This window comes from Molothrus aeneus, chromosome 1 (assembly GCF_037042795.1).
Source record: "Molothrus aeneus isolate 106 chromosome 1, BPBGC_Maene_1.0, whole genome shotgun sequence".
NCBI classification, from domain to species: domain Eukaryota; kingdom Metazoa; phylum Chordata; class Aves; order Passeriformes; family Icteridae; genus Molothrus; species Molothrus aeneus.
Window position 1 is genome coordinate 1447071 of NC_089646.1, and position 67335 is coordinate 1514405.

General features: G+C 46.5%; 1 protein-coding gene across 1 annotated transcript; it reads left to right on the forward strand.

Moving 5' to 3' along the window:
* The first annotated feature begins 16442 nt into the window (after positions 1–16442).
* Positions 16443–28430, forward strand: MYL3 (myosin light chain 3). Its single transcript, XM_066553093.1, has 6 exons — positions 16443–16565; positions 22229–22256; positions 26052–26201; positions 27159–27332; positions 28135–28212; positions 28402–28430. Exons 1-6 carry the CDS (start codon positions 16443–16445, stop codon positions 28428–28430), a joined length of 582 nt encoding a protein of 193 aa, XP_066409190.1.
* Positions 28431–67335: the final 38905 nt, after the last annotated feature.

Consider the following 67335-nt stretch of genomic DNA (forward strand, 5'->3'; position numbering starts at 1 on the left):
TGCTGTTTCTGGAATGCCTTGGAAGAACCCTGGCTTGGGCCAAAATAATGCGTGAGCCTCAACTGCCCTGAGGCTGGGAGAAGGATTTGGGTGAGCCTGAAAAAAGGCAAGAAAATCCAACATAATCATCCTTGAAAAAAAAAATCCTGAGCAGATTTGTCCATAATAAAGAGATCTAAATATTAAAAAAAACCCCAAAACATCAGCAATGTAGCAGGACCAAATAAAAAATACATATACATTTTAAATAATATAAATATAAATATAAATATAAATATAAATATAAATATAAATATAAATATAAATATAAATATAATGTAAATAATGAAATTTCAAATAAAAATACAAAATAAAGAAAAACCAAATAAAAATAAAAATAAAAAACCAAATAAAAATAAAAATAATTAAAGAAATTATAAATCATGTAAAGGGGTTTTTTAGATGTCACTCCAAAGAATGTCCCTGCTTTATTTATGGCTTTCCAGCTGCTGGGACACAGAGCAGAGGATTTATCTGCTCTAAATTTAGACCCCCAAATGTTGGCCAGCTGGAATCCCAGCTATTCCAGGGATTAGCCTTGGATAAATTGTGTTTGATATGTGCTTGAGATAAGCAAAATATTCCCAGAGATAATTCCTAATCATAATGGAGGATCTGGAGGCTCAGACTTGACTTCAGAAGAGCAAAGGGAGGAAATAAATCCCTGTGGCAGAGAGTTCCTTATCCCTGGATTGCCACCCGAGGGAAAGGAGCTCGTTCCATGCCTGGGTTCATTTCCCACCAACATTCCCAGACAGGCAACCAAAAAATGTCCTGGTTTTTCACACCAAAAAGGGAGAAAACTTCCTGCTCTTTCCACACAGGAGCGGAACAGGAAAGAAATCCTTGGATCAAAATTCAAAGCCCGAGGAGCTGAAGTTGTGCGAAAGCCTTTGGTTGACATCTGTTTGGAAAGGGTCTGGAAAATCCAGCTACAACTGGGAATGGCGTCCGATTAAACTGGGATGTGGCCACTGGTGATGGCAGGGAATTAACAGGGATCTCTTTCCTTTTCCAAGGGCCTCCACCCACACTGGGACAATCTCTGGACTCAGCATAACCAGGGGCATAAGGGATTGGGAAAAAGCCCTGGAGAAGGGCTGGGAGCGCTGGTGGGGGAGGGATGAACAAGGCCTGACCCTTGTGCTCCAACAGCCCCAAAATCTGGAGGGGTCCTGGGCTGATCCCACAGTTTGGGCAGCAGGAAAAGGGGAATTCTGCTCCTTTACCCCCTCAGGTGAGACCCCACCTGCAGAGCTGCTCCAACCCTGGTTCCCTGTGGATCACAAGCACCTGGAGCTGCTGCAGGGCTGGAGCCGGGCTGGGAGAGCTGGGAATGTTCCCCTGGAGAGGAGAAGCTCCAGGGAGAGCTCAGAGCCCCTGGCAGGGCCTGGAGGGGCTCCAGGAGAGCTGGAGAGGGACTGGGGACAAGGGATGGAGGGACAGGACACAGGGAATGGCTCCCAGTGCCAGAGGGCAGGGATGGATGGGAGATTGGGAATTGGGAATTCCTGGCTCGGATGGAATTGCCAGAGCAGCTGTGGCTGCCCCTGGATCCCTGGCAGTGCCCAAGGCCAGGTTGGAGCAGCCTGGGACAGTGGGAGGTGTCCCTGCCATGGCAGGGGTGGCCCTGGATGGGCTTTAGGATCTTTTCCAACCCAAACCATTCCATGATTCCTTGGCAATTCTGTCCTTTAAAGTGCCTCCCTGGGACACATTCCCGAACCAGGAAGGAGAAGCTCTGAAATTCCAGAGTTCCATGGGAATATCTGTAAGACAAAAGGTGAACCAAAGCCTGGGGAGCTGCTGAGGCTTTTCTGGGAAGATTCTCCCAGTTTTTCATATCCAGACTCAATATCCAGTCCAGGAAAATGTTCCAGCACCCCCAGTATTTGGGATTTAGGAGTTATATCCATCTCACCATTCCTGGTGCCTCAAGCAGTGGAAGGATCCCTAGGGCAGCATGGGGATCTCATTCCTGCTTTATGGACAGCACCTGGAATTTCACTTTTCCCACCTGGCTCCTGTTGCATCCATACCATGGAGGCCCCCTTTAGTTTTTATATTTTCTTCCCTCTAGGAAAGCCCCAATTCCAAGAATTCTCTCTTCTCCTATGGAAGAATGGTCAATAAACAAAACTTGCCCTCTTTCTCCCCATTTTTGTGTAACTTGGATTCTTATTCCAATATTATCCATGCTCTCTCGTCCTGATATTGCAAAACCCCCCAACTTTTAATTAAAATTGCTTAATTAAAATCTCCTCTTCTCCACAGATATGAAAATTGGGTGTTTTGGCCTTTAATAATGTGTTTTATTCCCAGGAAATGCAGAGGGAGGGAATCCTTCACCTTCCCACAAGGAATCCTGGATAGACTTCATGAAAATATCTCCCAACCCATCATTCCCTTATGGACTGTGCAGGCAGCTTGGAAATTAATGGGAATTCTCTGAGATTTTCTGGAAATCCAAATGGATTTCCCTGCATCCTGAGGTGTTTCCATCTTCATCCCTCTCCTCCACCCCACTGATTCCTTTTAGGGTTTCCTGGTTTGTGTCCTAAAACACGATCCATCCCTGCTTTTCCCAAGGTTTCAGTGGGGTTTGAGGGATTCCAAGGAAGGGAAGATGGGGGAATTTAGGGATGGGAAGATGGAAGGGATCCAGGGATGGGAAGATGGGGGAATTCAGGGATGGGAAGATGGAGAATTCAGGGATGGGAAGATGGAAGGGATCCAGGGATGGGAAAATGGGGGAATTCAGGGATGGGAAGATGGGGGGATCCAGGGATGGGAAGATGGAAGGGATCCAGGGATGGGAAAATGGGGGAATTCAGGGATGGGAAGATGGGGGGATCCAGGGATGGGAATGTGGAGGAAATTCAGGGAAGGGAAGACAGGGGGGATTCAAGGATGGGAAAATCAGGGGAATTCAGGGATGGGAAGATGGGGGAAATGCAGGGAAGGGAAGATACAGGGGCGATGTAGAGAAGGGAAAATGGGAAATTCAGGGCAGGGATTATGGGGGAAATTCAGGGCAGGGAATATGGAGGGAATTCAGGGAAGATCAGGGTCTGACCCCTCAGTTCCACACTTCCATTTCCCATCCCCAGGGCTTTATCCCGGGTTCCTCGATCATCGGGAGCCAGCCCCAGGGAGCATCCATCGGCCTCTCCCCTTGAGGCGGGGCACGGCTGGGCTTTGTTCCTTGACAGCTCGGCCTGGATTAAGGAGCCGCTAATCCTGAGGGGGGGATTTGAGAGCAGAGCCCCCGGACGTGATCCCTTGTAAACAGCTCATTAAGGACTTTACATCTCCCAGGGCTTTTTTCCCCTCTGGCTTTTCCCTCCCACACTCCCAGCCCGGGTAATTCCCTCCACCCCAGGCGTTGTAAGAGGATCCCGAGGGCATGCCCGGGATATTTTTAAGCCTCCACAGCTGCCAGCCCATTTTAAAGTCCCGTTTTAAGGCTGGTTCATCCTTGGCCTTCATAACTTTGCATAACCTGCGGCTGGAATTCTCTGCTGTTCCCTCTGGGATTTGAGAGAGACGCGGAACTGATCCAAGGGCCGGAGCCCCTCTGCTCTGGAGCCAGGCTGGGAAAGCTGGGAATGTTCCCCTGGAGAGGAGAAGGCTCCAGGGAGAGCTCAGAGCCCCTGGCAGGGCCTGGAGGGGCTCCAGGAGAGCTGGAGAGGGACTGGGGACAAGGCATGGAGGGACAGGACACAGGGAATGGCTCCCAGTGCCAGAGGGCAGGGATGGATGGGACATTGGGAATTGGGAATTCCTGGCTGGGATGGAATTGCCAGAGCAGCTGTGGCTGCCCCTGGATCCCTGGCAGTGCCCAAGGATCATCCTGTGATAGTGGGAGGTGTCCCTGTTTTTCTGATCCATGGTTGGAAGCAGTTGACTTTTAACCTTCCAAGCCAAACCATTCCCTGGTTCCACAATGAAATTCCACAATAAATTGGATAATCCAGCAATTTTCACTCATTCCACTCATGTCACAGAGGGCTGGGAATTTTGTCCTTGCCCTGCTGGACTTTTCCATCCCTGAATTTCCCTCTTTTGGAAGGAGCTGCTGAGCTTTTCTAGGCACAACCAGGCTGCCTGCAGTGGGAATAACGTGTTTTATGGAAGTTCACTGCCTTAAATAAACACTCCTTGGGATCCAGGAGCTCCCAGCAGAGCCTCTTTCCCAAAATCTGCTAAAACAACATCGAGGCAGAAAGAGAGCAGGAAACACTCTGGAAAAATGGGATAAACACTGTGTGAAAATTGATTTTCCTCCTGTTTAATTGAGGGACTAGGTGGGGATATGGCCCAGCTCAAGCTGCTTCCCATCCCTCCCCTCCATTTTTCATAGGCTGGGATTTCCTTCCACTGGATTCTGGGGAATTCCTGCTATGCTAAGTGCTCTCCTGGCATGGAAAAGAGGAATCCCAGGGGGATTTTTGTTTGCAAACATCCCCTGGCTGTTGGAATAATGTTACAGTGATGGATTTCTGCCAGGTGTGAAAAATGCCTGGCACAGCTGGAATTCCATGTGCTTTGAACTGTTCCAGCACAAGCTGAAAGGATGATTTTTTTATTTATTTATTTTTTTTTTCAGAAATGTCCTATGGAATAACAACCCAGGCCTGCCTTCACCAGGAATTTTAATGGCTTTGCCTGGATAATGCCAACATTATCCCATCCAGGATGCAGGGATATGAACTTCAGACTGGGAACAGAAACAGCTGGGTGAACTTTTGTCCCAAAGAACAAGGCTGGGAAGGAATTCCAGTTCCAGTGACAGCCAAACTCTCCCAGGACATGGTGACTCTCCAGGGCTTCCTCTTGTTGGAGCCCTGGTTACTGAGAATTTTAATTTAAATACTAAAATTTCTGGAATTTTAAACTTTCTGTGCTAACAGACACCGACCCCCAAGAAAACAGAAAGTTTAACTTAAAGCCATAAAAAACCCTTCCAAAATTAAATAATAGAACTAAGATTGCAAGTGTGTAGTTTAAATAAAAGTATATAATATCACACAGCAGAAAACTTTAAATTTAAAGTTTTAGAATATTTATATATTATATAAATATATTTATATATTATATAATATTATATATATTATATATATTATTTAATATTTATATATATTATATAATATTATATATATTATTTAATATTTCTATATATAAAACAAGATAGAAGATTTAAAACAGACGCTAGTACTTCTTTACCTTCTTCTTCACAAATTTAAATAGGAATATATAATTAAATAAAAAAGTCCACATTAAGAACCACAAGTATTTAGTTATTATATTAAAAATAAAAATAATTGGAGTATCATTTTTTCATTAGAAAATTTATCCTTTAAAAGCCTTATAAAGAAAAAGGTACCACTCCATTTTTTAAATTAGTAAAGTACTATAACACTCACAATTTGTAAAACTGTAACATAAATAAAAACTAATAAACATCTAAGTCCAAACAATAAAATTACCAAAACCACGACCAAAAACCACACATACTCTAAAAAAGCAGACCCGAAGAAAGGTCATGCAAAATAATTCCTAAAATATGTAAAATAATTCCTAAAATATGTAAACCAATTTTTACAAAAATATGAATGCTCTTAAAAGTCTATGAATATGCAACAAGATAACGTAATAAAAGAAGTATTTAAAGAGTACCTCTAAAGATAACAGCGTGCTCCTGACTGAGTGCCAAGCACCCGGCCGTTTTAACCCTTTGCTTTATTTCTGTCTCCTGCTGTCTTTTCATTCAACTTTTAAAATCTTACCAAGGAAATAAACCTCGTTTTTCACACTTGCATAACGTGAATGAATTATCGCGCAGGTTAGGAAAATTAATCCACAAACACCAGAGGCTTATGTCCAAAAAGGAGACAGAGGAGTCCTGGAACTTTATTCCAATACAGGGAGAGGCCATGGGGCATTCCCCTGGGATCTCTCCCATTTTTGGAGGATGCAGCCTCCTTTTTATCCCAATTTCCTGCCACATTTCCCTTCTCTCTTTCCCCATTTCTGAGGTACCTGAGAGGTTCAGACTTCCCAAAATGCCTGATACCAGAGATTTCCCTCTAATGTGCAACCCTCCCTTTTAATTGTTAATTCTCATGGAGTTCAGGGGTTTTTCTTCCCCACTGTTTCTTTCATCTTTCAATGCCTAATTTCATTTATCAGCAAACCTAAAGTTTATTTGTAAAAGCAAATCTCTTTATCCATTCATCAATCAGTGCAATCCTCCCCATTGTTTCTTTTATCCCCCAGTGCTGGTTTTATCCACCAGCAGCCCCACAGCTTGTTCGGAAAGACAAATCCCCCATTCCTCTCAAGGTCAAAGCCACTCCAAGACAGACAGAAATAGGAAGCCCCTGCCGAGCCTGGCAATGGCAGTAAGTCAGCCACCCAAAATCTCTCCAAAGACAAAACACTTCGAGTGTCAGAGCCCAGGACATTGCTCTGGCTGCCCTGGGGGACTCAAGACCCTGGCAGGGGCTCAGAGACCTTGGCACGGAGTCACAGACACCTGTGCCTTTGATTTTAGCCCATGGAAACAATTCCCAACTTTGTGTGAGGAGTTACAAGCCACAAGAGTTTGAGTAGAATGACAGTGAATTTGTCACAGGGTGAAAATGTAGAATTTTGGGGATTTAGAGTGAGGATTGAAGAGGCAAGATGGAGGAATCTGGGCATGTCCTGTCCTTCTTCTCCTGCTTCTTGTCCTCCATCTTCTGTGTGATGGTGGCACTTCTGGATTGGTTTAGGGTAGAGACAGACTGTCTAACATAGGTGATAGGTATTGGGAAATTATTGTAAAATTATTGTAAATAAAGCACACATAGTTTCTAGTATAAAAAGCCAACGCCACCCCAAGGGCAGGGACTGTGCCACAACCCAACCTGCCGGACAGACCTCAGCAGGTCAGAGGAAGAATGGAATAGATGCGAGAAAATGAACAACCTTGAAAACCAGAGCCGAGAAATCTTGATTTCTTCTTCAGTCGCAGGGCTGGGAAAAAAAGGCTCTTTAATACCTCGAGAGCCATTTCAATCACAGAAAAGCCGAGATCCAAGAACTTCAATCAGATCCCAAACCCGAGCCCAGCTCGGTGTCAGGATCACCAGATCCTCAGGGTCAGATGGCAGGAGTTGCTCCCACTGCATCCCAAACTCTGCCTCTCATTGGAGGGAAATGTCCGGAACGTTCCATCCCTGTGTTCCACAGGGATGGGATTGCACTGCAGGGATCCCATAAACCCCGACGTGTCGCCGTCATATTTCCTGAAAATTCCCTCTGCCCAGGATCTCTCTTCTGGGAAGCTGAGAAGAAGCTTGGAGAAAAAGGAAAACAATAATTATCTGATTGCTTCTCCTGCGTTTTGCTGCTTTGGGATGTGTTTGGAGATGGTTTATCCAACAGGTGATTGTTCCATTTGAGAGGAATGGTGGATTTGTCTTTCCAAACAAGCTGTGGGGCTGCTGGTGGATAAAACCAGCACTGGGAGATAAAAGAAACAATGGGAAGGATTCCACTGAGTGATGAATGGATAAAGAGATTTGCTTTTACAAATAAACTTTAGGTTTGCTGATAAATGAAATTAGGCATTGAAAGATGAAAGAAACAATGGGGAAGAAAAACCCCTGAACTCCATAAGAATTAACAATTAAAAGGGAGGGTTGTACATTAGAGGGGAATCTCTGGTATCAGGCATTTCGGGAAGTCTGAACCTCTCGAGTACCCCAGCCAATGGGGAAAGAGAGAAGGGAAAAGTGGCTGGGAAATTGGGATAAAAAGGAGGCTGCATCCTCCAAAAACTGGAGAGATCCCAGGGGAATGCCCCATGGCCTCTCCCTAGATTGGAATAAAGTTACAGGACTCCTCTGTCTCCTTTATGGACATAAACCCCTGGTGTTTGTGGATTAATTTTCTTTAAAAATTGGTTTTTGGTGTGAATTGTTTTGACTCAATGGCCAATCGGGGCCAAGCTGTGCTGGACTCTGGAAAGAGTCAGGAGTTTTCATTGTTATCCTTTTATCCTTCTGCCTGTGTCCTGCCTGTATTCCTTAGTATTTTAGTTTAGTATTCTTTAATATAATACAGAATCATAAAATAATAAATTAGCCTTCTGAGAGCCTGGAGTCAGATCCATCATTCCCTCCTTCGTCAGGGAACCCCACAAATACAGCAGGGATGGATTTTGGCAGCTCTGTGGTCCCTGCCAGAAATCCCTGCTCTGATTGCTTGGGACAATCCCAATTAAACCCAGCTGGCCTTGGCTATATTTAGGGATATTTATTTGGGGTTTGGTGCTTTTTGGTTTTTTTTTCCCCTTCCGTTTCATCCATATGGCTGTAAGGAATTTCCAACCAAGGAATTTCCAACCAAGCAGCAACCAGGTGTGTTTGGATCAGGTGATGGGAACAAGGGCTGGATAAAGGGACTACTTGTGATAAAAGCTGGAATTGTGGTTCCTGCTGCAACCTCAAGGGAATCCCAGGATTCAAATCCCAATAAAAACCGATGGCAAGGTGCAAATTCCTTGGAGCATCACTGCAAAGGGATCCATGGTTATGGACACGGCTGGAATTTTTAATCCATGGAAGGGGCTGAAATCCCAAAAAACTGACCAGGGCAATGTGGGGATTTATTTGTGATAGGGCTGTGACTGGAAAGGAAAGCCCCAAATTTTCACAGCTGTGGGAATGAGAGGTGGGATTAGCTCTGATTCCTAGAGGGAATTTTAACATCCTGAGTGTCCATCCAATCCCAAGGCGGGAATAACGACATCCCTGCTTTTCCTGACAGAAGTTTATGTAAACCCAGCTTAAAGCTTTCCAGCAGGCCCAAGTTTTCCATCGGACAGATTCCAGCAGCTGGGATTCATCTGAACAAGGAGTTTTCCCAAACATTTCAGCAGGAAGATGAAGCGCAGGTTAAGCTCTTCTCACAAGCACTGGGAACAGAGTTTTGTGTGCTCTGAGCCACAGAGAGGGAATTTTTATAAGGATAGGCAGTGATGGGATGGGTGGGAATGGCTTTAAACAGAGGGAGAGTGGGTTTGGATGGATGTTGGGAAGGAATTCCTTACTCTGGGGGTGGTGATGCTCCAGCACAGTTTTCCAGAGAAGCTCTGATGCCCTTTCCCAGCCATCCACACTCCGCCAAATGCTGGCATCTCAGTTTCCTTGGCAAAGCCAGAGGGGCAGGATCAGCAGATCCATTGGAAAAGAGCCCCAGGGATCATTGATTCCAGGTAAATCCACAAACTCCATCCAGCTGGGAATATCAGTGAGGATTGTGGGGATGAGGGAAGAGTCCTGGAATGTGTTCTCTGGGTGAGGGATATCCATGGTTATTCCTGATGTCCTCGGGCCAGAGGGAAAGGTTTGAATGATTCCAGGAGAGGGCAGTGATCCTCACTGGCTTCCCTGGGGAAAAATGTACTTAAGAACGGACACAGAAAATTCCAGGATGGTTTGGGTTGGAAAAGAACTTAAGGATCATCCAATTCCATCCCCTGCCATGGGCAGGGACACCTCCCACTGTCCCAGGGTGCTCCAAGCCTTGGACACTTGCTCTGGCCTTGGACACTTCCGGGGGGCATCCACAGCTGCTCTGGGAATTCCATCCCAGCCAGGAATTCCCAATTCCCAATCTCCCATCCATCCCTGCCCTCTGGCACTGGGAGCCATCCCCTGGGTCCTGTCCCTCCATCCCTTGTCCCCAGTCCCTCTCCAGCTCTCCTGGAGCCCCTCCAGGCCCTGCCAGGGGCTCTGAGCTCTCCCTGGAGCTTCTCTCCAGATGAACATTCCCAATTTTCCCAGCCTTTCCTCACGGGAAGGCTGTTCCATCCCTAGGATCACCCTGGTCAGACAGAGCTGGCTCATGACAAGCAGCTTTCCAGCTCCCATGAATCTTTGCCCTTCTTTTCCCAATTGAAATCCCATGGGTGTTAAAGGTGGATCAGCTGAGCTGTCACAGGCCTTATGCAGTCCTCAGCCCTTGGATCTGCATCCAAATCTTGCTCCAGCTCGTGGAGTCTGGATATGGGAAATCTCTCATGGAAGAAAGGGGAAGAAGAGGGGAAAATCTGTTTAAAAAGGGGGAAAGGATGGGTTTTGAAGGACAATGGAATTTTAGTTGGATGTCAAGACTAAAATGCTGTGTTTGGTGAACGCCTTATTAGAAAAGATCCCAAAATCTTTCAGAAATGAGGGGAAAAAAAGGAGTAAGAGGATAAGGTGGGAACTGAGGAGGAGAAATTAAAAGTAACTTGAAGTCCAGCCTGGGACAAATCCTGGGTGTGAATTCCCAACCTCAGGATCCCATTCCCTGTTCATGGGCTGAGCTGTGCCCGTCCCAGACAGATCCAGGGGCACTTTTGGATGTTCCCTTTGACCCCTAATCCTGATCTCAGCTCTTCCCACACCTCCCAGGCTCCTCCAGCCCAGCTGGGCAGAGCATTCCCGGGATTTCGGGAGCTCAGCCCTCAGCCCTTGATCCCAGGGCATTCCTGGCGTTCCCACGTGCCCATTGTTCCTGAGCTGGTGGCTCGGATTGGGTTACAGCCCCACAGGGAAGGAGGGGAGAGCGTCACAGCCAGAGCCCAAATTCCACCCCATGAAAAAGGCAGGGGAGTATTTTGGGAAGTGACATCGTTGTTCCACCTGTGGCATCCCAAAAAAAGGCTCCGCGTTCCCTTTGGATCTCCGCTCTCCTTGTTAAAACACGGAACAGCGTCAACACCAAGGAAATTGAGAAAATCAACTTTTAAAACATTTCTGTGGAATTTTTTTTGCCATCCTCTTTTCCTCCTTTCCCACTTATATTTAAACTTCATTTTGATGTTTTATTCCTTTTTTCCCCCCATAATTTGAAAACTCCTTTTCCCCCTGTGTCTAATTGTGATAAAAGCTGGAATTGTGGTTCCTGCTGCAGCCTCAAGGGAATCCCAGGATTCAAATCACAACAAGAAAAATGATGGCAAGGTGCAAATTCCTTGGATCACCACTGCGAAGGGATCCATGTTTATGGATATGGCTGGAATTTTAAATATCTCAGAGAAAAAACAGGAGGAGGACAGGGATAATTTTCCAAAGGGAACAAAAGTCTGTAATTAAGAGAAATAGACTATAATGAAGTCTGCAGAAATAATTGTCAATGAATCCTTTTAATGATTTAATTAATCCTTTTTTTCTTTCCCAAAACCCCTGAAGGATCCTGCTGATTTTTTTTCTTTTTCCCAGGCTTTTAGAACATTTTTTTTTACTGGCTTTGCAGCAATGGAATGTCCAGAACTCAGATCCCTTCTGCTCCTTGTCCCCGTGGTGTCTCCACATCCAAGGATCCATTAGAAACTCGTTTTCCATTGAATCCCACAGGGGTTTCCTTTGTGAGGAAGAGCACATTTTCCCTTGGATTTTGCTGCTTGGTACCTCTAACGTTCCATTTTCTATAGAAAAGATGCTTTTGATTCCGATTTTTGATCCTTCTTTTCTTGTCCCAGGGAGGAGCCAAGCATGTGCTGTCCTGATCCCAGAAGCTGGGCAGGAATGGATGGATCCTGATCCATACCCACAGCTGGGATCAATCAGCATTTTCCCCTTGAAGTTTTGGAAGTGGCTGATTTAGAGCAGCTGAAGAGTTGGGCCAAAAGGGGGACTTGGATTTTATTTTTGGGGAGCTGAAATTCCTATAGGAAACTGGGATAAGGCTGGGCAAGCACCCCATGGAATTTGGGAGCAGGAATTTTCATCCAGGTGGAAATTCCCATTTTTCCCTTTTATTTCTGTGCCCCCCAGCAGCTTCTCAGCAGGCGAACCCCCTCTCATGGCCCCACCTCATCCGTTTTTCCATGTGGATCCAACACCTTCCCATCTCCCTTCCCTTCCTGCTTTATCCACTCTGATGTTGATGGAAAAACTGGGAGACAAATAGAGATTTCCTCTAAATTCCCCATCTGGTTTTCTTTTTTTTTTTTTTTTTTAATTTAATAGTTTTCCTTTTATTTTTAAACGGCTTTATATTTTTCTGCCATAATTATCTTGGAGATGCCAAAGCCTTTTGGAAAGCTTGGAATTTCTGTTTTTAACTGGGTTCGCTAAAGGGTGAGGAGCAGATGTGGTTTGGAGCTGGTTTTTCTCATCCAACATCTGTCAGGAACATCTGGGCCTGAGAAGCCCCCCCCCAAAAAAAAAATCCTCATTTTTGGGTCACAAATCTTCTAAAAATGCTTTTTTTATGCTCTTGGGGGAAGGCCTCAAGCTGTGGCCATCTCCCAATTCCAAGGGCAGAATTCCTTGGTGGGAAAAGTTGCACAACAATTTCTGGTTGGAATGGGAACATCTTTGACGTGTCAAGATCTCGTTTAAAGATGTCTGGAGGCCTTCCAGGGATGTTTTGGAAGGGAGAATCGGAGTTTAAAATCCGAAAATTGATTTGATTTTTATTTTGAACAGAAATCCCAAAACGTTCCAGAGGGGGCGGGGGGGGGGGATAAATCAAACATCTGGAAACTGATACATTTTTTCCCCCAAAATAATTGAATTTTATTAGCCCACAACAATATTCCATGGGAATTGGTCACTTCTCCCAGGTTTTTGTTTTCCTTGGGAAAAAGGGGGTCCACATTCCCTCTCCAGTCTCCTTTACCTGAGAGGGAATGTGGCAAAATGCAGGAAAAGGAGGGAAACTGGGAGACAATCTCATCCAGGTCCCTTTTCCATGAAGTGTGGCTCCAGATATTTTGAGGTCCCTTCCAACCTGATTCCAGCAGACATTCCAGCATTCCATTCCACAGGACAGCCAGAATTATCAAGGATCATGAGGCACCGTGGCAGCATTCCCAAATTTCAGTGATCCAGATTTTGGCTGGAATGTTTTGTTTTCACTTCAGTCCCAATTTTTTTGGTCCTAAAATCCAGTTGGTTTTGGGTTTTTTGGGTTTATTTTTGGGTTTTGTGGGAAATGTCTTGCTGAGTCCTGGAGAAAGTTATCCTACCCCAAGAATCCAGGGAATTTTAGACAATTCCAGCTATCCCAGCTTCTCCAATGGAACTCTGGAACTATGGAATGGCTTCCTGGTACAGGAAAGTTGAGGAGGAATCTCCACCCTCTGCCCCAAGTCCATTTGTAGGAAAAGGGATTTTTGGGCAGGTTTGGGATTTTTTGGGAGCTGCTGGAATTCCAGGGATTTTCCTGGAAGAGATGGATGAGGGATTCAGGAAAAGATTGGACGGTTGGCAGAAGGATTTGCAGGGCATTGGAATATGGAATATATTTGGAATATCTTAAATCCATGGAATTGGTCCAAGCAGAGGTTTGGTGCCAGCAGGGATTAAAAATCCATCAGGTGCTTCCCTGATTTGGGTGGGTTTTGGATATTTAAATAAAGAGGAACTTAGGAAATCTTGGAATCCTGGAATAATTTGGCTTGGAAAGGACCATCCGACCATCCTCTTCCCATCCATGGGCTCCAAGCTTTGTCCAGCCTGGCCTTGGGCATTCCAGGGATCCAGGAGCAGCCACAGCTGCTCTGGGAATTCCATCCCAGCCCCTCCCCACCCTCCCAGCCAGGAATTCCCAGTTCCCAATATCCCATCCATCCCTGCCCTCTGACTGTTTCCTGGAAAATCCACCTGATCTGCGCAGGGATTTTGGCCGTCCGCAGATTCTCACCAATGAACTCCCCAAAAATCCATGGATTTACCCTGGGCTTAGAGGAGGAGCAGACAGGAGGAAACAGAATCAAATCCCAAAGGATTCAACTGGGATTTTAATCCAGAATTTTCCAATCCAAGCAGAAGTGACTTCCCATAAAATGTCAGGAAATGAGAATTTTTGATGTTCCCAGAAGTGCAAAGGACCATTCCTGAGTATTCTTTACCATAAATATATAAAAATATTATGGAGCAAATATTGGATAATCCAGAACTTTCCCTGAAAAACCAACTGAGGTGATTTCCAGCCCTTTTTCCTGACCATCTTTCCTATCATTTCATTTTAGTAGGAAAAAAGCTGAGGAGAAAAAAGAAGTCCCAAAAAATCAGCACACCTCCCAAATTTGAAGGTGCTAAAAGTTTGTATGGAATTCCCAAAATATAAACAAACCCCAATCCCTGAAGGGAATATCCCATTCCCAAATACTGGATCAGGGAGATTGGGAAATACAGAGTCGGAGTCTGGGGCATTTCCCCCCCCAAACTCATAGAAAGGGGATGGGATATTTCCTAGAGAAATTTTCCCAGGAATTCTTTAATTTGATCAGGAATGCCCTTGTGTGTTTGTGCAAATTCCTGCTCCATAAATCCAGCTCTGCTGGAGCCCGAATCCCTTCCCAATGTTTGGAAAAATGCTTTAATGAGGGTTGGAATTCTCCAAATATCCCAATCCTCCCAAACTTGGCTGATTTGTGGGATTTGGGGGAGAAGAGAAACCTGATTTGTGGGATTTGGGGGAGAAGGCAAATCCGTCTTTCCTGGTTTTTCTGGGCTCTTCTTATCTGGCAGAGGTGGAGGTGATGATCCCAAGCTGCTGCTGAGATCCTGCTGGCATCTTGATGGCCTGACATTTTCCAGGGCTGTTTTCCATCCCGGAATGCAGCCTGGTGTGTTTGTAAATGTGTGAAACCTGTCCCTGTGGCTGCAGCTGATCCCAAATCCCAAATTAATTTTCACCGGAATTTTGCTGCTCTAAATGAGCAGGACACAAAATTTCCTGGATCTGTGCCAATCCCAGGAATGTGGATTGAGGAATTTGTTGTGAACATGGTGAGATAAATCCTTGGGATTTCTTGGGATCTGTGAAAGCTCCCCCAATTCTCCAGCCACGACTCATTCCAATATGGGAATTAAAGAAGGGAAAACTTTTCCAGAACATGAAAACAAGGAGTGATTCCTGTTATTTCTGTTATTTTTCCCAGTTCCTGGGAGTTTTCCAGGCCAGTCTGGAATACCCCGGTCTAATGGAAGGTGTCCTTTAGATAAATGGGACAAATGGAATAAATGGGACAAACGGAACAAATGGGATAAATGGGATAAATGATCTTCCAGGTCCCTTCCAACCCAAGCCATCCCATGGATTCAGTGATCCCATGGTTCTGTTTCTTCTCGGGGATATTTCCAGTGTGCAGAGTTTGCAGGGATCCCTCCCGATCCCAGAAACCTTCCTGTCCTGATTCCTCTTGGGACAGAAAATGGGAAAACTGGGAAAGAGAAACCTGCAGGAAAACATTTCCAATGGGGCTTTGCCATCTGAAGGAAATCTGGGAAGAGGGGGGATCCAGGAAAAGCACAGGGAAGGGGTTTGGATTGTGGATCTCCAGGATGTCACCAAAAGGAGCTCCAGGAGATTTATGATTCAGCTGATATTTGTTGGAATTCCAGCCTGGATCTCCTCACAAGGTACACTGTGATTTGGTGGGTGGCCGCTTTGTTCCAGGTTTTTGGGAAAATACAAATAGTCCAAGGAATGTGCAAGTGCCCCTGTGTCATGGGATCCTCCTGGTAATGAAAAATGACCTGGAAATGGAAAACATCCTGGATAAAGGACATGAATCTGGGAATTATTCCCTGCATTTTGCTCCAAGGGGAAGCGTTATCCAATCCAAGGGAAGGAAAGCTCCAAATGGATGCTCTTATCTCAGTCCTTGGGACAGGAATTTGGCACTCACATCCCTAAAAAGGCCTGGAAAATCCAGGATTAGGATGCACTTCCAGCACTGCCCCTTCCCTGTGGGGCTGTGTTCTCCCTGCTCCTGGATGCATTTTCCTCAAAGCCATCCTGGTTTTTGGGCCCCTTCCCAGGAGAAGGGCAGCGTGTGATCCGAGACGGGAATTCTCCCCGTGCCAGCTGACACAGGCGCGGATGCTTCAGCTTCCCTAAAGCCCCGTCCTCAGCTCTAAATATAAACCTGGGCTTATCTTTGCCTGACAAAGGCCAGGGGGGCCATCCAGCCTGGAAAAGCGAGCTGGGAATGTCACTCAGGAGCTTGGAATGTCACTTGGGAGCTGGGAATGTCACTCGCGATGGCCCTGGCAAGGACCAAACTCATCGGAGCACCTGGATCGTAACCCAGCCTCCCCCTTGCCCCTGCCCAGCAAAAATGCTTGAGCCGGTGCCAGGCTCGGCCTGAACCCCCCAAAATCTCTTTTCCATGGAAGTGTTAATTGGGAACAATGCCGGATCCAAGGGCAGGATCCAAAATAGCCGGGGCCAGTCTTGTCCTTTTATAGCCATGGCCCCATTGTGAGCGGCGGCATGTGACAGGTCTGGGAGGGACAATGTGGCACTTCCAGAGGGGATAAAGACCCACTCCAGCCCGGGATTTTTCCTGCGGCAGCTCCTCTCTCCTGCCTTTCCGACCCTCTCCGCCTGTCCTTCCCACATCAGCCATGGCTCCCAAGAAGCCCGAGCCTAAGAAGGCCGAGCCCAAGAAGGAGGAGCCCAAGCCAGCACCAAAACCAGCGGAACCAGAGCCCAAAAAAGAAGTGGAGTTTAACCCAGCTTCGGTCAAAGTAGGTGGATTGGTCCTGTGGTGCCGTTGGAGCTGGTGGAGGAGTTGGATACTGGGAATTGATATCCTCAAAAATGAGCTGGGAATTGGGTTTGTGCCGAAATGTGAATGCCCCGGGAGGGATAAACTCTGCAAGGCACAGGAGGAATTCTTGGTGGGGCTTTGTCCTTTGGGGATTGTCCTTTGGGAATTGTCCTTTGGGGGTTGTCCTTTGGGAGAGGGCATTGCCTTTGGAAAAAGAAGAGGAGCTCTGCAGGATCTCTTTTATCGTGGGAATTTGGAGCAGACAGTCACAGAATCAGGGAATCCCAAAATTCTGCAATGGTTTGGATTAGGACAGACCTTCAATCCCATCCCATTCCGTGGGTAGGGACTTTCCACTGTCCCAGGCTGCTCCAAGCCCCAATGTCCAGCCTGGCTTTGGACACTTCCAGGGATCCAGGGGCAGCCACAGCTGCTCTGGGAATTCCATCCCAGCCCCTCCCCACCCTCCCAGCCAGGAATCCCTTCCCAATATCCCATCTTTCTTTCACTTTGAAGCCATTCCCTGGGTCCTGTCCCTCCATGCCTTGTCCCCAGTCCCTCTCCAGCTCTCCTGGAGCCCCTCCAGGCCCTGCCAGGGGCTCTGAGCTCTCCCTGGAGCCTTCTCCTCTCCAGGGGAACATTCCCAACAGATAAATATCCCTGAATCCTCCCTCAGGAAAACATGGGAATTATGTGAGGAAAGGAATAAGCTGCTTTGTCTCCTCATTGATTAAACCCTTCTCCTCTTCCATGTGGCACCGAGTCCTGCAGCTCAGGATTTGGGACAAATCCTGCAAGGGCGTTTTCCTGCCTTGAATCCCAAATTCCCTGTAAATCTTTGTATATTGGTGAAAAAAAGCAATGATTTGTAACATATCAAGAAATCAAGTCCCAAGGAATTCGGTTTTGGGGAAGCTTTGAAGGGATTAACTCCAGAACAATTCCGTGACCTTGGGAAGGAGGTTTGTGATGGGCTCCAGCCCTCTCCAACAGCTCCATGCTCAACATTCCAGTGCTGGAAAAGGACAGGGACAAAGGGAATTGTTTCCTTTGGAGGCACAGGGAGCTCCAGCCAGGACGCCGTGACTTTGTGGGAATATCCACTGGGATTCTGGGACACTGTGGGATCAAGGGCAGCAGGGATGAGTTGTCATTTAAAAAACCCCAAACCCAAATTGGCATCACTCATAAAATCTTTATTTTTAATCAAAACAATTCCATGCTCCACATATTTATTTTTATCTTTGAAAAAAAAATTCCTGCATTTTTAAAAATAACTCCGCACAATTGTTTGTAAAATTCTTATTTTTCATGGAAATGGTTTTTTTTCCCTTTGGCACAATTTGGAATTTTGAAGGTTACATATATTATAAATATTATTATATAAATTACAGAGTTCTTATCCCATTTTGAATGTGCTAAATGTTTGTCTGGAATTCCCAAAATATAAACAAATTCCAATCCCCGCAGGGAATATCCCATTCCCAAATGCTGGATCAAGAAAATTGGGAAATACAGAGTTGGAGTCTGGGGCATTTTCCCCCCAAACTTATAGAAAGGGGAGGGGATATTTCCTAGAGAAATTTTCCCAGGAATTCTTTAATTTGATCAGGAATGTCCTTGTGTGTTTGTGCAAATTCCTGCTCCGTAAATCCAGCTCTGCTGAAGTCCAGAATCCCTTCCCAATGTTTGGAAAAATGCTTTAAGGAGAGTTGGAATTCTCCAAATATCCCAATTTCTGCACTGCAGGGTGAAATCCATTCTCATTTCCACAAACTGTGGTTAAAAAAAGTAGGAAAAGCAACCTTGTATCCGAACAAAATGTTCAAAATTAATCCTTTTATGGGAATGTCTCAAATTATTTCTGTTTATTCCCAGATTTTATTGTTTGTGTTTGGAATTTTGACACTTTTTTTTTTTTTAACCACTAAAAAGTGTCAAAATCAAAATATTCCTGTGGTAGGGAAAGGTGCTCCTTGTTGGAATTTTCCCACCTCTCCCAGTCCCAATAATCATCCCAAGATCTTATTTGGCACTTGGAATTATATCAGATTTTCCTCATTTTTTTTCCTCTCACCTTTGGATGCTCCTGGTCTGGTTTTTTTTTTGTGTGTGTGTTGGGATGTCAGTTTCAGGGGCCTAAATGTGGGATCCATCCCTTACCTAAAGCCATTATCCCAAATTTTTGGAGTTTCTCTCATGCACGTTCCCATTGGATTCGAGCCAATGCTCCGAAATTTTCAACATTCCAAAGATTTCCCAAATTTCCAAGAGTGGGTGGAATTGGATGTTGTTTGCAACTCATCCAAAAGAGGTTCTGGGGGATTTATTTTCCAGAAGAGTTGGGCTCATTCCTTGGAAAGTATTTTTTTAAGGAAGTGTTTTTCTAGGATGATCTCTGCAGTTTTTATTTTGAGGAATGAATTGTCCTGAAAAGATTTGGTGGCAAAAAAATTGTCTTTTCCTTACATTTAATTCATTCCCACCTGGAAACCTTTTAACAGGGAGGTGGATTTTCCCAGGAATATATTGTGCTTCCATGAAAAATAATCTGAAAAACGGGACTAATTTATGAATTTTTGAGGACACAGAAAGCGGGAATGACTCCTAGAGCTTTAACCATGGGAAAATGGATCGCGGGATTTAAATCCTCAATAATGAACAGAGAGAAAACCTCTGGAAGTTCATCCCTTGGGATGGTGCCAAATTCCTATATCTGGGTGGGCTGAGTCACCCTTGGGAGACGCTGAGCTGGGATAAAGGGAGATGAGAGGGGAATTTGGGAATTTGGGCGCCGGCATTTCAGTGGCTAAAGTTGGATGAGGTGACGTTGCTCCAGGTCCAGTGACTGGGATCAAAATCCACGTGGAGACAGCTGGGATACGTGAGGACCTGGAAGGGACACGGTTTTCCATAGAGAGTTTTCCACATTGTCCATATTTTCCTGGGGAAAAAGCAGCCAGGAATTATTTTTTGGGGGGTGCTGGGATCTCAAGGCTGAACATGGAATTTGTCCCCGCAAAGCCCTGCTGGGATACTGGAATGAAAAAGCTTCTTCCCTTTCTCTGCATGGAAAGATGGAAGAGAATCCAGGGTGGGAGCAGCCAGGGAAAACAGGGATGGTGCAGCACCGGGAATGGGGAATCCTGCTGGATTTGCCTGTTCAGCTCCAGAGCTTGGAGCAATCCACAGGCAGAGGGGCTGCACGCGAGGCTGGGAAAAGGGGAGCTTCTCCTGGGATGAAGGGGTTGATTTTGGGAGAGATGGATGGAACTGTTCAGTTCAATCCCACCCCAGGGATGGGATAATTCCAGCTGCCGGGTAAGTCCTCTCCATCCTTGGGCGCTTCCAGCTCCTTAAAAATCCAGCTCCAGGAACTGGAGCTCTTCAAAATGTCCCTGGAACTGTCCTGAAAAATAAACAGGAATGAGCAGCCCAAGAGGCACTGGGATAACGGGATAATGGGATAACGGGAGAAAGTGGTGACAGGAGAGCTCTGGCTTTGTTTCCCAACTCTGGCAGGCTCAGCATTCCCAAAATAATCCCTCTCCAACCCAGTCCCACTTCCAAAGGGGCCAAAAACTCTTCCCTGCAGAAAATGACAGAATCCCAGAAGTTTTGGGTTGGAAGGGACCTCAGGGATCATCCCAATCCACCCCTGCCATGGCAGGGACACCTCCCACTGTCCCAGGTGCTCCAAGCCCTGTCCAGCCTGGCCTCGGGCACTGCCAGGGATCCAGGGGCAGCCACAGCTTCCCTGGGAATTCCATCCCAGCCCCTCCCCACCCTCCCAGCCAGGAATTCCTTCCCAATATCCTGTATCTCCCTGCCCTCTGGAATATTAAGAGCAAACAGAAAAAAAGGAATAATTTTGTGGGGACTTTATGCAGCAGCAACCTCTGCATGACCTTGACGGAGATTCGGCTTCGTATTCCTATTCCTGCAGTGTTTTGCTTTGGAATTAAAGCTGGAATTAAGGGTTGATTTCTGTTTTTATTTTCCCTTTCCTTGGGAGGGCTGGAGCTGTTGGAGACTGGATCAATGTTCGTCCCAGGGCGCTGGAGGAGTTCATATCCATCATAATTACTGTGGAAAGTGATGGGAGAGGGGATGATGGGAATGTTGTGTATTAATAGGATTAAAAAGGTTTTAGTGGAAGAAAAAGCCCCACATGATGGTGAAATCCAAATGTAACCTCAACCCCCAGGATCCTGATGGTTTTCCTGGCCTCTTTCCAGCACCTGCATTTCTGTCTCATGAAGCAGAGTCCCAAGGGAACAGTAAAAAAAAAAACCCAAAACAACAACAACAACAACAACAACAACCCCAAACAAACAACTTTTTAAAAACCCCACAAAAAAACCCCAAGCACCCCAAAACCCCCAGTGAAATCAACAAATTAAAAAAAAAAGCCCTAAAATCCAACCTCCTCTTCCTCCCAAGCTATCCCTGCCGTGGCCGAGCGCAAATCCTGCTGCTCGTCCCCGGATTCCTCCGGTGTCCTATGAAAAACCAGGAATGTTGTTTCACCCTTGGAAGGGCTCCATTGTCTAAATGCTTCCCCCAGCTCAACTCCTGGCTGCTGGGTGACAACAGATTTATTCATAGGACTGATGTCAGGCTCAGCTATGCCTGGCTTAGTGCGGAGCGACGGCGTTCATTGGGATTGGTAAAAATTCCAGGAGATTGGAAGCTGTGAATGACGTCAGCAGGGCCAAGGGTGGAGTTAATCCCCTCCTGGAGCCTCCAGGACAAAGCCAGGGGAAGAATCCAGCAGCATCAGGATGCAGCTGATGCCATCAGGTGATGATTCCCTAAAGCCAGGAGTGCTGGAGATGAGCAAAGCTGGAATCACACGGGTGGAAAGGTCTGGATTTGGAGGTTTGATATCCTCATGGAACGTCTGGTGTTGTCTATATGTCAGGGCAGGAGAAAAATGGGATTTTCTCTCTCTCTCATATGGATTTGGAGCAAACCTCACCACTGGGATCCCTGGGGAGAGGGAGGCTTGGGTGGAAATGTCCTGGCTTTAAACAACAATTTTTTTGCCTTTTAAAACTGCATTTATAGAGGAATTCACGTGTTTTTCCCAAAAACACTCCATTCCCACTCCATTCCGTGGAAAAAAATGCCAGGGAAAACTCAGCTCTTCTGAAGAAGATCCCTTTTGCTGGGATATTTCCCACAAAAACAAGTCCCAGGGGAAGCCATCCTGATGTCCTTCCAAGGAAAAAGGGGAGTGAGTTATGGACTCATTTAGGGTGGAAAAGTCCTCAAAGTTCGTCAGATCAATTAATGCAGCACTGCCAAGGCCACCGTTGTCCCCAGGTGCCACATCCACGTGGATCTCAAATCCCTCCAGGAACGGGGCCTCCAGCTCTGCCGGGGCAGCTGTGCCAGGCCTGGACAGACTTTTCTGGGAAGATTCCTTCCCGATATCCAACCTGAACCTCTCCTGTGACCGAGCGTCCGAGGCCAGGCTGGGCAGGGCTTGGAGCAACCTGGGGTAACGGGAGGTGAATCCCTCATGGACCTCCCAGCCCCCGGGATCATAAAACTGAGACTAAACCGTATTTCTTCTTGTGTGAGTCATTTCCCCCCTTCTTATCAGCTTTCTTATCTTGTTTTTGTCTCGTCCAGGTGGAATTCAGCCCCGACCAGATTGAAGGTGAGGAAGATTTTTCGCTTCTGGGCTCAGTAAATCCATCCCTGGGAAGTGCTGGGCTGAGCAGGGCTGGGGTATTGGGACAACTTTAGGAAGGCTGAGCTTTAATTCCTGGCTTTTCTTCCTCTCCTCCTCTAAATCCTTCCCTCCAAAAGAAAACCAGGGAATTCATGACCCATTTCCAGGAGTTACATCCCCAAAACATCCCAAATACGGGTTTTTCTTTAGGGAAAAAACCACCAGTATCAATATTTTCAAAGGAAAACCCTCAGCTCTGCTTCAGATAATTTTTCCTGCCTTTCCTCAGAATTTAATGTGTTCCAGCTCTCCCAAATCCAGCAAATAACACCAGGCGTGGAATTTCTTTATCCTTTCAAAGCCAAACATCAGCATCAGTTTCCAAACCCTTTGTCCTGGCTCAAGAAACTGATCCCAAACCCTCCTGCCCGAAGTCCTGGGAACGCTGGGACTGCAGCTGTCCCATTTCTCCTCAAAAATCAGCCCGGGTTTTATGGGATAATTGATGGATGGAATCAAACATCTGGCAGGATTTAGGATTTGGTCTTTGAACCCTTGGGAGAGCCCCTAAAAGATGGGATCAGGGAAGGGGTTAATTAGAGCAGGGGAAAAATCAATCGGAGAGATGTTTAATTATCACCTCCATGGTCATTCTCTGCTGACCCAAGGAGGATCCAGGGGTCTCAGGAAGATTGAATGATCCCAAAGCTGACAAATTCCTTTGGAATTCCCAAATTCCCTTCCTCTGGGTTGGATATCCCTGGTCTATCACCACTGATTGGGGTTCTGGCAGCTGATTCCAAATGGAGGTGGTGGAGGAGAAACGGAAGCTGCAGCAGCTCAAGGGCTTTTAAAGCTCCCCAAATTCCTTCTTTTTTTGCTGAGGAAAAGGTTGTGTGGAACAGAGGATTCCTTGAAAGGATTCATAGGTGGTTTGGTCCCCAAAATGTGGCTTCAGGAGAAGAACTGATGGTCTGGGGGGAAGCTTTGTAGAACACTCCCATTTTTGGGGGTGTCCTGCTCCTCATCCACGAGTGAAACCCATCCCTGGTGGCAATGTCTGCTGCTTTGAACCCTGGGTCTGGGCCTCTTCAGCTCCCAGAATTGCTGGCAAAGGGGGAAAAGGAGCTGTTGCAGATGGGCAGAGAGGCAGGAATTAGGAATCTGAAAATATCCAGAGGGTTCCTGGCCAGAGGGAGGGCAAAGGACACCAAGGTGGTTTTGGTGCATGGATGGGAATTTCACGGAGTCAGCAAATGCAAATGAAAAGATTAAAACAGTAGGGAAAAAAAAAAAAAAAACCACAAAAAAACCAAAAAACCAATTCAAAGCCTTGGAAATCTGCGCTGTCAGGAATTTTGCTGGATTGGGAATCTTCAGGAGATGGTGCCCAGCACTTGGTCCCAGGCAGTCAGAGAGTGGTGATGGATGAGGAGCTGAGGGAGGTGGGAATATTCCCCATTTTTCCTCACCCACCTCGGCTGTGAGACCCCCAGGAAAGGAGCTGGGAAGGGGCCTCTGCCCCCATTCCACTGTCAGCAAGGAGCCCAGGAAAATCCACGATTGCCCTCTGCTGGAATGAGGGGCTGGAAAGGGATCGGGGCTCTGCCCAGGGACAGGAGGGAAAATCAGGAGGGAGGGGCAGGGAGAAGATGAAAAAGAGGGGAGTGGAAAAGAGGAAAACAAGGGAATGTTAATTAGTCCCAAATGAGAAGTTTCAGTGTTGTTTGGAAGTGTTGGGTGAAGAAGGAAATGAGGAAAATTGGGAGTGGAATGATCAAAATGGAAAGGGAGGGAGAAGGGAGGAGAGGAAAATCCAGCAAAAGTCAAAGAAGGAAGGACAGAGGGAAAGAAGCAAAGGAAAGGAAAGAAAAAAGGGGGAGATGGAATGAAGAGAAGGAGTTGGGGAAGATGGAGAAAATCTGGGGTGCAGAGTGTGTGGCTGAATGTTTGAATGGATCGGGATTTAGGGAAAAGAGGATAAATTCCCAGAGCTTGGAAATGTGGGACAGAAATAAATGTGGAAAAGTAACAGCAGCACAAGGGCCAGATCCAGGGATTTAAAGCCAAAGGGACTTTTGGGATCAGTTGTGGATGGTGCAGTGGGAAGTCAAGGATAACAGTGAAGTTAAAGGATTAAGGATAAAGTCAAAGGATAAAGGGTGAAGTTAAAGGATTGAGGATAAAGTCAAAGGATAAAGGATGAAGTTAAAGGATAAAGGATAAAATCAAAGGATAAAGGATGAAGTTAAAGGATAAAGGATAAAACAAAAAGATAAAGGATAAAACAAAAGGATAAAGGATAAAACAAAAGGATAAAGGATAAAACAAAAGGATAAAGGATGAAGTTAAAGGATAAAGGATGAAGTTAAAGGATAACAGTAAAGGATAACAGCCTGTTACTGCTGCTCCCTGGGATCCTCCTCTGACCCTGCAATTCCAGCAGGGAAAGGAGAGCCTGAGGAACTGGAGAGTCTGGGGAAGTGTCTGCTGGATCCTGCAAGAGAATCATGGAATCATTCCACTTGGAAAAGACTCTTTAAGACCATTGATCCCAACCTTTACCCCAGCACTGCCAATGCCCTCAAGCACCACATCCACGTGAAATCAGTGGTGGAAAGGAGAACCTCTCCCATGGGAATGCTCTTGCCTAGATCCTACCCCTAGAAGTAGTGAGGGATTCCATTGAGGGAGATGGGAAACCTCTGACCATCGCAGGAGATCTGGCCTGTTCCCACTCCCTGAGGGAACAGCAAACCCTGTTCCCTGTGCCCAGCCCTGGAGGCACCTCTGGGTGCTGTGTCCAGCACTGGATCCTCAGCACAGCAGGGACAGGAGCTCCTGGAGCTGAGCAAGGGCCTGGAGCATCTCGGTGCCCAGGAAAGGCTGAGGGAGCTGGGGCTGCTCAGCCTGGAGAGGAGCCCAGCTGAGAGGGGCCCTCAGCCCTGGGTGTCCCTGGGTATCCCTGGGTGCAGGGAGGGTCGGAGCAGGGCCAGGCTCTGCTGCGGGGGGCCCAGCAATGGCACCAGAGCCACGGGCAGGGACTGATCCCAGGAATTCTCCCGGCACGGGAGACAGAACTTCTGCCCTGAGCAGTGCCCAGCCCTGAGCAGAGACCAGAGAGGCTGTGGGATCTCCCTCACCGGGGATATTCCAGACCTGCCAGGATGTAATCCTGAGCCCTGTGCTCCCTGCTGGAGCAGGGAGGTGCCACCAGTGACCCACTGTGGTCCCTTCCAACCCAACCCATCCTGGAATTCTGGGATAAGGTTTTCCATACACCTTCACCCTCCTCCACCCATACACAGCTTGTTGGGTGACAATCCCGGTATTTTTCCTGGCATAGCTCATTTCCAGTCCTAGAGGTGCTCGGGGAGCTCTGGGCACTGGGCCAGTGCTCTCACAGTATCCAACGTTTAATCCAAGATCCAGTTCTCCCATCAGCAGAGCTGCTGTTGAATCCTGGGCCATCCTGAGTGCTCCTGAGCAGCTGGAAAGCTCCCAAGGCAGCGATTTCTCCTGTTTTCCACATGTTCTGATGTTAACTGAGACGGAAATACCACGGGAGAAGCATTTGACCTCTCCGATTCCATTCCGCAGTGGAACCGGAAAACGCAGGGAAGGAGGAGCACAAACATTGGAGATAACAAAGCTCATCCAAATTTTTCCCAAACCACAAAACGAAACAGCCAGGCAATTAGTGAGGGAAAGGTTCCATTGGGTTTATCTTTTATCCAAGGGAGCATGGAATGAATTTCTCCTGGCCTTTTTCCCTTCCAGAATTTAAGGAAGCGTTTTCCCTTTTCGACCGGACCCCCAAGTCGGAGATGAAAATCACCTACGCCCAATGTGGAGACGTCCTGAGGGCTTTGGGGCAGAACCCGACCCAGGCTGAGGTCATGAAATTGCTTGGCAGACCCAAACCTGAAGGTTGGTGTCCTCCTCCGTTTGTTTTCCCAGAATTATTCCTGGAGAACACCTGGAGAAGGTGAGGTCTCCATTTTCTAAGTGCGGAGTAACTCGGGATACAGAGCAGCCTCTGAAATTGCCAGCAGGAAGGGAGGAAAAATTTGGTCTGGAAGTCAAGATAATTGTCCCAAATTGAGGAGAATTAATTAATTTAACAGCCCTGGGCATCAATGTGTTTTAAAATGACAATTTTTTGCCTTTTGAAATTGCATTTATGGAGGAATTCGCGTGTTTTTCCTAAAAACACAGATATTTCCAACACATCCAGAGAAACAAAGGGATAACCTGGATGTAAGGACATGGATTGTTCCACAAGAGATGGGTGGGAAGGCCTGTAACAATTGCAGTGATCCCTTCTGTATTCCATATTTCCATGTTCTTCTCTCCCTTTTATCCAATGTTTATCCCCACATTATGCTGGATATCCCATGGTTATTCCCAACTCTCCCAGCATCCTCCCAAACTTCCATTTCCATTCTCTTCTCTCCTTTTATCCAACATTTATCACCACAGATCTTCCTCCCCCACCACGGTGGGTATCCCATCATTATTCCCAGAATCCCCCCAAAACTTCTATTCCCAGGCACTTTTCTCCCTTTATCCAACATTTATCACCACAGTTCCTCACAGTGGATATCCCATGGTTAATTCCCAACTCGCCCAGAATCCAACAAACCTTCCATTTCTACACTCTTCTCTCCTTTTATCCAACATTTATCACCACAGTTCTGCCCTCACAGTGGATATCCCATGGTTAATTCCCAACTCTCCCAGAATCCAACAAACTTCCATTTCCACACTCTTCTCTCCTTTTATCCAACATTTATCACCACAGATCTTCCCCCCCCACCACGGTGGGTATCCCATCGTTTTTCCCAGAATCCCCCCTAAACCTTCCATTTCCCCTGGGTTTTCCAGAGATGAATTCCAAGATGATCGACTTTGAGACCTTCCTGCCCATGCTCCAGCACATTGCCAAGACCAAGGACACGGGAACCTACGAGGATTTCGTGGAAGGGCTCCGGGTGTTTGACAAGGAGGGGAACGGGACGGTCATGGGAGCCGAGCTCCGCCACGTCCTGGCCACGCTGGGTGAGGAAAACCTTCCCTTGGGAATTTCCATCCCTGCCTTTCTCTCGCTCCCTCTTCTCCCTTCATGTTTTAGTTCTCCTGTAAATATCTCATTCCCATCACTGTAAAATTATCCCAGAATTTCCAATCCCATTTATTCCCCTGGTTTGTCCCCATTTTTCTGCGCTTCCAAGAGGTGTTTCCATGTCTCCCTTCTCCTCTCCCTCCCTCCTTCCCGTTGCGTTGGATTTCTCCAATAATTATTAAATTACCACAAATCATCCCAACATTGCCAATCCCAACGATTCCCTTGGTTTGTCTCCATTCTCCTTCACCAAAATGAAGACTTACAAACCAATAGGCACCAAATATTTAAACCATAAAATTAAATTTAATTAAATCAATCACTGATCCATACCAGAGATCCCAAATTTGACCTTGGAGTCTTCCGGAACCTCAGACTCAGAGGAGAACTGAGTTTTCACTGAGAGTTTTTCCATCAGGACTTGGTTAAAACTGACCCAAACCTTCAAGATTTGGCACTTAGACCAAGCTTATTCCTAGGAAAATGAATTGTGCCCATAATATCCTGTGGGTTTCCACATTTTTCCTGTCTTTCTGGATTTGGGTCTCAAATTTGGATGCAGTTTGGAATTTGGATCAAGTTTGCAACTCCAAAATGAGCTTATCCCACGGTCAGCACCCCAAACTCCTCCCAGGAGAAATGCCCCCCTCTTCTCTCTCACTCCCATTTGTCTTCTTCAGGAGCTTCCTAAATTCCTAAGCTGGGGATTTTGATCCAGGGATTTTGTTTTCCATGCAGGGGAGAGGCTGACTGAGGAGGAAGTGGATAAATTGATGGCTGGGCAGGAAGATGCCAACGGCTGCATCAACTACGAAGGTGGGTGGGACCCCTGAAAGCTTTCTTAAAAAATTCCCAAGAAAGATTAAATCCATGGAAAATCTGGGGCAAAAATTTCCAAATTTTAGACAATTCTGAGTCCATAACTCTTCCGATAAACCCCACCTATGAAAGGTTAATTATGTTTGCCATAGGATAACTGATCCTTCTTTCCCTCTTTTTTTCCAGCTTTTGTGAAACACATCATGGCTAACTGAGCCCAGGTGAGTCTCCTCTGCCCTGGATTTCCAAGTCCTCGTTCCTTTGGGATTGACTGGAAACTTCCAAGAAAAAAATTATTTTCCATGTGCATTTACAATTCACTGCTCCCAAACTCCTAAAAAAGCAGGGAAATAGAATTGAGCTCACAAGAGAGGGGGGAAAAAAATAAAAGGAAAAGAGAAAAGAAGGAATGAGGAATGTTTACACCCCTGGCAGTATAATTAGTGGTTTTCCATAAATCTTGCTCCCACCATCTCCTGACAATGGATTGGTTTTCCAGGAAAAGCTTTGTCCAACACATCCAAACCACAGCAGCACCGAGGGCATCTCTGTCTCACCCTCACAAAGGAGCTGGGCTTTGTTTCCAGGATTTCCTGGGCAAGGTTTATCTCAGTTTTACTGGAAAAGGTGCCCACTGCCTTTGTCTTTGGCATTCCCTGCGTTTTCTCCCTGCTCGGCTCTTGGGGAAGGGGTTGACCAATCCCTCTAATCTGATATCCCGGGAAAAGCTGCACTCAGATTTGGTCTGGATGTTTCGGGTTTGCTTTGTTTGTTTTTAGTCTTTTCCCATGGCTCTGGTTTATTTTTAGGCCTGGTTTTGGTTTGTTTTTGGAGCTGACCTGGCTGTGCTGTGGTGACTTTTGTTTCTGGGTTAAGCAGGAGTCACATCCAGGTTATTCGGGAATTTTGTTCCAAAATATAACTTAACAAAATATAAACAAGCTAAAAAATTACCAGGTTTGGGTTTTTTTTTTTCCTTTATTTCTATTTTTTCCCTATTAGTATCTATTTTTTTTTCCTTAAGGCATTTACCTTTGAACTTGGATTTTTCCAACTGGTTCCCAGTTTTTGATATAAAAAATCAGGAGTTTTCGTGAAATCCCAACCCATGGTCCCTGCCTGTTTTTCAGGCAAGGACCATGGATTGGGATTTCACCTTAATCCAAACCCACTGCCCTTGGAAATTCCCATTCCAATGGAAACCAATGTCAGTCAAGTGAGCATGGACAGCTTGGTTTCTCGCAGGAAAAAAGTTCCAGTTCCACAGGGAAGCTGGAAAACTGGAACAGGATTGGGAAGCAATCTGGGGGTCTTTGATGGGTTTGGAAAGGGGCCTGGGAGCTTGTGATTCCCAGGAAACCAACATTCCTGGGATTCGCTGATGAGCCTTGGTGGTGTCACCCAGTGGTGGCCCTCCCACCCCTGATGTGGGATTCTTGGAATGTTTAGGGAAAGCCAAATGGAATTGATGCCTTGTGCAGGCTGACCCAGAACAGAGGCTGGACAGAGCTAAAGAATAAAGCAGGGATTTATTCAAAGGCCTCCATGGATGCACCTTGGGCAGCACCAGAGCCCAGCCAGGGCTGCACCCAAGATGAACCAAAATGGCCCCAAAATGCACCAGCGCTCCCGGGGTCTCTCCCTGGGATCAGTTCTGCTCCATTTGCACCTTGCAGTTCATTGTCCCATTCCAGCTTCAGCCCCTGCAGTCCCACCCTGCTTGTTTTTCTCTCTCCAGCCCACGGGGTTTGTGCTCTTGGGCTGAGATTTGGATCATTTGTCCTTGGTGCCCAGCTGCAGCAGGAATTGTTTTGTCTCCCTGCTCTGTGCACAGAGCTCAGCATGCCCTGATGTGAAGCTCAGACCCACACACTAAAGCAGCACAGAATGTGAAAATATAAAAACTAAACCTGAGGCATCAGAATGTCCACCCTGGAAGGAGCAAAGTTCCTTTACCACAGGATCTGAACTCAGTGGGAATCTGGAGCTGAGCCCAAAAGTTCAGGAACGGCTCCGTCTCTTGGCCATTCCTGTGGGATGGAAGGAAGATAAAGCTGCCTCTCTGTACAAGGATGAAACTGGGCCTTTCCTTTTCGCCTGATTTCCTGAGGGAATTGGGACTATTTTATATGGAGTTTTCTTACCTGGATCAGCTCCAGGTGTTAGTGACTGCTTCCCATGTTTTCTCCATCACTGAGCATGGGACTGTGAGACTGGGATGATTCCTGGTGTTTTGGATGCTCTTGTTGCTGATAAGCTGAGAATGATTCCCAGTGGAATTGTTCGTTCCTTCTTTTTCCACTAATTAAAAAAAAAATAATCTTTATCTTTCAGGACAAGATAAGCACCGAGAATTCCGGATACAGGCCTTGGATTTCCATCTGCTGGAATCTCTCCTTGTTTTTCAGCCCAGATTCCCATTCCAGAGCTCCAAAATGTGCCTAAATCACTAAAGATAGTTGGATATTTTTGTTTAATTTGCCTCGTTCCTCCGTGGGAAAAGGGTGGATCCTGTGGAGATCCTATGGAAGAAGCTGGAATGTGAGCTACAAATCCCTGGGAATTTCTTTAGGACGAAGGATATAAACAGAAATACAAAATTGATGAAAAGGAAGGAATTATTTTCATTAATAAATCGATCAAAAAATGATTGATCCTTTTCCATCCCAAACTCCACCTTTTCCCTGTGTTTATGGGACACCAGTATAAATCCCAGGAATATCCTTCAGCCTTAGGGAAAAACCGGAATTCACAGAAATTAGTGACAAACAGAATCTTGCTGATGCTTTCTCCTCTGCTTTGACTGATGGAAAATTAAGGATATAAAAGCAAAAAATCCCAAATTAAAGCAAAATTTGTTAAAATCCATATTTTTTTTTTTTCCATGAGGATTCCTTCCCCATCTAATAATTTCCCAGGGAAACAAGGAAAAGTCTTCGCCAAAGGAAAACTGGAAGTTGTTCTAATAAACACACCTTGGTTCTGGAGTTTTTGCAGTAAAAAATGGGATTTTTCGTGTCTTTGTTTCCTCGTTGTTTCTGTGTCTGTGTGAGGGAAGGGGAAAGGGAAAGAAATCCTGAGAAAAACCTCAGCAGAGGCCAAGGAAAGTTGAGAAGCATGGAAAATCACATGGATTAGGAGAACTCCTTTTCTGGGGAATAATAATTGAAAAAGTAAGGGGGGGAAAAAAATCCTCTGGGGCTGGAAAAAGGAGAGGCCAGGAGCTGGTAGAGTTTTTTAGGGAATGCCAAAGAACCTGGATATGCAAAACTCCAGGAGCAGAAGCGGTTGTTAAAACAGGGAAATTCTGAGTTTGATGGAGGGGACATCAGTGGAGCATCAGAATTCTGGGATACAAATGGATGGGAATTACTGAGCAGGTCAGGTCATTCCCACAGAGGATGGAAAAGAGAGCAGAGACTGTCCCAGGATGTGCCAGGGAATAACCAGAAAGGAAAATCAGCAAGGAGAGCAGATTGAAATAAATGAGGAATATCCCTCCCCTCCCCTCCCCTCCCCTCCCCTCCCCTTCCCTCCCCTTCCCTTCCCTTCCCTTCCCTTCCCTTCCCTTCCCTTCCCTTCCCTTCCCTTCCCTTCCCTTCCCTTCCCTTCCCTTCCCTTCCCTTCCCTTCCCTTCCCTTCCCTTCCCTTCCCTTCCCTTCCCTTCCCTTCCCTTCCCTTCCCTTCCCTTCCCTTCCCTTCCCTTCCCTTCCCTTCCCTTCCCTTCCCTTCCCTTCCCTTCCCTTCCCTTCCCTTCCCTTCCCTTCCCTTCCCCTTTTCCCCTTTTCCCCTTTTCCCCTTTTCCCCTTTTCCCCTTTTCCCCTTTTCCCCTTTTCCCCTTTTCCCCTTTTCCCCTTTTCCCCTTTTCCCCTTTTCCCCTTTCCTTCCTCCACATTCCAGCAGGAATTTCCATTTCCACCCCACTCCTGCATGGAGATGGAGCCAGGAATATTGGCTGGAATTTCATTGCCCTCTCCTTAATCCCATCCCAGCCTGGATTCCAGCAGGGAGTGAAGTTTGGGAATTTTTTTATCCAAAGGAAAGTGAACATTTAAATATTTTTCCTGTGCTATTCACAAGGAAATAAAGAAAGCAATAAAAATCTATAATTTAATTAATTCTTAATTAAAAATCCTTTGCCCCCTCAGTCAACGTTTGTATTTATTCATCCCTTGGGAAGCTGTTTTTAATTAATTAATTAATCAGCCTGCGTCTCCTTGAAATTTAGTATTTTAACTTTTCCAACAGTTTCCTCTGACAGAAAAATTTTTTAGTGATTTTTAAAAAAAATTGTTGCCAAAATTGCCCCTGGTTTTAAACCCAAATTTTCTCCAGAACTGATCCCAGGATTAATTTTTCTCAGCTGACCTATTCCATTTTCCATGTTTTTTTTTTTTTTACTTAGGGATTAATTACCCCTTAGAATCCCTCGTTTTCCCTCCACTGCATATAAAATAACTCCAAACAACTTTGGGAATCAGCAATTTGAGCTCAATTCCCAGTTTTATTTAACACAGAAATTCCTGGAATTCCCTGAAGTTCTTGACACAGCTCTCTTCACCTCTTCTTCTTTAAAGCAAAGTGGCAAAAAAGAACTTGCCTGTGTCCCATAAAATCCCATAAAATCACATAAAATCCCATAAAATCCCATCTATCCCAGGAACTGCTGTGGGATAACGGGGTGCTGGAATTTTCCAAGGAGCTGCGTTGTGGAGCAGGGATCTCCAGGCTGGCTTTTCCTCCATTCCCTCCCCTTCTGCTGACTCCAGCAAGCCCCAATTCCCTGGAGGAGCTCCAATTCTGACACAGATAATCCATAAATTACCCCAAAACCTCATGAAGATGGGAGGAGTCTGGAGCCAGGGCTGCACAGCCAAGGCAAACAGCTCCCGAAGATCCCAAAATTGCTGCTCCAGCCTGTCCCCAGTGCCACCGGCAGGGCCAGGTTGGCTCCGGCTGGGTTGGGAATTGTTGCCAGAGGGGAACGTGCTCAGCCCATCCCAACCTTCCCTGGATAAACAGGACAGATCCTTTTCCCTGTGACTTCCCACAAATCCCTCCAGGAGCAAAAGGAACAGCAAACAACAGGGATAAAAAAGGAAAAGCCCATGGGGATGTGGCCAGACGGACGAGCATGGAGCGTCCCCAAGGCTGGATAAATATTCCAGACTTTCCGGGAATTTTTGCAATCCCATTTTACCTCTGGGCTCCTTTTTAACCAAGAAATCCCAAAAAACCTCTCCGGAAGCCCCTGCTGGGCAGGGGTCCAGTGGGATAAACAGAATCAGGAATTTCTGGTTTTGTTTGTAGCTCCTACAGACAATTCTTTATTCCAGGTTTCCCAAAAAAAAGAAAAAGTCCAGGTGTGACAGTCCCAGCCACAATATCCCAAAAACCCTGGCAGGTTCAGCTCCTGCCTTTCCCACCTTTAGAACCTCATGGTCCTGTCTCTCCATATCCATGGATTCCAAGGATCAGGTGCAGCTCCTGGGCTGGAGGAGCTCTGAGGCTTCCAAGGATCCATTTCCGTGTTGGTGGCTCCATTTCCCAAGCACCTTTGATGAGCCAGAGATTCCCAGAATTGTTTGGGTTGGAAGGTAGCTTGAAGATCCTGGAATTGAGTCACCAGGGTTGTCCCTCAGGGGTCTGTGCTGGGGCCAGTTCTGTTCAATTCCTTTATTGGTGGCATGGGTGAGGGGTTGAGTCCTTCGTCAGTAAATCTGCAGATGACACCGAGCTGGGAGCCGTGTCCATCTGCGGGGAGCTGGGAGGGCTCTGCAGAGAGACCTGGAATGGTTGGAGGGATGGGCAGAGTCTAACAAGGTGAAGTTTAATAAGTCCAAGTGCCCAGTGCTGCATTTTGGCCACAATAACCCCTGAAAACTCTCTAGGCTGGGGACGGTGTGGCTGGACAGTGGCACAAAGGGACCTGATGGGCAGCAGGGTGGACAGAGCCAGCAGAGTGCCCTGGTGGCCAAGAAGGCCAATGGCTCCTGGCCTGGCTCAGGAATGGTGTGGCCAGCAGGAGCAGGGAGGTCACTCTGGCCCTGCCCTGGGCACTGCTGGGGTCACACCTGGAGTGCTGTGCCCAGCTCTGGCCCCTCAGCTTGGGAAGGACCTGGGGACACTGAGCACATCCAGAGGGGACAAGGAGGCTGGAGAGGGGCTGGAACACAAACCCTGTGAGGAAGCCCTGAGGGAGCTGGGGGTGCTCAGCCTGGAGCAAAGGAGACTCAGGGCTGCCCCCATCACTCTCTGCAGCTCCTGAAAGGGGCCTGTGCTCAGCTGGCCCTGGGCTCTTTCTGCAGCAGCACTGACACAACCAGAGCACACAGCCTCGAGCTGCACCAGGGGAAATACAGGTTGGATAGCAGGGAAAAGTTTTTCACAGAAAGGTGATAAAGTTCTGGAATGGCTGCGCAGGGAGGTGGTGGAGTCCCCATGCCTGGGTGTGTTTAACAAAGCCTGGATGTGGCACTGGGGGCCAGGGTTTGGTTGAGCTGTTGGGGCTGGGTTGGACTCGATGACCTTGAAGGTCTCTTCCAACCTGGTCATTCTGGGAATTGTGGGAATTCTGTGAATTCCAGCATCTGAGGGGCACCTGCCACAATCCCAGGTTGCTCCCAGCCCTGTCCAGCTTGGACACTTCCAGGGATAAGGTTTGAGCTCCGGTCTGGGAATGACCCCAGGACAAAGAGGTTTGTGTATATTCCCATAAAACTCAAACTGGAATCTGTGAATGGAGTCCTGCAGAATTCAGCCAATCCTTCCTGGATTAACAATTCCCAGAAATCCTGCAGCATCCCACAGGAGATACTTTCCCACCCTACCTCCCTGAATCTGGGACGATTCCCAGCTCTGAATTCCACGGCACTGACAGATCCCCCAGTGCAGTGGCTCAGGTGACATTTTAATGGGGTCCTGCATTTCCTTCCCGCAGAACGGAATTCGATTCCAAACTTGGATATTTGCAACCCCATGGTTGTGCTGAAGATTCTTTTCCTGCATCATTTGGATCCCCCCCCCCCCACGTCCCATAATAAATTTAGAGCCTGAGCTGCATCCCTGAAACCCAGCTCCCACTTTTAGGGATTCAATGGAACCACCCTGATTCCCCCTTCACAGCTGAGGGAGTTTTATGTCCTCTCCCAGCGGTTTTTCCACATTTCCCTCCTCCTAATTTATTTTCTTTTTTTCCTAGTGGAAAATCGCTCTCAAAGTGCCCTGAGAGTAAAAACCATCAATTAAAACCCCTTGGTTACCAAGGGTGGAACTCCACAGCCTCGAGTTTGCAGCTGGAGAGGAGAGGGGGGAAAAAAAAAAAAAAAAAGGATTTTTGAATTCCTTGTTTTTGAAATTCCAGGGTGATCCAAAGCCCAGGTTGCTCCATCCTTAACGGGCCATTAAAAGCAATGTTCAAAACACAAAGGACATCATCCCCTCAGGAGAGTTAATGGAGCAGAACGTTCAGCTCCGAGTTTTCCTCGTGTCTGCGCCGGGAATGTTTGTTTGGAGAGGCTTTTAATGGAGAACAGGTGCTGGAGGCAGAAATTTGGGAATAAATGGAGTGGAAAAAAGGGCCAAAATAGAGCAGGCAGAGGGCAGGTTGCAGATTCCAGGGAATATTAATGCCGTTGCTTGGGTTCGAGGCAGAAATGGTGTTTTTGTGATTTCCTGAGGTTTTGAAGCTCCCGGGATTGGGCATGAGCATCATTCCCTGGAATCAATGTGGGTTTTTTCCTTACAAACAGTTCAAAAAATGAAAATGTTCTTTCCAAAGGGAGTATTTCAGTGCTTTGTGTTCATACCCTTATTTCTCTTTTTGGTCTCCAGAACAAATGGAATTTTCTTTCCCAGTTTTTTCTCCTTTCCCCACGTTTTTCTCCTCCAGTGCCAGCAAAAGAAATCAGTGGCAGGAAAGCTGGAAAAAAGCAAAAAGAGGAATATTTTTAAAATCTGTTATTAGATTAATCAGAACTAATAGGGCGACATCAGGAATTGTTAAGGAATTATGAAAAATCTTCTTTATTCTGGGAAAATCCTCCATAGGATGAAATTCTGGGTAGAGCTGGAGGAAGACCAAGGACAGCAAAGCAAAAAAGCTGCAGATTTTGGCCCAAAAATCCCCTCTTGTTACAAAAGCATCACCAAGGGATGGATCCTGCCTGGATCCAGAAGATCCAGACCAGTTTTTTCTAGGAATTTGAGGAGCAAAGATCAGAGCAATTCTTGGATTATCTTTTTTTTTCAGACTCATTGACAGTTTGCAGACAAATTTGGGATGGTGAGAGGGCAGGGAAGAGAGACTTTGGCAAAGCAAAGCCTTGTGGATTATCTGGGATCTCTGTGGAACTTGCCTCTTTCCTGGAATATTATTAAGGATCAAATTATTTGGAATTTAAACCAAAAAATTAAGACAGGAATTAGAAATAATTCTCATTTTCCAGATATTTTTTTTTTGCCTTTTCTACTCCCAGGGAAGAATTACCATTGGTTTGGGATGCACATTCTGCCTTCTCCCAGAAAACATTTATTTTTTTGGGAATAAAAAACCCCTCGGCTGTGGCGTTAATTCCGTACTCCAACCCTAAACCTTGGGAACAGCACCAATTTTCCAAGCGTCTGGAAGGAGGAGTTTGGAGCAGAGGTTCTGGCACGGCCTCATCAATCTCAGCCTGGGAAAGAACCACAGCTCGTTCCCTGAGCTCATCCCGGCCCTCCCGAATTCCAAGTGTCCGTGGGTGACGTCAGCTCCGTGTGCTCGGGCCAAGTTTGGCTCCCAGAGCTGCCCTGGCCCAGCAGCACCTTGGCTCCTTTGGGAATTTTCACACTTCCATGCACTTGACCTTTGCGTTGCAACACTTGGCCCCAGCTCTTTTATTTTTTCCCTTTTTTTTTTTTTTTTTTAGGATTTTTCTTGTTGAAGGGGAAAAAAAAAATCCCAATGTCAGAAAGCTGCCAGGGAAAGGATTGGGAAAAAATAAAATTATATAAAAAGAATATCCTTGCGATGAGCTGTTGACATTCCTGGGAACTCCAGAGGTTCCCCACAGATGTTTCCCCACAGAAAACACAAGGATGCCCAAATCCCAAAAAAAGAGGGGAAGATTGCAGGAGCAAGGGGAGAGGAGTAGGAAAAGCAATTCCTGATGGGAAGGTTTCCAGCTTGGCTCTGGAATTGTGCTGAAGGTGGTGATGGTTCTCCTTGGATTCCCCATCCCTGGAAGTGCCCAAGGCCAGGTTGGATGAGGTTTGGAGCAACCTGGGATAGTGGGAGGTGTCCCTGTTCGTGGGGTTGGAATGGACAAATTCTGATTATTTGGGGGGTTGAGAACTGATGGAAACCGGAGCTGTTAATTGGAATAAAAATGGGATACTCATCATGAGGATTTACACATGAGAGGTGGAATTGGGGAAGGGCAAATTCCAAACAATTCCAGTTGGGATAGTGGGAGGTGTCCCTGCTTGTTGGCGTTCAAAATCACATAATCACATAAGCGATTATATGAGGTGCTTTTTATTCAAGAGCTCTGGGAATTGGGGTGATTTCCACCCAAATCTGATTCCGGCCATACATTCGAGGTGAACGTGTTTTATACTCTATCGTTACATAACTTTCATGTTAATTATTAAACTTATATTGTCCTATTGTATACACAGATTTCAGCTAAACATAGCCCCCTTTAAATTTCCAACATAGTTTCCCACGATTCTTCCTTTGGTTATATAATAATTACATTTAATTACCAAACAATCACCACATCTAACAATTATATCTTTTATCATACTGCTTACGCAGGTGCAGTGATCTGAGAAAACACAAAGCCCAATATTTTCAAAGACTATTTTAAGATTTTCCAGGGCTCCACTCTCGTGCTCATGGGGTTGGAATGGATGGATCCTGATTATTTGGGGGGTTGAGAACTGATGGAAACTGGAGCTGTTAATTGGAATAAAAATGGGATACTCATCATGAGGATTTACACACAAGAGGTGGAATTGGGGAAGGGCAAATTTCAAACAATTCCAGTTGGGATAGTGGGAGGTGTCCCTGCCATGGCAGGGGTGGAATGGATGATCCTTAAGATCCTTCAATCCAGCCCATTCCAGAATTCCCTGCCCCAGGCTCAGGAGAGGTCATTTGTCTCCAGGGATTACAAGGAGCCGTCCCATTTTCCCGCCACATCCCTCCCTTGCATGCTGACACCGCAATTCCAGGTGCAATTCCAGGTGCAATTCCCTGTTCTCCCTGCAATTCCAGGTGAAATTCCCTGTTCACCCCACAATTCCAGGTGGAATTCCTTCCTCTCCCTGCAATTCCAGGTGCAATTCCAGATGCAATTCCCTGTTCTCCCTGCAATTCCAGGTGCAATTCCCTGCTCTCCCTGCAATTCCAGGTGCAATTCCAGATGCAATTCCCCATTCTCCCAGCTGGCTGATCCTTCCCTCAGACATCTGACTCAGCTAAAAATTCCTACAGGGATCAGCCAGAGGAAAATGGCCTCAAATCGCTCTGGGATGCCAAAGGAGCAGTTTTGGTGTCTTCCCTTTTTTTCTATTTTTCCACCCCCTACAATCCAATGGTTGGATTTTCCAACCATTCCCACTCCTTTCCATTTCCTGGATGATCCTAGCAAGTTATTCCTGCTTCCAAAGTAACCACAGTGGGGATAATTGTCCCTCTTCCTTCATTCCCAAAAATCACACACGCACCAAATTGGGGCTTTGCTTTGGGCTTGTTGGTTTTTTTCCCAATAAAAAAGTTTGGAATGCAATTTTCCATTATTCCTGGTGGCATCGACATCAGGGAATGAGAGCAGAGATGAAGGATCCGTGGGGAGATGCTTGGAATGTGGAGAGGAAAACATTCCCGGCGCACGCTTTGTGCAGCTCCAGCAGCCTCACCACAGGGGGAGGCGGTGGCACCAAAACCCTTCAGACGTGGGGGCCTGGGATTTGAGCTTCCTGCAGGTAAAATTCCATCTAATCCTGGAATGGTTTGGGTGGAAAGGACAGTGGAAAAATCCAAGGGGGCGGGGACACCTCACACCATCCCAGGTGGATCCAAGCCCCAGTGTCCAGCCTGGCCTTGGGCACTTCCAAGGATCCAGGGGCAGCCACAGCTCCTCTGGGAATTCCATCCCAGCCCCTCCCCACCCTCCCAGGGAAGAATTTCTTCCCAATATCCCATGGAAATTCCCCCTCTTTCAGTTTAAATCCATTCCCCTTGTCCTCTCCTTCTCTTCCCATATTAAAAAAAACCCCACTCTCTCTCCTTAAACCCTGGAATTTGGAATGTTCTCCACCTCCCAAACCCTCCCTTTCTGCAGTGACTGTTTGGGACCTGTGGCAAACACAGGAATTCCAAAGTGCCCCTAATTTGGGATTCTGGGACCAGCAGCTTCTGTTACGAATGGAGAACCTCAGTGGCTCCTTAAAAAAATCCCTTTGGGAATGCTGAGGAGGAACAGGGATCAGCCTGAGCTCCTCCTTCCCGGAGCAGCCAAGGACTGGCTGCCCTCGATGCCTTTAATCTGTCCTATCTCGTGTTCTTGGCTGCAGCACGGGCCTAAAATAATCCCAAAACTGACTTCCTGAGCGCCATAAAAACGCCGTTCCCAAAAGCACGATGGAAAAGGACCAAAGTTATTTATTCCTCGCAAATATTCCTGCAATTCTTCCGTTTCTGGGCTGAGGGAGAAGTTTCGCTCAGGGGAAAAATGATGGGGAATTAAAAATTTAACGCCTGAAGGTTTAAACCTGGGTGGGATATTCCAAATATTCCCTGGCGTGCTAAAAATCCCAAATCCCACTTTGGGATGTGGGATTTATTTTAAAAAAAAGGGCCAGGGAATATTCCAAACCCAGGACTCTCCCACTTAAAGCCGCTTTTCCTAAATCCAGGAGAAGTCTGAGCCAAAATGTTCTGCCAAGAAAAAAAAATTTCTTGATTGATCCTAAATGGTCTCTGGGGTCAAATGTGAGTTCCTACAGAAAAGGTGATTTAAATTAATTTATTTAAATCAGATAGGAATGGGATCCCACAATTTCAAGGGAATAAAGGTCCCTGCAGAGGAGGAAAAATATCATTTCTGTCCTGCCTAGGAAATATTTTAAGGAATATAATTAAATAAATTAAATATAATTAAATAAATAGTAAATATTTGAATGGGTATAAATAATTAATTAAATAGTAAATATGTGAATGGATAGAAATAATAAATTAAATCTAAATAAAGAAACATTTAAATTTTTATTGAATACAAATAACAAATTAAATCTAATGAGAGAAACATTAATTATTTTAATGAATATTATCCAGTCAGACAAACTTCCAGCTTGGAGCAGTTCTAAGCAGCCTTGGCCCAGAGGGAGGGAAGAATTCCTTACCCTGGTGAGAAATGAAAGAAAAGGAGAGGAAACTTCCAGGGGCTGAGATACTTTGGATGACCTCCAAACATGGGGTCTGTGTTTGGGAGCTCCCAGGGAATTCCTGTTTTCCCTCTAAAAGTCAGGAAAGTTGGGTTTTCCAGGAAAGCCAGGCTGGTGCCACAGCTCCTGACTGGTGGCTGGGATTCATCCAAAAGTTCCAAAGTTCTTCATTCCAAAGTTTTGGAATGGAGAATTCTCCACAGGAGGGGGATTCTGGGAGCATCTTCTGGGGTAATTTGTTGGAGCCCTGGCTGCTGAGAATTTCAGATTTCTGTGCTGCCAGGCACTGACCCCCAAGAGAACACTGCACTGACCTGAGGCCCTGGAGAAGCTTCCAGAATGGAATGACAGAACTGGGATTGTGGGGGTGGAGTTTGGACAGAAGTGTGTGATATCACAGGGTGGGAAACTCAGAGTTTAAGGGTTTAGAATGCAGGAATGGATATAAAGCAAGATGGAGGTTTTGGGGTGGGGGCTGATTCCTTCTCCTTCTCCTTCTCCTTCTCCTTCTCCTTCTCCTTCTCCTTCTCCTTCTCCTTCTCCTTCTCCTTCTCCTTCTCCTTCTCCTTCTCCTTCTCCTTCTCCTTCTCCTTCTCCTTCTCCTTCTCCTTCTCCTTCTCCTTCTCCTTCTCCTTCTCCTTCTCCTTCTCCTTCTCCTTCTCCTTCTCCTTCTCCTTCTCCTTCCCCTTCTCCTCCATGGGTTTGGGTGGTTTTGTGTAATTGGATAAAAAGTCCCCATTGCAGCCGTGGGTGGTTGGTTATTGGGTTAAAAGTAAAAATAATTGAGATGTCATTTCTTAATTGGAAAGTTGATCCTTCAAAGGCCTTGCAGAGAGAGAAATGGGGCTCCATTTTTAGTTTGTTGGAGTGAAGCGCTGCAGAACTCAGGGCTTGTGAGAGTGTGACAGAGATAAGAACTGATAAACATCTGAGTCCCAACAAGAAATTCCATCTCACACATTTAATCCTGACCTTGGCAAAAAAGAGGCAAAGAGTCTGCAGTAATTTAGTCAGGAAGAGGGAGCAGGGCTGTATTCCCACATCCTGAAATTCAGCTGGAACAACAGCCAATGGCCTGGTGGGCTGAGGATCCATGGATTGTCCAGGGTTGTCCAGGCAGCCTCGAATCCCAGGATGGATTGGGTTGGAAGTGATCTTTAGGATCATCCCATTCCCACCCCTGCCATTCCCACTATCCCAGGCTGCTCCAAGCCCCATCCAACATTTGGACACTTCCAGGGATCCAGGGCCATTGGCACATTTTGGGGGAATAACTCCTGAAGTGGGATTGGTTGGAAAATTCCCGTTATTTCCGCCGGTCCTGCGGATGAGGGAGGAGAATGAAATGGGAAAAATGGGAACGTCCATCCCAAACATGCCTGGGCACCTCCTACTCAGACAGACACTCAGCTGAGGGGATGTGGCACTGAATTCCCAAGCATTTGTGTGGATCCTGGCGTCCAGAAATAATCTCCCACGGGATTGTACCACAGCAGAGAGCCTGGGGCTCCAGGACATCATTCCAGGTGTTGCTTCCAGCGGCCTCATGGAAACAAAACTGCTCTTGACAGGAGCAGGTTTTCCTTGGCTCTGTCCGGCCTAAGGCATCCCAGGAGCCAGGCCTGGCTCAGCCGTCCCTATGGGCACGATGGGGCTCATCCAGAGCCTCCCAGGTCAAAGGGAATCTCTCCACTGACTCCAGAAAAGCTTGGATCTCACCCACCCGTGCAAGAGCACCCCTTGTCCAAGTGGGAAAACTGTTTTCCTTGAATTCCTCGGTGTAGAACAATTCCAAAATTCCTGCTCTTTAGTTTCTCCCTCCCCTCCGCTTTTTAAATTTTTCTCCTTGTTTTTTCTCTCTCCTTTGGCAGCAGCTGCTCTGGAAAAGTCACAGGAGAAACATGATCAGGATGTTTTCCTCACTCGTGGCTGCCCTTGGCGTTATCCCGAGGAACTGGGCTGCTCCCTATTATCCATTGTTCCCTATTTCACGTGGAATTGTTATCAGGAGCTCCAGGATCATCAGGAAAAGGCTTTTGATTGGATTGCTGGGATTTATTTCCCTTTTTAAAGACAGCTGGGGTTGAAATCCAGACCCAAGTCACCGCAGTATTCCGCAGAATTCCATAGCTGGAGGCATCCGGGAGTTGTTACGGATAAACACGGGGTGGATTCCATCAGCATCCAGCAGGCGCTCAACGAACCCTCCTTGGTTCCACATTCCTCACCATTCCCACCAGGAATGTGAAGCCCAGGAGGTGTTTCCTTCCCAGATCCCCCTGGGAATTGAGAGGGATTGGGAAGGGAGATCCGACCCCCTTTGGATGCTGAGCTCAGCCCCATTATTTGTGAAAGGGTGTTAAAGCAATTCCGGTGGGGAGTGGCCTCCTCTCCACAGGTTTTAGGGAATTCCGTGGTGTTCCAGGCAGGATTTAGGATCTGGGCTGGAAAACAGAGCTAAATAAAGCTTCCAAGCTGGCATGCACCTATTCAATCCAAAAATCCGCTTATCCAGCAGATTCCTTGGAAATCATTGGGCTGCCTTGGCTTACAGCCCCTGATAATTAATGAAGCAAGGGAATTGATTTATGGCAATTAAACAACATCCACGACCTCCTCTCCCAGGAATGACCTTTCAGTAGTTTATCAGAAATCAGAGATGATTCCTCATCAGATTCTTATCCCGCTGGATGAATATCCCTGGATAAGTTCAGACTCCGGAAATAAACAACAAATGGGTTGCTCTTATTTATCTCAGGGAGGATCCCAAATTCTCAGCTCTGCAAAGAGGACTCCTGACAATTTTTAGTTTGTTATAGCAATTTTCTTTGCTATAATTTTCTCCCTGAAGAAAATAATAACAGCAACAACAACAACAACAACAACAACAACAACAACAACTGTGGTTTATAGAATTCCAGGAGTGTTTTGGTGGGAAGGGATCTTAAAGATGACCGTGTTTTACCCCTGGATGGGCAGGGACACCTTCCACTACCCCAGGTTGCTTCAAGCCCCATCCAACCTGGCCTTGGACACTGCAGAGATCCAGGGACACCCAAAGCTTCACAGGGAAGAATTCCTTCCCTATTTCCCATCTAAACCACCCTCCTTCAGCTTGAAGCCATTCCCACTTTTAGTCCATGCTTACATTACAAATATTTATGGGGGAAAAGAACCCAGCCCAATTCCCATCTTTACCAATCATTTCTTGGGATATTTGGTGGCATCAGACAGCTCCTTTCTGTTGGAAAAGGCAACAAAATGGTCCTTGCATTGTTCAGGGGGAATGGTGTGAATCCCCAGGGATAAATCCATTCCAGACCATGGATCATTGTGCATTATTGTCATTTAGTGACTTCTGCAGCAGAGATTTGGAAATTTCCATCCCCTCTTTGCTCGGAGCCACGGTCATCCCAAAACATCGAGTCTTTGCCATGTTTTTTTGTGGGATAGAAACCATGAGGAATTCCAGTGAAAAATCTCCCACTGTTTTGTCTCCATAATTCATTAGAGGAGGAACATTTTAACCTCCCTGAAATTAAAATGTTCTACTTTGACTTGTTGAAATCGGGCTTTGTTTGGGGTTTTTTCCTCATGAAACTCCGGTTCTCTGATGTGGTGTGGGAGAGCCGGAGACTCCAAGGGGTTTGGAATCTTGTTTCTTTTGTAGGATGAAAGTTTTATGGCCAAATTACACCTCTTGTCATGCCACAAATCAGTCCCTGTGAAAGAATCCGTGCCTTAGAATGAGCAGGGATGGGGAGCAAAGGCTTCAAGGCCATTCATCCCACAAGATTTCCACTACAATTCCCAAAAAGCTGTGAATTCATAGGACAATGCTATGGAACTGACTGGGAATGAAATCCCTCACACCAGAGGAGCAAAGTGAAATCTTTAGGATGTGATTTTGCAATTAGACATTGATCGTTTCCCTCGTTCCCCAGGGTAATTCAATTTTACAGGAATTTTCAGTGCAGAAATAGTTTAGGTATAAAAGTCCTGAGCATTCCAATCCATTGATCCTTTGGAGCATTGAGCTCCCAGGAAAACTGTCAGGGCAGGAATTACATCCAGAAGTTTAGAGGATCTATGGCTCTCTAGATTGTACATATTAGACATTGGATTGTCAGGGAATCCTGGAATGGTTTGGGATGGACGGGACTTTGAAGCCCATCCAGTGCCACCCCTGCCATGGGCAGGGACATCTCCCACTGTCCCAGGTTGCTCCAAGCCCCATCCAACCTGGCCTTGGACACTTCCAGGCATCCACCATTTCTCTGGACAATGAAATCTGAAAGTTTGTGTTGCACCCGGCATGAGGAGATCGCAGTCCCGAGTGGAAGCCACAAGAATCTCAGTGGAAAAGTAATAATGGAATACTTGGAAAACCCAACTCCTTCCCCTTTCTGGCCAAGAAGTTGCTCCTTATCCAATGAATTTGCCTTTGCACCAGGACTGGGGCTGCTTAGGCGGGAAAGATTTCCCTGGGCATGGTGGGATTTGAAGGTTGGATTTTGGAAGCCTTTCCCAAGTTTAAAGATTCCAGGATGGAATCCCAGATCTCTGGGATCAGCACAGCACAGAGTGCCACGTCCAGGAATTCCTGGGACACCTCCAGGGATGGGAACTCCAAACTTCTCTGGGCAGTTCCAGGGCCTGAGCCCCCTTTCCACGGAGAAATTCCTCCTGGTGTCCAACCCTGGCCCGGCCTGAGGCCGTTCCCTCTGCTCCTGTCCCTGTTCCCTGGGAGCAGAGCCCAATCCCTGCCTCGCTACAAACCTCCCTTCAGGGAGTTGTGGAGACTGAAATTCCCATGAAATGGGGTGGAAACTCTGTCCCATATTCTGGGTCTTGGATCCTTCAGTCTGTGCCTTGAAGCAGCTTTGGACAATTTGGAATCAGTTTTCTTTTGAAGGGAAAAGATTCCCGGTCTGAGGGACGGCTACTGGAATTCAGCCTTCACTCTGGGCCCTGTGTGTGGGAGAGCAGCACAGCTGGGAATTTTCTCCAGACTTCGTGTCCCAGCCTAACTCGAGCCCCCGCCAGCCTGCCAGGAGCTTGGGAAGCAGGAAATCAGCAGCTCCAGGGAAGTTCCTCTCAGGTCATTCCATGCGGAAAAAACGGGAGGCTGGGAAGGAGGATGGGGGATCCTGGTTCCAGCAGAGCCTGGAGGGCTTCTCCTCGAGCCGTGCCAGGAGCAGGGAAAGGAGCTGGGTCTTGTTCCTGTCACAGAAGTGAGAGCACAAGGCTTGGAATCCCCGTGGAATTTCTTGAGGGGAAAAAACCCTGTGCACACAGAGCCGTCCGGGCCTTTTTTTAGGCGCTGGAAGTGAGACTTTCATCTGGATCAGATTTCCTCTTGGCTGGAGCTCCCACCCAAACCTGCTGGCCAATGGCAACAAAACTCCAGCCTGACTCCACTCCTAATTGGGCTTCCTTGTTTTCCTGCTGCTGGTTGGGATTGGATTTGCAAACGACACCCAAAATATTCCAGGACAGCAAATCCACACAAACAGGGCCACGCTTCCCTGTGTTTGTCCAAGCCCAGGAATAATAATGATTATTACAGTAATAATAAATCCTGGCTGATTTATAAATAGGAGCTGGAGAACCCTTTGGAATTGACTCCATAACCGCTTCCAGAGGATGGATGCAGCTTATTCTTGCTGGAAGCTAAAAATTCAGGAATATTCCAGAATTTTTGCTGCAACAAAGGAGAGGAAAATGGGAGGAAAGGGGGTCCTGGATGGGGGGAAATATTTGGGGGCTCTTCCAACTGCTGCTGTCATAGATGGGAATTCCTGAAAAGAGGGAATGAGGATTTGACAGGGAAAGAGAAGGAAGGAGAGCAGCAGTGAGAGAACCAGAACCCTGAGGAGGCTTCAAGGTGATGGAATCTGGAAGAAGGGGAGATAAAATTCCATAATTCCCAAACATCTTGGTACAAGTCTGTGCATTCATCCCATACTCCCCAATACCAGGATTCACCTTCTCTTTTTAGGGGCGGGAATCTGAGACGCAAACAGGGAGAAAGGAGGAATTTTTCATCCAGAGCAAAGGGAAATGCACTTGGTGAAGAAACTTTTGGGATGTGTTGGGAGCAGGGTGATGTCTCCCAGCATGGAAGAGGGCTCAGGGCTACTGGGAAGAGGAGAAGGAGGATCCTGAAGGCTCAAGGAGGGAATGGGGTAACAACCTTCAGGGCCAGAGGGTCCTGAATTCCTCTGCCCTTCCACAGGTGATCCTGGTGGAAAAGGGGAGCGGTGGGAGGGCTGTGAAGCCAGGAGAGTCCTGGATCCAGCAGCTTCTCCCAGGCAGGATGGACAAAGGTCTGGAAGAGAGGCCACAGGGAAGGTCAGGCCTGGAGATCTGCAGCCACACCGACATCAAATGCCAGGCCATGGGATTTAATTCCCATGAAGGATCCCCTTTCCTTCCCTTTCCCAAGAAATTAGACAGCAAATCAAACACTCCAGGCCATGGGATTTATTTCCCACACATGATCCCCTCTTTGCCCCTTTCCCACTAATCACAGAGCAAATCAAACACTCCAGGCCATGGATTTAGTTCCATCCATGATCCCTTCTCTTCCCTTTCCCAATTAATCATGGAGAAAATCAAACACACCAGGACATGTGTTCAGTTCCATCCACAATCCCTTCTCTTCCCTTTCCCAATTAATCACAGAGCAAATCAAACACTCCAGGCCATGGATTTCGTTCCCACACAAGATCCTTTCTCTGTCCCATTCCCAATTAATCATGGAGCAAATCAAACGCTGCAGGCCAAGGATTTAGTTCCCATCCATGATCCCTTCTCTTTCCCTTTCCCAATTAATTATGGAGCAAATCAAACACGCCGGGTGCTGTTTCTGGCCCCGAGGCCCAGTCCCACGTCGTGACTCACGTCCACACACAGGAACTCTTTCCCTCCCCACCCTCCTAAGAAGAAAATGTCCAAATCCCAACTTTCCTTTGGGAATTGTCCCCGGCTCCTGCTGCCTCATGATCCAGGGATCTTCCCAAGCTCTCAGGATCCTGGTTTATTTGTAGTGGATTTGTGAGCATTTCTGGATTGGAAGGAGCTGGCTGAATCCTGAGACAACCTCCCAGTTATTCCAGCTCAGAGGGGTTCCAGTGTTTCAAAAACAAGGAATGAACGAATGGAATTGTCTTTATTCCATGGCTGGAATCCGCTGAGGGCAGAGGCATTAAGAGACTCAAGCCAAATAAATGGATATTGATGGAGCAATCCTCAGACTCTTGGATAAATCTTTATTTCGGAAGTGTGTAAGAACTTCTGTCAGCTCCGTGATTCCCTTCCAGCTTCAATAAATATCCAGGCTGAAATCCCAGACTTCCTCTTTTTTTTTTTTTTTTCCCCTAAAAAAATGCTTCTCTGCCTATACCTCTCATATGAGTGAAGGCAAATATTCCCATATTTATATCTGATGGAGAAAATTCCAGGCAGCAAATTCAGGATTAGCAATTTCTGACGCTGCCCTAAAGCTTTACTGTGTGCAATCCAAACACAGAGCGTTTAAATACAAAATAAATCTTAAATAATGATGAATGAATTAAAAATTCATATTTAATACCATGGTTTTCTGAGGAAGACCAGCCCATTCCCTAGGGATCAGATAGCACTGGAGAACCTGATAAGCAGCTGGGACAAAACGCTTGAAGATGGAAAAAACATTTCCAAAGCCATCAAGGAGTAAAGAAATCCCAGTGACCCAAAGGATCTGCAGGAAGCCAATTCTTGGAATGGCTGTGACAGGACAGAGCTACAGAGCTGAATTTTTTGGGGGAAGAGCAGCTCAAGAGAAGCACTGAGAGATGGATTCCTTTTGGGAGAACATCCACTGATTTTTATCTGCCTGCAGCTTGAGTTTCCCTGGGTTATCCGTGGGCTGGCTGACAGCTTTGTCTGAAGCCGTGTCAGACCAGCCCCGGAGCTGTTCCCGGGCACGGAACCACAGGAAATATCCCGGGAAGAGCGTGGCCTCCCTGGCACCCCCTCCTGCTGTCATTTATCTGCTGATTGAAATCTGCGTGCCCTTCACACCCCTCTCTCCCAAAAGCTCCGTGGCTGGGAGCCTGCTCCTCACCAATGCTCCTGAATTTTTTGTCTTCTCCTCCACATTTTAGGAGGCTCCAAACCTTGAGGGTGGGGATGTTCTGGAGCAGTTTTCCCACAGAAGATGTGGCTTCTCCTGGATCCCTGGAAGTGCCCAAGGCTGGACTGGAAGGGGTTGGAGCAGCCTGGGATAGTGGAATTTCCCCTTGCCCATGGAATGGGATGATCCTGAAGGTCCTCTCCAATCCATCAATTGAGAAGCAATTTCATAGCACAAAACTTTTCCTCATTTTCCTGATTTCCACCCCCCCCCACACTGGAAATGGTTCAATTTCTCCCAAGTGCTCCCAAAATTAGGGAATGATGCCCTGAACTCCCATCCCAACCAGAACTGGACACAAACACGGATCACATTCCACGTGTTTCTCATGGAAAGTTTTCCCTTTCTTGAGACCAACAGGGGATACAATTTTACAGAATCCAGGGAAAATCAGGGAAATTTTCTTTTTGCCTTCTCTGGAAAGGCAGAGGGATTTGGGACATGGTCTGGAGTGCCAGGACAAGAGGGAATGGCTTTAAACTGAAACAGAGGGCAGGGGTGGATGGGACATTGGGAAGGAATTCCTGGCTGGGAGGCCGGGGAAGGACTGGGATGGATCCCTGGCAGTGCCCAAGGCCAGGTTGGACATTGGGGCTGGGAGCAGCCTGGGACAGTGGGAGGTGTCCCTGCCATGGCAGGGGTGGCACTGGGTGGGCTTTGAGGACCTTTCCAACCCAAACCATTCCAGGATTCTCTGGAGATAAGGAAGGGCTCCAAACGGGGCCCTCTGGCTCCAGGACTGACGCTTCATCCGTTGCCTGCACTTTGATCACCTCCAACATTCCAAAGTTGCCAGAAGGTCCCACTCCCGATGCAGCCATTCCTCTAAAGCTCTTCAGAGGAGACAGGTGAAGCAAATCATGGAAATCATGGCAGCAGAGGAAAATTATTTCCCAAAACCCACAAAGTGAGACAGGAAAACATCTAAATCAGAGAACCCAGGGAAGCGCAAGGATCACCCAACTCTTATGCATCAGTTCCTCCATGGCCCAAATTCCTTTGGGGAATGGCCTTGGGATCTTCCAGTCCTTCATTTAGACCTGTGGGCGTCAGCTCGGCTCCAAAGCAAAGCTGCTCCTGTATTTTCTCCTTTAACCACACAATTCCAGTGCTCAGGAGAAGCTGAGCAGAGCAGGAAGGGAAGAGCAGCAGTCCAGGCTCCAGGAATACCCCAGAAAATCGAGCACCTGGATCTTTTTTACAGCTCTGGAGAGAAGATAATTCAAAATCTTCATATTGTCCAAAAATAAAATCATTTAGAAGGCCACTACACCCCGAGTTCTCAGTATCCTTGCTCCAAGTCTGGGTGTGTGTCACTCCCACCTCCCTGTTTGTCTGGGAACAACAAACTCTGGAATTGGAAAGGGATGACACGGTGAGGTAGAAAACCTCAACCCATGGGGAAGAGTCAGGGATAACTTTTGGCCGCTGGGGTGAGGTGAGAGAATTTTATTAAGGAACACAAAAAACTTGGAGCGACCAGGAAATGCACAAGACACCAACAACAGTCCTGCAACTCCCAAACAAGGCCTGGAAAGCTCCCTGATGTTCCCAGCATGGATTAGTCACCCTGCTGGGAAGGCCTTGGCAGCGCCTCTTGGTGGGCAGTCCAACAGGTGGGGCTGAAATTCCAGGGACTTTAATTCATCCGCTGCTCTGCCAACACTGGGAATATCCTTCCTGGGAAATGGGGGTGCAAGTCACACAAATATCCAAAAAACATCCCAAAATTCTGTGTCCAGGGTGTGAAAAAACACCTCTGACCCTCCTGCAGCCTGGCAAATATTCCTTCATTTCTGTGCTTACCGGGGATTTTGGCTCCCCAACTTTTTTATTATTTTGTCAAAGAATGGATGATAATTCCCATTCTTTTGGTTGAATTCCAGATTTCTCTTTCTCCTCCTATTGCCATTTGCCAGAATCCTTTTTTTTTTTTTTTCCCCCTTAAAATTACTTTTAAAGATTCCATAGGACATTCCAGCAGGGAGCAACAAGGAGACAAATTCTAAAAGTAGAAGGCAAACACACGGAGCCAAACTTCATTTTTTGGGAGCGGGTGTCCAAGCGGTGACTTTGTTCCCATGTCTGTGCAAAGGAGACACCAAACCAGGAAATCCTAGGAAAAAAAATGTCCTAGGACAAAAAATGTCCCTAAAATCGTTGGGATGGGAAATTATTCAGGAAAACATCACTCACAACCTGCCTGCTCCCCGTTAATGGTGTCACAACCCCTCAATTTGCATTTTCTGGGTGTTTTGTGGCAAAGAAAGATTCCAGGAGCCAAACATCCCTAAAATAGGAAGAAGCAGCGGTGTCACATTCCCAATCCACGTTTTGGAGGAGCATCAGGTCCCTCCTGTTCCAAACAGGGAAATTCCAGGGTCCCTTGGCACGGAGTTGGAACAGACCTCAGGGCCCAACCTTTGGCTTCTCAGTGCAATCCATGGAGATTCTGGAAGGAGCCAAAGGTGGAAAATCTTCTCCTCTTGTGATGGGACAGTGGGAACACCTTGAATATCCCTGTCCTCATCCAGCCAGGAATTTTGGTTTAGGGCAGATGATATTGACATGTTTCCTTCCCTCTTTGTGGCCATGCAGAATTCTCTGTGGTCCTTCATTTACCCACCCAAAATCCAGGATGAACAGCACCTGTCCCACAGGTTTTAGCTTCTCCTGGATTCCTAAAGAATGCCCCTTTCCCAGCACCCCGAATTCTGTCCATTTGTGTGTTCGCATCCTTCATTTTCCCTCTCCGTCCTTCCCCTCCCAACCTTTTTAAAGCACAGTAATTAATGACAATTGGATTTGAGGTGCTGCCTCAGATTCCTGGGAAATTTTGCAGCCAAAGCTCCCAAAACAAGGGACAGAAAAGTTATTTATAACTCCCCAAAAATAAGGAAAAAGAGCTTCACCTTCCGGAACCATCCGGCCCCTGCAAACCATAATTCCTTCATTTTCCTGCTGCTCCAAGCCCGGCCTTTCCAAATTCCAACAGGGCCCCATTGTTAATCCCAATCCTGGAAGCCATCAACATGCTGGGATAATTTTTCACCACATTCCAGCACCTCCTCGTCCATAATTTTCCCCTTCAAGAGCTTTTAAGTGCGGCAATTTCAGATCCAACCTCCTCCTCCTTCCCTGTTGAGGCTCTTTGGGGGAACTTTTCCCACTTTGTCATTCCCAGAGCCACTGGGAAACCTGAACTCCTGGAAGGAGCTTTGGCACTTCATGAAAATTTCACTCCATCCCATGGAATTACATCCAAGAAAACCAGAACAATCCTATGGATGTTTTTCTTGCTGCTATAGCCAATTAAATCAAAATATTTTGAGTTTTTTCAGCTTTTCTGCTTCTGAACGGTGCCTGGGTGCTGGGTGTTGTTTTTTCTCCTTTTTCCCGATATTTTCTTTGTAATTCCAGAGCTTTTAAAATCCATTCATGGACTTGAGGAGTTATTTTTATTCTGGGCCTTCTTCAGGGCCAAACCCTGAGAAAACAATGCTGGGCTTTGAGAAGGAATAAAAATTGCCAGGGAAATAGTCAGGTTCATTTATTACTAGTTTAAAAATTGTCATTATTTATATATATTATAGTAATAAATATTACTAACAACAACAATTTATGACATGAATGAGAACCTTTTATTGAAATGAGGCACTTTCTTGGTAATAAAAAAATGCAGGTTTTTGTTATTTTACTATTCTGACTAAAATTAGAAATGTATTTCCTGTCCTTTCCAAACAGCTGGAGCCAGAGGAGGAAAATGTCACCCAAATCCTTTAAAAATGGCTCCTTTTTTCCCTGCTTTTCTCTCTCACTTCCCTTTCCCCCTTTAGCACTGATTTTACTCCTCCCAAATAATTGCTGATGCCATTAATTAATTAATTGTCATCATCCTTAAAGCAAATTAATTCTGATTGTATGCAAATGAGCTTTTCATTCCTGTGTGTAGGATTCTAACGAATGACGTCCCTCCTTTTCCTCTATTTTGTTCATTAATTAATTACTGTTAAAATTATAATAATTATTATTATAATTATATTTATTATACTATTATAAATTATATTTATATTTATAACTTAGTATATTATTATTATAATGATTTTAATAATGTTTTTTAAATGGTTCTTTTTGGCTTGAGATCTCCAGCCCGGGAAGCAGCAAAAAACTTTGGAACAAATAAAGATTAATTAAATTTTAAATAAAATTAATTTCAAAGGACACCAAGAATGGGAATGAGCATCCTGTCATTTTGATTCCTCCTGGTTTTCCTTTTTTGTGATTTTTGGGCATACAGAGAAGGATGGATGGGCTTCAAGCAGGACTAAAAACGCCCCAAATTTTCATGGAAGAGCCTGAAATCTCAACAGAGACTTTCCATGCTGAGAGATCAAAAACTCCTGGATCAAAATCTGGATCCTTGGATTTTTCCATGAGTCAACGCCTCTGTCCAATCCTTCAGAGATTCTGGAGCAAGAGGAGGAAAATGTCACCCAAATCCTTTAAAAAAGGTTCCTTTCTTCCCTCCTCTTCTCTCTCACTTCCCTTTCCCCCTCAGCATTGATTTTACTCCTCCCAAATAATTGCTGATGACATTAATTAATTAATTAATTAACTCATCTGAGTCAACACCTCCATCTGATCCTTCAGAGATTCTGGAGCAAGAGGAGGAAAATGTCACCCAAATCCTTTAAAAAAGGTTCATTTTCCCCCTCCTTTTCTCTCTCACTTCCCTTTCCCCCTCAGCATTGATTTTACTCTTCCCAAATAATTGCTGATGCTGTCAATTAATTCATTAATTAACTCATCTGAGTCAACACCTCTGCCCAAACCTTCGGAGATTCTCCCGCGCTTTTTAACAAAGTCTGCTTCAAATGGAGCTTCCTCTTCTGGATCAATCCAAGGAATCCTACAGATCCAGCTCCACCTCTTTCCAGCCTGGGGAACTCATCCCAGCTGGAATTCACCCAAGGAGCTCCTTGCTGGCGGACAAGTGGTTGGCAGAGATCCCGGGAATGGCTCTGCCTGGCAGTGTTCCTTGGATGGCGGGAGCAGCAGAATGATCGGAGCACGGGAAGGAGGAGGGCAGCTCTGGCTGGATTGTGATTCCCTTGGAGGAAAATCAATCCTAATCCCTAGGTTTCAATCCCATGGATCTGTGTCCTGCGCAAATAAATCAATAGGGAAGTAAAATCTGTCTCGGTTTGGGAAGTCAGGTGGGTGTCTGCTAAGGAAGGCAGGATCCTCCCCAGGAATGGAAAAATGTAAAACCCCCCAAAAATTGCTATAAATTTCAAATTAAGGGGCTCTCAGGCAAAAAAATATGGGAGCAGGGAATAACAGTTCTTTAATAGGGAAGACAATAAAAGGATAAAATGAACAATGCAGTGAACCAAACCAACAGTGACAGGGTCAGAACCCAGCCTGACACCCTGTGGGTCAGGGTGCTGGCAGCAGAACCATTGGAATTGTGGCTCAGCCCTCCTGCAGTGTCAGGGCTGGTTCTGCTGGAGCAGGGATCCTGGAGAAGGGTGCAGTCTCCTCCTCTGAAGATCCAGGGGAAGGAGAGGCTGCTGCTGTTCCTCTGGGGAATCCAGTGGAGAAGCCGTGCTGGTGTTCCAGAATCTCCAGATTATATCCAGGTAGGAATGCTTGGCTGGTGTTCCAGAATCTCCAGATTATATCCAGGCAGGAATGCTTGGCTGGTGTTCCAGAATCTCCAGATTATATCCAGGCAGGAATGCTTGGCTGGTGTTCCAGAATCTCCAGATTATATCCAGGCAGGAATGCTTGGCTGGTGTTCCAGAATCTCCAGATTATATCCAGGTAGGAATGCCTGGCTGGTTTTCCAGAATCTCCAGATTATATCCAGGTAGGAATGCTTGGCTGGTGTTCCAGAATCTCCAGATTATATCCAGGCAGAAATGCTTGGCTCCTCCCTCTGGGCTCACATCTCCCAGTGGGATGCTGCAGTTCTTATCAGTCATGCAGGGACATTCCATGGCTGTTATCAGCAGATGTCCCCTCCCCAGGGAGGGGTGGGTGTGTAAGAGATAAGGCAAAACTGCCCCCGGAACAGGAGACAGCTGCCACACAGGGGGCAAACAGAGCACATCTTGCCTTGCAATCTGGGACCACAAGATAAATCAATAAATAAAAATCTGCCTTCCTCCATGTTCACACTTTTCCAGGACAAGTACTTCATCAAAAAAAAAAAAAATTGGAAGAGAGGCAGTGAGACTCCAATTAACAGAAAAATAATAGTTTTTTTTGGGGGGGAATTATCCTTTCTTTCTGTCCAGGAAAAAGAGCAGGATGAGGGCTGATTCCAACACAGCCCTCAAAGGACAACATTAGATTAAAAAATTTGGGGCACTAAGCAACCATAATTGAGATTATTAGTCAAAATTTGCATCCTGGCTCCCTTAACTACTTATTAAAATTAAATTAATTTAAATCAAGTAAATTAAATTGAAACCAATTCAAGTTTTGCAACATTGAACCTGCCTGTATTTGATATTTTTGTATCCAATTAAATCTCTACTCTTCTTTAAGCAGGATTAGGGGAGTATTTGGATAATCAGGATCGTGTCAGGGATTAAATGACATTTGAGGTTAATCGCATCCAAATAATCTTCCTGGAGCATTCCCAAAAAACCATAAACAAACAGGAAAAGCCAGGCATGGACTGACCATTCCTGAGACAAATTCCAGCTCTCCAGATGTTCTTTAATCGTTCAGCAAACCAACAGCAGCAGCAGACCAGGGAGAGAAGTCTGGGAATGAGAATATTCCTGCTGAGAATTCAAATTTTGTGGAAATTTTCCTGCTTCTCTGCCCTTTCCTTCTAGAGCCAGGAAAATGCCAGGTGGGAATCTTCAGGGAGAGGAGGTGACGGGGGCCCTGGAGCTGTGAAACCCCTCAGGTAAAGGAGGGCACCTGGAAAGGGTCAGGATAAGGTGCCATGTCCAGGTATCCCAAAATCTATCCCTTAATTCCTACATTTCTGCATGGAAAGAGTGGTCAGGCCTTGGAACTGCTCAGGGAGCTTTGGAATGCCCATCCCTGGAGGTGTCCCAGGAATTCCTGTTATCCTGGAACACGAAGTCTGGAGAAAATTCCCAGCTGTGCTGCTCTCCCACACACAGGGCCCAGAGTGAAGGCTGAATTCCAGTAGCCGTCCCTCAGACCGGGAATCTTTTCCCTTCAAAAGAAAACTGATTCCAAATTGTCCAAAGCTGCTTCAAGGCACAGACTGAAGGATCCAAGACCCAGAATATGGGACAGAGTTTCCACCCCGTTTCATGGGAATTTCAGTCTCCACAACTCCCTGAAGGGAAGTTTGTAGCGAGGCAGGGATTGGGCTCTGCTCCCAGGGAACAGGGACAGGAGCAGAGGGAACGGCCTCAGGCTGGGCCAGGGTTGGACACCAGGAGGAATTTCCCCATGGAAAGGGGGCTCAGGCCCTGGAACTGCCCAGAGAAGTTTGGAGTTCCCATCCCTGGAGGTGTCCCAGGAATTCCTGGACGTGGCACTCTGTGCTGTGGTGATCCCAGAGATCTGGGATTCCATCCTGGAATCTTTAAACTTGGGAAAGGCTTCCAAAATCCAACCTTCAAATCCCACCATGCCCAGGGAAATCTTTCCCGCCTAAGCAGCCCCAGTCCTGGTGCAAAGGCAAATTCATTGGATAAGGAGCAACTTCTTGGCCAGAAAGGGGAAGGAGTTGGGCTTTCCAAGTATTCCATTATTACTTTTCCACTGAGATTCTTGTGGCTTCCACTCGGGACTGCGATCTCCTCATGCCAGGTGCAACACAAACTTTCAGATTTCATTGTCCAGAGAAATGGTGGATGCCTGGAAGTGTCCAAGGCCAGGTTGGATGGGGCTTGGAGTAACCTGGGACAGTGGGAGATGTCCCTGCCCATGGCAGGGGTGGCACTGGATGGGCTTTAAGGTCCCGTCCATCCCGAACCATTCCAGGATTCCCTGACAATCCAATGTCTAATATGTACAATCTAGAGAGCCATAGATCCTCTAAACTTCTGGATGTAATTCCTGCCCTGACAGTTTTCCTGGGAGGTCAGTGCTCCAAAGGATCAATGGATTGGAATGCTCAGGATTTTTCTACTTTAATTATTTGCTGATCCTGGAAGTATTTCCAACCTCAGTAATTCCTTCATTCCATGGCTAGAACCTCATCCCCAACCTATTCCTTCATTCCTAAACCTGCAGGGAAGGGCACTGTGGGAATCTGTTATGTATCTATTGGGATAATCCCATTGAACCCTGGCAATGATGAAATCCCTGGATAGAGGCACCAAAATTTGGGAAAATCCAAGCACTGGTGGCCAACTGGCAGCTTCTGAGCTTCACCAGTAGCACGAGGAGCTCCAATGCAGCATTGGCTGCAGCCCAGCTGGCACAGGGAGCACAAATCCCTGGATGAGGTGGGAATAAACCGGGAAAGGCTTCACCATGGGGACACCCTGAAGTCACCTCCTCTTGTCCCACCACAGCAGATCCTGGCGGACAATCCATGTCCCACTCGGGGGCGACTCCCATCCCTTCCCTTCCCGTGGATATGTGGCGCAGGTTGAGTCATTCTCGGCAAATCCAAATAACTTTTGGCAAATCTGGCCTTTAGGCTCAGCCTGTAGGCTTGGCTTTGTCCCCAGACCAACCAGGAGCAAGGGAAGGTCATGGAGGACAACCTCCAGCCCTTCCACCCTGATCCATCCGGAGCACTTCTGGAAAGCCCTGGAGAGAATCCAACGCGTCCATTTTCGACTGGAAGCTGCCAAGCCAAACAAAGCCGTCGTAGCCACATGAATGAAATCCACATGTTTTTATGGAGTGTTCCCTTCAGATGGATCCACACACGGTGGAAAGCAGAGGAATTGTGCTGATTTTGAAGGAAAACCATCCGTGAAGGAGCTGCCAGATCTCCTTATTGCAGAACGCTTTTTGCACAAAAAAATTTCCCTTTTTCCCCCTTTTCCTCTTTTTTTTTTCCTTCTCCCTAAATGAGAAGAGAGAAACAAAAAAATCCCTATAAATAGCTCTACTGTACTGCTCTGCCTGAAAACTCAGGGAATATTTTACAAGCTGGACTCAGAGCCAGAATTTGGGACCTGCAAATGGGAGCCCTTTCTGTGGTGGTTTAAAAATGTGGGGAAATCATAAAATGAGGAATGTCTCAGCTTTAAAAAAAAAAAAAATTTGAAAAAGGGAATCCAAACCCTCAGGTCTGTATTCCTGTTTTTTAATGGATTAAGTACAGGGGAAGCATTCTTTAATTTGGGGGTGCTTGGAAGGGCCAGGAAAGGATCTAAAGGGAAGGATTTGAGAGTTAATTAAAAGCAGCTGAAAATAATCAAATTTAAAATGAGGGATGGGGGGAATTGCAATGTCCAAAAAAATGTTTTTACATTTTACTCCTTTTTTTTTTTTCTGCTTAGGGTGACCTGGGATGAAGGATGGCCTTGAGTCTCTTGTGGACATGGACCTGTTCTTCAGAGACCTGAAAAACCATGGAATTCCAGAGGGGTTTGGGTTTGAGTGGTCCTTAAATCCCATCCCGTTCCATGGGCAGGGACACCTCCCACTATCCCAGGTGGCTCCAACCTGGCCTTGGACACTTCCAGGGATCCAGGGGCAGCCACAGCTGCTCTGGGAATTCCATCCCACATCCTCCCCACCCTCCCAGACAGGAATTCTGCCTCAATCTCCCATCCATCCCTGCCCTCTGGCAGTGGGAGCCATTCCCTGTGTCCTGTCCCTCCATCCCTTGGAAATTTTCTCTCTCCACCTTTCCTGCAGCTCCTCCAGGTCCTGGAAGGCCACACTGAGCTCACCCCAAAGCTTCTCCTCTCCAGGGGAACATTCCCAGCTCTCCCAGCCTTCCCTCCCAGCAGAGCTGCTCCATCCCTGGGATCACCCTGGAGCCTCCCCTGGGCTCTCTGCAGCAGCTCCAGCTCCTGCCCGTGCTGGAGCCAGGGCTGGGGCAGCTCTGCAGGTGGGGCTCACCTGGGACAGGGGCAGGATGGAGTGACACCATCATGGAGCTTCGTTATGTGCTTCCACAGAACTCCAAAAATCCACCCCTGCTGTTATTCCACACTGTCCAATTCCACCTGTCTGGAATGACTTCATTAAACCTGAGGAGAGCAAAAAAATCCCGGAAGGGTTTGGGTGGGAAGGGACTTTAAAGCTCATCCCGTCCCATGGGCAGGGACACCTCCCAGGATCCCAGGCGGCTCCAAGCTGTGTCCAACCAAATCCCACCACCAGAGCAGTCTGAGGCAGGTTTGTTCTTTCCTTGCATTATCAACAAAATTAACAAAATCAACAAAATTAACAAAATCAACAAAACCCTGAAGCGATGTGGGTGGTTTTGATGGATCCGCTGATCCTTGCAGTGCTTTGCCTTTTTTTTTTTTTTTTTGAGGCAGATTTGTCCCTCTCTTGCGTTGTCAACAAAATTAACGAAATTAACAAAATCAACAAAACCCTGAACTGATGCCGGTTGTTTTTGATGGATCCGCTGATCCTTGCAGTGCTTTGCATTCCAATGCCCGGGAATTTGCCAGGTGGTTTTTGATGGATCCACTGATCCTTACAGTGCTTTGAATTTTGTTTTTTTTTTTTTTTTGAGGCAGATTTGTCATTTCCTTGCATTGTCAACAAAACAAACAAAATTAACAAAATCAACAAAATCCCAGAGTAATGCTGGTGGTTTTTGATGGATGCTCTGATCCTTGCAGTGCTTTGCATTCCAATGCCCAGGAATTGCAGCCCTGGGAGTGATTATCTTGGATTGGCATGGCTGGAATCGCTTTCCTACAGAGGAATAATCAGGAAAAGAAGATATTTTCATTTGTGTGAATGATTTGAGCCCCTAAAGCTCTGAGGGGAAGGAGCTGTTCCAGAGCATCTCTGGCAGCTCCGAGGCTGCTAATGAGGGAATCTTTATGGAGCTTCCCACTGGGAGAAAGGGAAAATCTGGGATTTATTTCTTCATGTAGTTTGCGCTTTGGCAGCCGGAGGTGAAATTAAGACAGCAAAGCAAACAAAAATCAGGCACCGTCAGCGAACTGGAGGCTGTGGAGCAGAGAGGGATGGGAATTTAATGGGAAAATGAGGGAAAATGAGGGGAAAAAGGGGTTCTGGGAGAGGGGAGACACAATTCTTTCCAGCCATTATCAGCAAATCCAGGTTTCCTTTTCCAGGCTGGAGATTTGAGCCTGAGGGCCCGGAAGCAGGAAGAGGCTACAATATGCAGAATATCCTTGGGAGAAGTCGAGGAGATAGGGAAGTTGGAATGACATGATCCTAAAGGTCCCTTCCAATGCAACCCGTTCCAGGATTCGATGGATAGAAGGAATTTAAATCCAGCTGGAGCATTTCCATGGGCTGAGGGAAAACAAAGGAATTGGGAAGTTTCCATGTGGGCATTTTTAAAGGGAATTTCTCCATTTCTCAAGGGAATTCTCAATTTGTAAAGGGGATTTTCCATTTTTAAAAGAAATTTTCTATTTTTAAGGGAATTCTCCATTTTTAGAAGGGGATTATCTTTTTTTTTTGAGGGAATTCTCCATTTAGAAAGAGAATCTTCAATTTTGAAAGGGAATTTTCCATTTTTGAAAGGGGATTCTCCATTTTTAAAGAGAATTTTCAATTTCGAAAGGGAGTTCTCCATTTTTAGAGGAATTCTCCATATTAAAAGGGAATTGCTGATTTTTAGAAAGGAATTGTCCATTTATAAAGGGAATTCTCCATTTTTAAAGGGAATTCTCCATTTGTAAAGGGGATTTTCCATTTTCAAAAGAAATTTTCTATTTTTAAGGGAATTCTCCATTTTTAGAAGCGGATTATCTTTTTTTTTTGAGGGAATTCTCCATTTAGAAAGAGAATCTTCAATTTTGAAAGGGAATTTTCCATTTTTGAAAGGGGATTCTCCATTTTTAAAGAGAATTTTCAATTTCGAAAGGGAGTTCTCCATTTTTAGAGGAATTTTCCATATTAAAAGGGAATTGTTGATTTTTAGAAAGGAATTGTCCATTTATAAAGGGAATTCTCCATTTTTAAAGAGAATTCTCCATTTTTAAAGGGAATTTTCTATTTTTAAAAGGAGTTTTCCTGCTTTCGGCTGGGATTTAGGTGGTTGAAGGCAGCAACCAGATTTCCCTTTAGAATTCCCTGTTCAAGACTGGAAGCTTCTTGTTGCCGTGGGATTTTTTGGGAATGCAGGTTGGATGGTGGCAGAGAAGCCGCCCTTTGGATTCCCTCCCAAAGGGTTGGGAAGTCCAAGCCATCCCATGGAAAGATCCAATGGCCAATAAACGAGGGATCCCAGACCCTCCTACTGCTGTAATTCCTAAAATCCCTTCCTTCATTTTGGAGACCGAAGGATGGATGAGATCAAGCTGTGAGTTTTTTCCAGATTAAACTCGGTTTTGGGTCTTCTGAAGGAAAAGCAGCCACTAAAGAGGCTCAAAAATCCCAGGATTTTCCAAGGTCTGGCTCCTCAGGGATGGGGATGTGGAACCAACTTGTGGTGAGGAACTGGGGAAGGGACAGAGAATTTTTTTTTTACTTTGGGATTTTTTAGCAAACCTTCATTTTAAATTGGGAAAATCCAGCATTAATCCCTCTAATCAATGGGAAAAGCTGAAGGGATTCCGCCACGCCCAGGATTTGGGATGGGATACATCAGGATGATTCCCCGCTGGACACAGGAAGGGTTTTCAACACCTGGGGTTTCCTGAACCCCATCACAGTGGATTTTCAGCTGAATTTCAGGAATCTTCAGGGAAGGAAACAGGGCTCCCTCAGCATTGGCACAGAGATTTTATCAACTCCCAGATATCTGGGCCAAAAAGGAGTTTTTAGACCATTTCCTCATATGATTAAATTCCCCAAGGCTTCAAATCCCCCGATTCCCTCATGAGGAGCCACAGCCTGGATTTGCCGCACACCAAAACCCAGAGCTCTCCACTCCCACCCGTCCTGGTGCTCGCATGGGAGCAAAATCAGGGAGTCAGGAACGAAGATTTTTTTTGCTGTTTTTTTTTTTGGAACTCAGCATTTTGTGGTTGTAAAATGAAGCATTTTCTCCCAAACCACTTTTGAGGAGAAAAAGGTGTATTTGGAGAGCCAGACTTCTCCAGTGGTTTGCTGGTTTCAGTTTGGGTGGTTTTGTTCAAAGCCAGGGGTGATTTTGGATTTCAGTTCCCAAAATCCATTGGCTATGAACTGAAAATAGAAACCCTAGGCCACTCAGAGCCAGAGATATTTTTTTTAAAACCTATTTTATTTTTTCCCCACATTTTAAATCCTTTTTTTTTTTTTTTTTTTTTTTAATGAAAGCCAGAAACTCATTTCAGGGGGGACAGCAGGGAGAACTTCTGGATCCATTCCAGTTTTTCTATCCTTCATTTTTTAATAAAGATGAGGTTCTTTTTGTCTCTTCCAAACCTTCTAACGCTCCTAAAAATGGTGTTTAATTAGTGCAGAAGGTTTTAATGAGGGCGGAGCACTCGTTCATCTGGAGATGGAGATAGGGGGAGGACTGGGGATGTTTTCACACTGACAGAGAGGAAACACGAACTTCCATCATTTTTCATTCTTTATTTTAAGCATCCCCATCTGCCTTGTAAATCCCCCCCTTGGCTGCTGAGGAATGGAGCCTTCTTCCCTAAAATCCTGCTTTTTTTTTTTTTTTTGAGGAGAAATCCTGCTAAAAATGTCATTTGATTCCAAATCCAGATGTTTATTGAGTCTAAATCCACTCCCAGCCCTCCAAAGGAATTGTCTGGCGGTTTCGGACCTTTTGCTCTTATGAAATTTGGGAATCATCCCTGCTGAGAGCCTGGATTAACTTCGAGATCAGGATAACAGGGATGGCCTGGATGCAGGGTGACATCAGCAGAGCCTCTGCTCTCACTGGTGCAAAGAAAGACACCGGGAACACGTTCCCTGGGAATGGCTTCCAGCAGGAACCTGACTCGTCCCAAAATTCACAGATGTCTTTTCCACTGGCCTGGGATCACAAAACGAAGCTTTTTATTCCCAACTTCCTGGCTCCGACTCCAGCTCCGTGCTTGAAGTCTCTCCCCTTGAAGTCCAGCTGGCAAAGGAGGTGATGAAATGAAGGATGAGGGACAACTCCCAGCGGATCATCCCATCCCTGCTGGCTCTGGGAGGCAGCAGGGGCACCTTCCACCATCCCAGGCTGCTCCAGGCCCTCTCCAGCCCGGCCTTGGGCACTGCCAGGGATCCAGGGGCAGCCACAGCTGCTCTGGGAAACCCAACCCAGTCCCTCACTGCTCCCTGTCTCAGTTTGAACAGACAGGTGTCTGTCTGCTAAGGAAGGCGGGAGCTTCTCTTGAAATGGAAAATGTTAAACCCATCCCTACAAATTATTATAATTTTGAAATTAAATGGCTCTGAGGCAAAGATATGGGAGTAGGAATGACAGTTCTTTAGTAGGAAAAATAAATTAAAAAAAAAAAAAGCAGCAAAATACAGAACAGCACTGCCAGAGTCAGAGCAGTCCCTGTCCCCTGTGTGTCAGGGGGTGGCACAGCCCCATCCCATGGGGGCTCAGCCCTCCTGCAGTGCCAGCTGTGGCTCTGCTGGAGCAGGGATCCTGCACAAGGGGGGAGTTTTCCTCTGCAGCTCCAGGGCTGCTGGAGATGGGCCTGGGCTCCCTCTGGCCATGCAGGGCAGCAGAAGCTGCTCCTCTGGCAATGCACTGGGCAAAGGCTGCTGGGCTGTGCCAGCACCTCAGATTGGATCCAGGTAGGAATGCTTGGCTCCTCCCCTGGGCGGAGCATCTCCCCATGGGATGCTGGGATTGGATCAGCCCTGCAGGGACACTCCCTGGCCATGGACAGAAGATAATTAATAATTAATGGCCCATGGACAGAAGAGAATTAATAATTAATGGCCCGTTTACAGAGGGTATCTCCTGGAGGGAGGATTGGTTGGAAGCAATAAAGAAAAAACTGCCCCATGGACAGCAGAGAACTGCCCCAGCTCTGAGAGACGGCAAATAAAATACACGCCCCGGCCACATCCTGCATTTCCGAGCCAAGACACTCTCCCAGGGAATTATTCCTCCCCCGTATCCCAGCTAACCCTGCTCTCCTTCAGGCTGAAGCCATTCCCCCCTGTCCTGTCTCTCCAAGCTTTCACCAACAGTTCCTCTCGGGAATTTTTGCAGGTTACCCCAGGGATTTTGCAGTTTTCACTGAGTATATGAAATAATTTAGCTCAGCTTGATAAAATCAGAGTGTGCCATATTAAATTCAATCCCTGACACTGTGTGGAGGCAGCTGAAGGAAAGGGAAAAGTGTGGATACGCAGAAGGAAATGGTTTTCCCTTAAAAACAAAGAAATACAGATATTTTAATGAGATTAAAAACTATTCCTAACGTGCCTTTCCCTCACAAACCGTGGTTTCTTTTATCTTTTTTCACCTCTCTTTCCATCCTCTCCATGCACAAAAATTCACCTGGATTTCATTTAATCCCCTTTTGAAAAGTAGGATTTAATCCTTTGGGAAGAGTTGAAAAAGGGGGTTATGGATTAGTTTGTCTGAGGCAGGTGCAGAGACACTGCTCAATGATGGGGTGGAATTCCTGGATTTCCAAACAGAAATTCCTGGATTTCCCTGGCCCGGCTGCTGAGGCTCCCTGAACCGGGTTTATTTTTCAGATCTGGGAAGAATCTCCCAAAATCTCAGGGAGCTGAGCAGAGTCAACCTCTTCTCCCAGGGAAAAGGGAAGAGGGAATTTGTGCCAGGAGAGGTTTTAATTGGATGTAAGGAAAATTCCCTTCACTAAAAAGGTTGTCCAGAGCTGGAGACAATTCCTGAGGGATCCCTGAGATATTTGAAGCCCTGTGGGTGTGGCACTTGGGGGCATGCTCAGTGGAGGCCTTGGCAGTAGTGGATTAATGCTTGGGCTTGTTGATCCTAAAGGATCTTTTCCAGCCTCAGCAATTCCACGATTCCGTGTTAATTCCAGCCTCAATCTTTGCCGCCAGAAGCGGGGCTGAGCTGCTGTTTCCAGTTAATTTTGATGAACTTTACATGAGCTTAAACAGATTAAACTCAGATGCACATGGAGCCCATCCCTTTTTATGATGGAATAAGTGGATTAAAGCGATTCCAGCAGATAGAAAAATCTCTGATCTGCGCCACAAACTTCTTCTTGCCACAGAAATTAAACTCAGCCTCTCTCTGAGCAGCTGCCCAGGCCAAAAATGCTGCAAATAAAGAGCTGAGGGTAACGAATCATCCCTAATATTCCATGGCATGGCAGGGAAGCAGTGCCGTGGGATATCCCCATGGATCAGTGGGAGATAAGATCCTTGTTTGTGACCTGGGAGAGAACTGAGCACAGGCGTGAATGAAATTCACGGGTTTTACTCAAGTGGGAAGTGCCAAAAAAATCCCAGAGGATGGAGGATTTGTGGAATGGGGCCGGAAGAGGCAAAGGAGAAGGGATAGGCAGGAGCAAGCCAAAGGGAAAATTGGGAATTTTCCCTTTGGAAAGGGAGATGGAAGGAGAGATGGAAGGAGATCAAAGAAAACAAAGCTGCAAAATGTGAAAAAAAAAAATGGGGGAGGCCCTGAAGTGGAATTCCCAGAGCAGCTGTGGCTGCCCCTGGATGCCTGGCAGTGTCCAAGGCCAGGTTGGAGCAGCCTGGGACAGTGGGAGGTGTCCCTGCCATGGCAGGGGTGGGAATGGGATCATCCTTCAGATCCCTCCCAACCCAGATTCCGGAATTCCAGGATTGTGCAGCGCCTCTTTTACACAGGTAGCACAAAACAAATTCCAGTGGGGTCACAGACTGCCAGGACATGGGGTATTCCCAAGAAACTCTGAGGAAAACCACTTGGATTTTCCTCAAAATGGATCTTCAGCTCCTGCTGGATTGTTCCTGTTGTCAGACTTATTCGAACGCCTTTTCCAGAGGTGCAGACATGGAATGTCAGGGCAAGGAAAAAGCAGAGGAACACCAAGGAAACAGCTCTGGCTCCCAGCGAGGAGAGTGGGAAGAGGAAAAGGATCATCCCAGACTGTTGGTTTTCCCAGCTTTTACAGAGACAGAGCAACCGGGAGGCGTTTAGAAAGATTTTATTCCGTTATCAGCCTCGATGAAGGCTGAGACGTGAGAGGCGTGAAACTCAACACCGATCCATCAGAAACCAACTCATTTCCTGGTCGCAAACCCCTGTAAATGTTTTCCAGCCTGTTAGCTTTTGCCGCACAACGCTGCCAGTACCTCCAACACCGATCCCCTGCCATTCCGCCCTGCCTCTTGTTTTGTGGTCCTGCTACGATGCATGTTCCACAGTTCTCATTCTCTGTAATATCTGGTCTGTTTGCAAGGCCGTGCTTTGGAACTCGTTGGAAATTATTTCCAGCTCAATCTCTCTCTCTCTCCCAGCAATGTCATCTCCATTCCATGGCCTTCCCAAGCCAGCACGCTTCATCTCAGAGTTTGCATAAAAAAATGTAGAAGACCGTACACGAACTTTCTATCAAGTTCTGAGAATTCTTTACAAGCCCATTTCTCACATCTGACTACAAAGTTTAACCTCCCAACCTTCTGGGCTGGGAAATGCAAGGAAAGGTTGGAAATCCTCCTGCCCCTTGGAGGCTTTGAAGCTCCTGGAGGACGTTTTGCTCTTCCCAATTCCCAGAGAAGCTGCCCCCGAATCCCTGGAAGTGTCCAAGGTTGGACAGCCTGGGACAGTGGATTGGGATGGAGTTTAAGGTCCCTTCCAAACCCTTCCATGATATTCAAGCAGAGCGACCCCAAATCCCTGCCCCTGGTGCCAGCTCCCCACCGTCGGAAATCGGGAATCTGTGGCTCCGTAAAGCACAGCTCTGTTTCAGGGCCTGGAATAATGTCCTCAAGGAGAGAGAGGCGTTACAGCTGGATATTATGGCATCAGGAAAGTGATCTACCACCCCCGAATCCCGCTGAGTGCACAAAAATTCCCTTTTCCTGGCTGGCAGGATCCTTCCCCTCAGGATAAGTGGCCATTGCATCCCGTGTGTGCCCCACTTCCAGCTCAGCTCCCTGCTGGCCCACGGCTTCTCCCACCTCAGCACTCCCTCTTCCTCCTCCAGACTGGCTGCAGAGCAGATAAATCACCTCTTATCAACCTCACAATCACCTCTTATCAACAGGACAATCACCTCTTATCAAACTCACAATCACATTTTTATCAACCTCGCAATTGCCTCTGATCAACTGCACAATCACCTCTTGTCAATTAACCTCTTATCAACAGCACAATCACCTCTTTCTGACCACACAATCACCTCTTATCAACCACACTATCAGCTCTTATCAACCTCACAACCACCCCTCATCTACCTCACAATCACCCTTTATCAATTCACAATCACCTTTTATCAACCTCACAACCACCTCTTATCGACCTCACAATCACCTGCTATAACCTCACAATTACCTCTTATCAA

Bases quoted from the DNA above. Each gene is read 5' to 3' on its own strand.
- MYL3 (XM_066553093.1), top strand. From the start codon at position 16,443: ATGGCTCCCAAGAAGCCCGAGCCTAAGAAGGCCGAGCCCAAGAAGGAG. The intron at 22,257-26,051 runs GTGAGGAAGATT...TTTCCCTTCCAG, and splicing joins CAGCCCCGACCAGATTGAAG to AATTTAAGGAAGCGTTTTCC. The intron at 28,213-28,401 runs GTGGGTGGGACC...CTTTTTTTCCAG, and splicing joins CGGCTGCATCAACTACGAAG to CTTTTGTGAAACACATCATG.